Source organism: Lissotriton helveticus, chromosome 3_1 (assembly GCF_964261635.1).
Source record: "Lissotriton helveticus chromosome 3_1, aLisHel1.1, whole genome shotgun sequence".
Lineage (NCBI taxonomy): Eukaryota > Metazoa > Chordata > Amphibia > Caudata > Salamandridae > Lissotriton > Lissotriton helveticus.
Window position 1 is genome coordinate 247,261,110 of NC_136061.1, and position 72,089 is coordinate 247,333,198.

General features: G+C 44.8%; 2 long non-coding RNA genes across 2 annotated transcripts; one reads left to right on the top strand and one right to left on the bottom strand.

Annotated features, from left to right (window-relative positions):
* Window positions 1-6,214: 6,214 nt before the first annotated feature.
* Window positions 6,215-40,618, top strand: LOC144824496 (uncharacterized). Its single transcript, XR_013608983.1, has 2 exons — window positions 6,215-6,291; window positions 39,640-40,618. It is a non-coding gene; the product is annotated as an uncharacterized LOC144824496 (long non-coding RNA).
* On the bottom strand, window positions 21,709-43,738 carry LOC144824497 (uncharacterized). The gene is made up of 2 exons (XR_013608984.1): window positions 43,691-43,738; window positions 21,709-23,131 (listed from the first exon to the last, which is right to left on the bottom strand). It is a non-coding gene; the product is annotated as an uncharacterized LOC144824497 (long non-coding RNA).
* Window positions 43,739-72,089: the final 28,351 nt, after the last annotated feature.

Sequence of the window (72,089 nt, forward strand, 5' to 3'; positions counted from 1 at the left end):
ACATAGATGTTCTATTTTAATGTGGGGTGAAGTTTATGCATCCATTTTGGAGGCGAGGACGCATTTTCGCACCATAATAAAGTGAGAAAAAAGCAAGCGTCACAAACAGCTCCCGCTCGTACTCTGGTAGTTTGCATTGTTCCAGTACGCTTGTTCTAAATTTTTGCAGAGAATGACGTGTATTTACACAACATGGTGTAATAGTGTAATTTCGGGAATTTCAAGTAACAAGCGTAATGCAAACATACTGAAATGACACAAGATTTCACAGGTGCAAGGGAAGTTTGACCCAGGTCTAATTTTTACATAATCTTTTGATGATTTGGCTCCTATTATGTCTTTTCAGGGATCTACCGGCCTACTGCCCTGCCTCAGACTTGACTTGGATATCCTCTTAAATTTGCTGACTTGACCAACTGTCACTCTGCCAGGATTTATACCTTTCACATGGAAGGGGCATAAAGGTCAGTAAGTTGACGGTGTTGGCTGTAAAGTGCCCAATTAGCATGGTCAAACAACTTAACGTCTACTCTCTAAGGAGGGATTGGAGATGACAATTCTTTAGATGCTGGAAGCCCTTTTCAGCCTACTTCAGAAATCAGGCTAGCAGTTGTGCTCCAGGCAGTGCTCTGATGGTTGAGTTCTGGTGTATGAAGACCTGACAAGCATGGGTATCGACTCATCTTTCTTAATCTAGCAGAGGGAGGGGGGCACCCAAGGTTTTAGAGACATCATGCCTGGTCCGCAAAACAATTGGGATTTTTAAGTCACGCACAGGCAAAGCTACTTTTTCAAATTAGGAAAGTTGGTTTTGAACTCACAAATGGATTTATTTATACAGATTTTCGGGTAAGTAAATCTATCAACAAGTCTGGATAGTGGTCAGTGAGTGGACATTACAGGGCTGAAATGCACTGTGAGTTTTTGAACACCCACAAATGTACAAGCTTGATGGACTCTGATCTCCAACCCCTCTTCATCCTGAAAGCTTTGGAGAGTTTCTTCAGTAAAGGGCAGTAGTAAGTATATTTTGACAAGGATTTTATATCCAAATTGTTGGAGGAGTAGAAAAACTGTTAATCGACAGGGTGCAAGCATGTTCCCCATAAAAAGACAACGAAAAGCTAGCAAGTCTATTTACTAGGGTGACCAGGTGAGAGAGTTGAAATTCTATCCTGTGTGGGATACGTGTTAGGAGTGTTAAATAACCACTTGTAGTATACACTCTCATATTCTTTAGCAGTATAGATAAAATTAGACAGTAAAGGATATGCAAATTAATTAGCATATCTTTGTGATATTAACATGATTCAATGAGAGCTTAACTAATGATTTATAGATTTATAGTAATTACAAATGATGAACTTACTCACATAGGGTTTAATAGTGATGTGGCAAGCTGACATTAAAGGCATTTTGAATGTTTATTATGCTAATGATGTAGTTGAAATAATCGAATTAATGTAGTTTAGGAAAAGCGTCTATTGAACATGCAAATGAACCTATGGAAATGTTAATCGTGAATCATAACTAACTTGGTGCATTTATTATTTTAGCATATGTGGTAGGACTTCTTTCAGAACACATTTATTGAATGCTCATGCTTCTGAATTGATGCTTGCATTTCCATGTGAGTTTGGTAGAAATGTTACATATTTCTGTGCTTTATGGACGCACAGTTCTTCATGGACAAAATCAAGACCATAATTAACAACTTGGCAACTCCTCCATCGCAAAACACTCTAAACTCCCCAGGAGCTGTTCCCACCAACCTTTATCCCAGTTTAGTATGCCCTCCCAGGGAAAGTCTCCTGGCCTTCCCCCAGATCCCCGAGGCAGAATTTGAGAGACTGGCACAGGGCATCACCTCCGGGTCCCCCCTTGACCCATTGCCCCCGAAAACCTGGAAAGCATGTGGGAACGAGCTATTCCACACCCTGCGGAGGATCTGTAATCAATCTCTCTGCAGTGGACTCGTGCCCAACCCTTGGAAACAAGCTCTCATCACCCCGCTACTGAAGAAACCATCTCTGAATCCAGAATGCCTTTCCAACTTTCGCCCCATATCACTTCTGCCCTTTCCGGCGAAAGTAGTGGAACGATGGGTCAGCACTTGTCTGTCAACTTACCTTGAGCAGAATCACGTTCTGGACGACTTCCAATTCGGATTTCGTCCAGCCCATGGCACCCAAACAGCAGTACTTACTGCCATGGAAGAACTTTGCGTGCGTGCAGACAGGGGCAAGCTGTGGCCTTGATCCTATTGGACCTGTCTGCCGCATTCGATACTGTCAACCACGTGATCCTGCTAGAGAGGTTGAGAGAGGCGGGGGTTGACGGCACAGCCCTGCTCTGGTTCTACTCCTATCTCAGAGATAGGAAACAGGCTGTATCTCTCCCCCCTTTCCAATCTGCCTTCTCCCCAGTCCCCCACGGTGTACCCCAGGGTTCTTCTATCAGTCCGATCCTTTTTAATGTTTACTTAAAACCACTGGTCACTTTAATCAAAACCCATAACATGACTACAGTAAACTATGCGGACGACACCCAGCTCATTTTCTCTTGGGAGGGGGAAGATTCCATTACTTTAGAAGCCTTCCACGACTGCCTGAGAGACACTGCAGGATGGTTACACCGCAACTCTCTCCAATTCAACTCCTCTAAAACCGAGGTTTTGTTTTGTCCTGCAAGCCGAATTCCTCGCCTTCTGCCTGTGGAGTTCTGGCCCCCGGAAAACCCAGATAATCCGCCACCTGTTGCCAGTGTTCGCAACCTGGGCGTCATGCTAAATAACAAACTTAGCATGGAAACACAGGTAACAAGAACAGTCGCCACCTGCTCGGCTCTTATGCGCTCATTACGTCAAATCTTGCCATTACTACCACCTCCGGCCCGAGCAGAGATAGTCAGGTGTACTATTCTTAGTCGCCTTGACTATTGCAATGCCCTCCTGCTCGACTCCCCTACGGTACTGCTGGACAGACTCCAACGAGTCCAGTCGGCAGCAGCCAAACTGGCCCTTGGATGGTCCAGGAGATCCTCGGCCACTGCTGCCTTAGCCGAGCTACACTGGCTTCCTTTGAAGCAACGAATTGCCTTCAAAGCCCTTTGCCTGGTCTTTAAGGCATTACACGGATCAGGACCAAGACCCCTACAACTAATGTTTACTTGGTATATCCCAACCAGAACTTTGCGATCCGCGACCGCCCGCCTTGTAACAGTACCCAGATTTAAGAAAGCCAGGATCGGAGGAAGATCGTTCAGAGTAGCTGCTGCTAAGCTTTGGAACAGTCTGCCTGCCGACATTCGCCAAACTTCACAGCTCCTGCCTTTCCGGAAACGAATAAAAACATGGCTCTTCCCCTAGCTCTCCCCCTCCAATATCACTCCCCTAATCTACTCCCATCGCTTCTAACCCAGGAGTAAGCCTCTCAGCGCCAGGATACCTGCAAGGTGACAGTCGCGCTTTACAAATGTTTTAAATAAAATAATAAATAACTTTACACTGCAGGTGGCCAACGCTTTGTTAGTGAAGAATAGGGTCATTGTTTCATTGGACAGTCAAGGTATGAAGAAGCTACATTTGGCATAGTCTGGCGAAGATAAGGTGAAAGGAGGTGTATTCACATGGGAGAAGAAGAAGAGACCAAGGACAATTTGTTTCAAAGAAGTATACATGGAGAAGGCCATGATAGGAATCAACATCATGGAAAAAACAACGTGGTTGAGCTTATTGTCGAAAAGTTTGAGAGAGGAATTGTTGGACATCTGTTGAAAGAGATTTGGTATATGATGCGTAGTAGAGAGAGATAGGCAGCCCATTCAATCTTGCCTTTTAGATAGAATGCACTTGAGTGCTACATTTTTCCTGTTAGTGGCTTAACACTGCTTGACACATATGATGGTAAAGTGACTTTTTAGGAAGCCTATAAGCACTGACACCTTTTCTTAATCTTTTGATCTAAATTCTAGAATAAGGATGACACATTAGAAGAGTAGGATTAGATAGAAAGTAATGCTTTTCTCCAACGAACTACTAATGCAGGGAAATCTCAATTTTTGCTTCCTTATTGTGTATGTAGTAATTATATAACTTAATGTCTTGTTTTTGTTCTAGTGAATTTCTTTCGGATATTTGGATTCCTTCTGTTTTCTCTGTATTTTTATACACTAATGCTGAGATTGGTGTATGTCCACCTATTTTTAAACTTGTAATTAAGTTGACTGACCTTCATTTGGTGGAGTTATTGTGTAGCCACGCTTGTTACACTGTACCCTAGATTTGATTTGTGGAACTTTTGTTCCCCTTTACACTTTCATCCTGCAAAAAAGGACCATTGAGTGTTAGACATCAGGAAATTGCTGAGCAAAATTGGCACAGTCCCTTTCACAAGCATCTAGGATTTGCTGGAAGAGCCCTAGATTTTTAACACCAGCCCTGGAAATTTCAAAAAATGTAGCACATGTTCTCAGAGAGGATTGGCTGAACATACAGCACGAAAAGTTTACTTGTGATCCATCGCAGAATTAGAAGCTCCTAGGAAATAGCAAAAAGTAGTTAATACAGTTGATACTGTGTATAAAACTTGCATTTAATTTCTCTTAGTGCCTCGTCCGTGTTTTCTATGTTGGTGAGCGCTGTTGGTTAGCTAATTCTGTGTCTCTTGGTCGTTGCAAAATTGTTGTACTCATTCTATATTTCTGGAATATGCGGTTTTTCAGTTTTCCAAACCTGGTCACCCTAGCATTTGCAGTTATGCTGCGAATAGAATTCCCCAAAATTCCCGGGTGTACACCAGGAAACCCGTAACTATGGTAGGTCTCCTTATATAAACTTAGAAAAAAAATTGCACATTTGCACCTGAATAAGGTCAGAAACATGTGCCTTAAAAATTCCGATGGTACATGCTACAATAACTTACTCCAGGCGTCCAGTAGGTTCTTAATTATTTATTGTACAGCGTGTACATCATTACAAATGCGGACCACCAGACCTGTCCAAAATGCCTGATCTCTGTGCATTCTAATCATACCCGCCAAAATATCCTCAGATGGCTCATGAGCGATTAGGCGGGTAAATAAATCAGGCAGGGTTAAGAACGAACAAGGCCGACCTACTTAAACCAGAAGAAGTATCAGAGTGGTGTGCCAACAGGCTAAAAAAAAAAAGAAAAAGAGACTTTCTCCAGTAACCGCTCAGAGGAGTGACAGAGCGGTATGTGACAGCGCTGTTATTAATTTCCACACAATATCTGTTTCGGCGAGGACCTGCTTTTGAAGTCTCTACCAACGGCGCTACCGCAACTCCCGTTCAACAGTAGGTTCTTAATTATTTATTGTACAGCCTGTACATCATTACACATGCGGACTACCAGACCTGTCCAAAATGCCTTATATCTGTGCATTCTAATCATACCCGCCAAAATATCCTCAGATGGCTCATGAGCGATTAGGCGGGTAAATAAATCAGGCAGAGTTAAGAACGAACAAGGCCGACCTACTTAAACCAGAAGTATCAGAGTGGTGTGCCAACAGGCTAAAAAAAAAAAGAAAAAGAGACTTTCTCCAGTAACCGCTCAGACGAGTGACAGAGCGGTATGTGACAGCGCTGTTATTAATTTCCACACAATATCTGTTTCGGCGAGGACTTGCTTTTGAAGTCTCTACCAACGGCGCTACCGCAACTCCCGTTCAACAACGACTGTTCTTCAAAAGAAAAAAAATGCTTCAAAATAGTTCACGTTCAAAATAATAAATGAAATCTCACCGGCTGGCCTGGAAACGTTCTTGCCAGTTGACACTAGGCTGGCGAGCCATGCATCATGGGAGCGCGCCGCTCTGATCAGGCGCCGCGCTCATACATCACCAGGGCAACGGAGCTTTGATGATGTATGGCGTAAGAAGATGTCCCCGGCCAACAGGAAGAGGTCTCAGAAACCCTGTCCCAGATAATGTATTATTGAAAAACATTATGTGATTTATTTTCCCTAAGTGGCATCAAAAATGAAAGCTGAAAAAAATAAATTGGAAAAATGAAGGTTCCGCGAGTACTCTAGTGAGTTTAGAAATGTTGGCAAAAAGAATGTAGTTTTGTAGGTAGAAAAGTTTTGTTGAAACTCCATCACTTGAAGAGTGTCTTGTTCGCGCGTTGTTGGCGCGTTTCTCCTAAGCAGCTGACGCAGAGGTGACGTTCTGGAGCGTGAAGGAGAGGACTGTTTCGGGCAGGTCCCTAAAGCTATTTGCTTGCACTGATGGGCGTGACAGGCAGGATGTTACTGCCTCGCATGATTGGTTAGTCTAAGGCATGTATTTCTTATTTTCATAAAGCGCTGCGTTTATTAGTTACTTGGTTATTTGGCAGTGATTGAGGAATACAGCAAAGTGGGAACGGAAAATGGACGGCATTGAAAAAAAAAATGCTTTGTTAAAAAGCAACCACAGACATGGTGGCCCGCTGACCCCACCAGGAACAGATTCCTAATGGGTAGCAAATTGCGACTTACCTCTTTAATATTCACGAGGCAGGCCAATTTGGGACCTGCTAGTGTAAAATAGTAGGTTTCACCCCCAAATAGGCAGGCTGTGGGTTATTATGTATTTATTCCCGGAGCGCCGGGATCTGCGTGCGCTCGCTTTGCCGGACGGCGCCACACAACATGGCCGCCTTCCGGTTCCGGTATGTGGGCTTCCGGGTCCTGCGCCCTCGGTCAACAACTAGAACGATGCCACATATCTCCCCCCTTTATACAATCAACAACAGAATAAAGGAAACGATCTCTTACTTAATGTCCATATCATAGTCCTTAAACCTCTTGGGAGTCCTCACGATTCTTCCAGTTCTCGTCTTCACTACTCCTTCTACCTTCTCGTCTCTTTGCGTGTCCTTTATGGCGATCCTTCCTCGGGCTTCTGTTCCTGCACCTTCTCCAACGTTTTTCTTCTCACCTTCTCCTTTCCTGTTCGCACTGCCACCTTCCACGCTCTCTCTGTCGCTCCCGCCGTACATGGTCTCCTTTTCCTCCACTTGCGGTGTCCTTCCGTCTACTTGCTCTTGTCCCCTTTCACTACATTCCACCTCCCTTCTCTCTGCGTCTCCTTCTATGTCTTCGCCTGCTCCCGTCGTCCACTTCAGTATCTTGCTGCATTTGGCCATTCTGTCCTGTGACCAAACTTTGCCGTCACTAAGTAGTGCTGACAGGGCAAAAGGTTCAATGACCTGTAGAGGCGGTGTGAATTTGCTCTCTCCTTTCCTCTTCAGGGTCGCTATCTTCACTCTCACCCAGTCACCTTTCTCAAGTGCCACTCCTTGGGCATTTCGTCTCTTGTTGAACTGTTCAGTATATGTCTCTTGCACCTTCTCCAGATTCCTCCTTACTATTGCTGGTGACCATTTGCTTTGCAGCACCATTTGCCTCCACGCGATATTGTCCTTGGTGAAGGGCTCTCTTCCCCTTAACACCTTAAAGGGGCTGTAGCCTGTGCTTCCAGGCGTTATGCGGTAGGCCCATAGCATCTTGGGCAACTCCTTCTCCCAATCGAGTCCATCATTTATTGCAGCCTGGATTGTCCCCATGATTACTCGATTGAACCTTTCCACCTGGCCGTTTCCCGCCGGGTGGTAGATGGGGGTGTGCTTTACTTCAATCCCGTTTCTGGACACATAGGCCTCCCATTTGGCCGAGACGAATTGGGGCCCATTGTCGCACGTTATGATCTTAGGGATTCCTTCCTTTATGAACACTGCATTCAAGAACGCGATCACTGCATCCGGGTCTACTGTGTCCTTCACCTCCACCTCCGGCCACTTGGAGTACCTATCTATCAACACAATAGCGTACTTCTGGTTCCCTTCAATGTCCAGGATTGGCCCTATTATGTCGATGGACACCATTTCCCAGGGTCCTCCTGGCATGGGAAATTTCTCCAATTGTGGTCTCAGCATTACTTGGGATTTGTCCGCTTTGGAGCAGGAGTCACATTGTCTCACATACCTTTCTACTTGTGCGTCGATCGCAGGCCACCAGTATGCCTGTCGGGCCAGGGCCTTGGTTTTCGTGATCCCCTGGTGTCCCTCATGCAACAACGCCATCAAGTGTTCAATTAAGCCTCGGGGGGGGGGGCTACCTTGTCTCCTCTGAATAGGAAAAGGGGGTCCTCCCCCAGAGACAGCTCTTCTCTCACCTCCCAGTATCTTCTCAATTCCTCTTTCAGATGCCTCTTCTCAAGCCACCCATGAGTAACGTATCCTTTGATAGCCTCCAAGTCCTCGTCCAGCCTGTAGACCTCTGCCCACTCTTGCGCACTAATCACTTGCTCCATGTCATGCACTGTCGCCACCACGTAGCCTTCCCATCCAGGTTTCTCCTGTTCCTCTGCTCCTTCCATGGCTGCTGCCCTGCTCAGGAAGCCTGCCACCTTGTTCTGATGCCCCGGTATATACTCCACCTCATACACAAAATCTAATAGTCTTAATGTCATTTTGGCTATTCTCGGGGTGGCGTGCGCATGTCCACTAGACGTTAAAACCTTTATCAGGGGTTTATGGTCTGTGTGGACCACGAACTTGGCCCCCCACAGGTATTGTCTAAAGCGTTCCATCGCCCATACCACGGCCAGCATCTCTTTTTCAATGACGCCAAACTTCTCTTCGTTTGGCGCCAAGGATCTGGACGCGAAGCTGACTGTTGATAGATCTCCTTTGTCGGACCTTTGCATTAATACTGCCCCCAGGCCTCGGTCACTGGCATCAGTGGTGAGTATGGAATCTGCCTTTGGGTCAAAACCTTCGAGTGGTATGGCTTCTCCCATTTCCCTTTTCAATGTCTCGAATTCCTCCTGTTCTTCTTCGGTCCATTTGAACCCGTTTCTCTCCTTCAGCAATTGGCGTAGGGAGTGCGTTTTTCTGACGAAGTTGGGGATGAACTTGCTATAGAAATCAGCCATCCCCAGGAATGCTCGGACGTCTTCCTTTTTTGCTGGGGTAGGTGCGCCCTTTATCGCCTCCATGTTGGCTCTCTAAGGCTCAATCCCTTTCTCACTTATTTCGTGACCCAAATAGGTGACGGAGGGGACCCCGAGCTTGCACTTTGACCATTCCGCCGGGAGTCCGTTCTCTTGTAATGTGCGTAGCACGACATGGAGTTTTTCATTGTGTTCTTGCTTGGTTTTTCCCACTACGAGGATATCATCTTGGAAGAATTGAACTCCCTCCACTTTTTGAAAGAGTCTGTGCATCAAGTTTTGGAATACCGCTGCTGCGGATGCCAGTCCAAACGGCATTCTCACGAATTTATAACATCCGAATGGTGTTATAAAGGATGTAAGATGGCTGCTGGACGGATGGAGTTTCACTTGATGATAAACTGATGACAGGTCCACCGTCGGGAACCACTTCAACCCTTTTGTCATAGCCAACATCTCGTTGATGCGTGGGAGCGGGAATTTGTCTAATAATTTTTTTTTGCTAAGTTCTCTGAGGTCTACGCATAGCCTCACCTTCCCGTTGGGCTTCTGGGCTACCACTAGGGGCGACAACCACTCAGCGCTCTCTATGGCGTGTATCACCCCACTTTTCTCCAATCTGTCCAGTTCGTCTTGCACTGCCTCTCTGCAACGGAATGGTATGTTCCGGACTTTGTGGATGACGGGTTTCGCTCCTTCCTTCAACCGTATCATGTGCTTAAACTTGACCAGCTCACCGATCTGCCCACTGAACACCTTCGGGTATTCTCTCCGCCAAGCTTCCTCTCCTTGTTCTTTCTCCATGTCCATGAGCAACGCCTTTTCTATGCCTCCTGCATTTAATAGGATGCCCAGGGCACCTTGATCCTTCCAGCTGAGTACCGATGGTCCTTTTTCTGCTACGTATAGTTTGCAGTTGGCTTGTCTCCCCTTGAATTCGAATAGTAACGGGCAATACCCTAGCATGGGTATTCTCTGACCAGTGTAGGTGACAGGTCTCACGTCCATGGGGTGCAGTTCTGCCTTCACTTTAGTCATGAACTTCTCTTCCCATACTTGTTTCTGGACGATCGTGATGGGGGCTACCGAGTCTGCTATCATTTCAATCGGTACCCCACACATGTGCATGTCGAGTCTTGGCTTATCCGACTCTTTGCCTCCCATTTCTAGGACTTGGACATCGATGTAGAGGAGTTCATCCGGATCTTCTTCCTCCTCTTGCGTTTCTTCCTGTTCCTGGTTTCCTTGGTCTATGTATTTGACGGTGGGTCTTTTGGATTTTCTACGACACACTTTCTCATAATGCCCAAATATGCCGCAGAACGCACACTTCGCCCGGAACGCTGGGCACACCTTGTCGTTGCCCAGATGATTCGTGCTTCCACATCTGTAGCAGCTGGGCCTTCCTCCTCTGCTTGTCTTCGGGTTTTCTCCTCCTGTTTGTTGGCCTCTCCTGGTGTCCGGATCTCTCGTTGGTTCGCGATGTCTGGGTTTGTCTCCCTTGTTGTGTACCATGACTCTGCATACTGTTTGTGTGCCTCCGCCGTCCTTCCTGGCTGCCTGCGCACACCGTTTGGACATCTCTGCCTTCTTCACCATGGCCCATACCTCTTTCAAGGCAGCGTCTCCGTTTACCCACAGTTTTTCCTGCACGTGAGTGCTCGTGGTATGCATTATGATTTGATCACGTACTAATTCGTCGTGTAGGGTACCAAATTTACACGTGAGGGCTAACTGCTGCAGAGCCGCCACATATTTATCCACCGTCTCACCACTCTTTTGTTTTCTGTGGAAGAAGTTGTGTCTGTCGATGGCCACACATACCACAGGTCTGTAGTGTGAATCTAGGTCTTCTATGGCATGCCGGAACTCATCTGTGTCGGTCGTGTCCCTGGTGCCTTTGACTATGGTGTCGTATACTCTCAATCCCTCTGGGCCTAAATTGTGCAATAGTATATTCTTTCTCCTTGGGCTCGTGTAGGTGGCCTCGCTTTCGTCCTCCAAGGCTTCCAAGTAATTAAGGAAGTATCTCTTCCAGTCTTCCCACGGCATCGTGGGTTCCCCCCTCTTCGGAAAGGAACGGTACCATGTGGGTGAGGGAAGTGGATGGTGTCGCCATCCTGCCGTCGCCCCTTGGGATTGCATGGGCGGGAACCACGTGGTTGGGCGGGCTGCCTGGAGCCTGTCTGGTCTCGCTGTCTTCTTCGTTGTTCTCCTTGTCGCTAGCCCCACCTGTGGCTCCTTCTAAGGTATTGTCTAAGCGTGGTCTACCGCTGTCAGCTCTGCTGGGTGCCTCACCTCTCTCCTGCCGATTCGCCAGCGTGCCTGGCTGCAGGGATATTGCTCTCTGGGTGTCGCTACCTTCTTTGGCTGCGTTCGTGGTGGGAAGTCACTTAGCATCAGCCCATGTGTTAATGGCCCCTTCCCCGTGCTTGTTCCCCTCGGCCGCCTCTTACGTGGGCGGAGTCTTCGTTCTCCAACGCTGACAGGAGAGTGTGTGTGTGGGGTGTCGTACTGGCAACACGTTGGCAGGCGCACTGTCCGACGTCCTCTGCCGCGCTCCGGGACGACGCCTGAGTATTGTGCTGGGGTGCACGGTGGATTCGGGACTTCCCCAGTGCTGGTGTGGAGATATTCAGTTTTTTTTTTCTTCTTGCGGGACCAGCATGGTTGTTACTGGCCTCAATCCTGCCTCGTCGCCATTGTAAAATAGTAGGTTTCACCCCCAAATGAAGCACAGAGGCAGGCTGTGGGTTATTATGTATATATTCCCGGAGCGCCGGGATCTGCGTGCGCTCGCTTTGCCGGTCGGCGCCACACAACATGGCCGCCTTCCGGTTCCGGTATGTGGGCTTCCGGTTCCTGCGCCCTCGGCCAACAACTAGAACGATGCCACAGCTAGGAATTGCTATTTGGGGAAAAAAATAATACATATGGGGCTGTATTAGACATTATCACTGTTTTCGCCCCATTATGGTGTATGTGCTGCCCCCAGGGCAGCCACAAATTCGCACTGCCCTGGGGCCAGCGCAGTTCATATGAAAGCACAGTGCAGCAGCTCCATGTTTTCACAGTGCAGGTAGCACCTGCCTGCAGTTTCAAAGGGGTGTCTTTGGCTGCGCCCCCGTCTGTAATATGGCATGGGCACAGAGTCAAAGGAATTCCCTCATTTGCCCGGGGCACGCCCCTATGCAAATGAGTGAAACACTCTGTTGATAGCCCTGGCACTTTAATTGCGCCACCACTATCGGTATTATAGTAGGGGACACTCAAGTATGTGCATCCCCTTCTATAATACCAAAGTGGCCGGGGGGTGCGCAAAGCACCATCTGTAATACAGCCCTAGAAATACCAATTCCCCAATTGCCACGGTCAGATTGCAAAGGCGGGCAGTTGGGCATTGGGCGATAGGCCAATGCCTCGAGGTCACTTGGGGGCTGGTTTTTGGGCCTCTATAAGCCAGACCCAGAGACTTAATTTCTTCACCAGTCTCTGCCAGGCCACTGTAATGTGACGCCATTACATTGGTCACTCACCTGCCATACTATAAACTGAGGCCGGGGTCCAAGTGTTGCTATGGCCTTTGGGGCATTCTCACTTTGGCGCCCTGAGGCTATAGTCAGCTGGGGAGGGGGTGAGTAAAGAAGTGGCATCTCTATGGGCCAGGTGTTGTCACCTAGGCCCCAGTGTCTTGTAGGCCTTGTTGGGGAGGGGAGAGTGGGGTTGCATAAAATTTTATGTGGCGTTCTAGTTAGAGCTACCGATGTATCAGCTCAACATCCTATGATTCTGAGCAAATCACTTAATCGCCATACCTAAAATAGGAATGAATTGTGTAACGTAAGTGATGCTCATGTACATTGCTCCAAAACCTTAGGGCCGAGCTCACACTATATAAAACTACAAAAAATTAACATAAAATAACCGGCCAGATTCCAATGAGACTAACAGATGGTGATAAATGAAAGGGACGATCTGTGAATGTGGGATGCTTTTTTGGGAGTGCCCGGGCCTAATTGTGATCCCAATCCGATGCTGCTAATTGCCATTCGGAAATAATTGCAATTAGGAAATCGGTATTCCTAATGTTCGAATAACTGACCCATAATCGACCTGTTTGCGAATGCAAAACAGTATTTTGGTTTGTATCATTCCCAAATTAAAATTCGGTAGCATGTTACAGAATAGCAATTTGGAATTGAGAATACACACCTGTTTGGTATTTGGAAGAGGCGTGTTTAGGTCGTCCCTTCCAAATAACAAATCTGAATGTAATGTATTAATGTTTTATGACCGAATTCCAGTTGCAAATATTAATATTTTACCAACACCTGGAAGGAGGTGACATCCCATTCGCAAAGAGGAAGGGGTTCCATGGAACTTCCTTCCCCTTTGAGAGTGTTAAAATAAATATTTTTTAAGAGCCGTCAGAGGTCCAACAGACCATTCATTTGCTGCTCTTAAAAAATAACACTTCTCTCATTTTTTTCTTTGAAACGCACCCCGTTCTCCTTAAAGGAAAACAGGCTGTATTTAAAAAAAAAAAAAAAGATTGCTTTATTGCAAAGCAGTCATAGACATGGTGGTCTGCTGAACCCAGCAGGCCACTATCCCTGTGATTGCCATCATTCCTAACGGATCTCAAACTGTACCTTACCTCATTAATGTTCATGAGTTAGGTCAATTTGCGACCCACATGGAACCGCTATTTGATATTGGTACGTTTTCTTACATTAGTAAATACCAAATCCCACTTTTTGTATATATGTCCCTAAATGATCTTCCTCTTAGATGGCCACTGAGTGATCCGTTAGGCAGATGTTAAATGATGGGCTCTAAGTGGGTGTATCAGGGGTTGCCAGTTTCTGCAGATATGTTGCGCTTTATCAAAGTATGCTTTCTACATGGTACATAGGATCACAAATGTAATCCTTGCATCCAGGGAATCATGCTATTTTGTGTTGATATTAAGGAGATGTGTTTAGTGCTTTAGTACTTTTGATATTATAACCTCACAGCACTATTGGAATTCAGGTACTTTCATGGTCTGGTCTTGAGATTTCTGTCACAGATCAAAGTCTGATCTCTGATTATTTAAGTTGTGGCATCAGCATTGTGTGTGTATAGTTGATCTGTGACTTGAGTATATATGTGTTCTGATAGTTAGTGCTGTTTGGTGTGTGTATCTAAAGGTTTTTACAATTTTGGCTACATGTCATTTGGGAGGATTGGTATGTGTATTGCCTGGCTATAAGTGTGCAGTGGTGGCAATTGGAAGTATGAAGCCTTGTTAGGAGCCACAGTTGCCCTTTAAACAAGACTGGATGTGTGGTGTTGGATAGGTGGTTGATTATTGCACAGACACCACTGCCATGGAATTTATTTGTATCGTAGATTAAGCTCTCTTGTTATCTAGTAATGTTAAAAAAAAAACCTGAAGCTGTACCTATTTGGTTAGCCAGTTTTTAAATCAATAGTTACGACTCTAACATGATAAATGTTGCTGTCACTCAATGTATTATGTGTTCTCATGAAGTGTTATATTGTTTTATGAAGAGTGTGGTGCTGTTGTGAGCTCCAACTATATGATACCTCTGAACTGTGTTCTGACTAACGATGATGTTTTGCAGGTAGTGGGTGTATGTTTATTATGGTTTGTACTGTTGCAAACTCCATGATATGCAACTGTATGGAACATCTTGGTGGCGTCAAGGAAGACTGCTGCCACTTGACAGTCCAGCTGCACCTGTTGTATTAGTACAAATAGAGTTCTGAGATTGTGTGAGGTGGATCTTCCCTTGACAAACCCCCTACTAATGAGTATGGATCAATAGGGGAATTAAAGGTTGCTATCAATTTTGCTAGAATCTTATTTGTGTAAATTAAGGAGAAGGGCCTGTTAGAGTAAATCCCCTTTAACCCCTTCCATGCTCATGACCAGCTGAGCTCGTCATGAGTTGCGCCGCTCGCATCCTCATGACGAGCTCAGCTCGTCATGTAACACGGTTTTTTTTTTAAAACGCCGCACAGCGCGAAAAAAAGCCGCCGCACGCATGCGGTTAAGGTGCTTGCTGGGTTTGGGTAGTGTCATCATGAGATCTTCCTTCATTGAAAAGGGTAATTCTCCTTGTGTGAAGGCCTCTTCGTAGACTGCCTGTAGTCTGGGGCTAGGAGGGGGGTGTATTCTTTATAAAATTGGGACGATAGCCTATCGGGCTCCAGGGCTTTGCCACTCTGGAGGGACTGAATTGTTGCAGTAATTTTCCCCACTGTTATGGGTCGGTCTACGTATTGCCTAAATGTATTTGGTTTCAATGGCACTACACCCTCCAGGCAGGGTGAGCCGTGAGGTCACTGATGCGGCCCCATGTTGACGAATAACAGCTGCTAGAGTTCGACCAGGCCTTTCTCTCTCTATGTATATCTGGGCTGTCGCCTGTCTGCCTAGATAATTAAGATCAGCTTGGACAGTCTGTTGCGGGGCTGCATTTTTTTTTTTAAATTATATTTTATTGCAGAGTTATAAACAGTAGGAAAAAGTAAACAGCCAGTGCACTTGTGGCCCCCCCCAGCCAATAACAGTTCACAGTTGTACACAGCCTTTTAGCCCGCATCCCGGAGGCCGGGCGGCATATCAGATCGCTCTAGAGGAGCACAGCACAGTGTACGTCCCATTGGAACCCTGGCATAAGGTCATCCTACGCATCTGCTTTTACCCCCCCACCCACAACAACACCATTCCCGTCAGCCATCCCCGCAATATCAACACAATAGCCCCCATCGGGACCTGTTCTAGGCTATTCGGCCTTCGTGACAGGTCTGTTGCGGGGCTGCATGTGGGTCGTCAGTGCCCTCCAATTTTCACAGTTTAATCTCTTATATATTTAGTCACTGCCTGATAACCTTCAGTTCCCCCGCTTTTTTCACTATGCAGGCCCCCCGTATAACCGCCTTGTAGGCTTCCGATAGGGTAGCAGCACTGCCCATTGAGTTTTCATTGAGTTCAAACAATTGCACCGCTTCTTCCCTGAAAACTGAATCCTGCAACACTCCTCCCAAAAGTCGCCAAGAGAATGCTCCGCGCTGCAATCTAGGAGGCTTTATCTCCAACTGAACTAGAGCGTGATCTGATAGTGTTTTAGCTTTAAGCTCAATAGCGATGGTCCAAGCAGCAAAATTGTTCGGCACCAACCAATAGTTTAACGAAGACCGTGTGTTGTGGAATTGAGGAGTAACATATGCCCTCGTGGGCGTCCATGTGTCTAGCACACCAGACGTCCACCAATTGCCCTTCATCCATTATATTCTGAAGCTGTTGGGCTCCTCTGTGGTGTGGTCTCCTATTGGCCCCAGACCTGTCTACCTGTGCATCTAGTATTGCATTGAAGTCGCCACCCTATATGATTGCAACAAGACCCATCATTTGTATCGGGAGTCATAGGTCATGGAGGAACGAGGGATAATCTGTGGTGGGACCATGAGTGCAAATCAGCTTGATTGGCTGGGTGTAATGGTGTACGTGCACTATAATGTATGTCCACGCTGGGTCTATCTGTGTTCTGCGCAGGCGAATTGGCGAGTTGCACCAGATTAAGATTGCTATTCCACCGGGCATACGTTGAACACGAGGATACAAACTTATGTTGCATCCATATAGCTCAACATTTGTTGTCTGTCCTTGTTGGCAGGAGTGTCTCCTGTAAGAAGCACACATCTGTTGTGTGCCTGATGACATTAGCCAATACGTGCTTAAATTTCCTAGAGTCATTGAGACACCAGGTATTCCATGACAGAAATGTAACCATCTTCATTGTGTTTTAGTTATGGGTTTGTGGTCTATATGTGCAGGTGTTAGAGCTTAGTGTGTTAGGTGGGTACTTCCAAGTCCAGCTGTTGTGTGGGCATGTCCAGTCGGTGCCATCAACGTGCTGTGCAATGCCAGCAAAGCCCCTTTGTTTCCCATCCTGATGTCCTCTCCCTACCCATTCTGGCTTCCCCAACAGGCTAGAGACCCAATGTAACCCACCCCCCACCTATTACTTTTAAAGCACCATTCTAAAGCATTACCAGCACTCGCAGAGATCACCCCAGCTTGACAGACTAGGGGACATTCACTCCAAACAACAAAAACATGCAATTCCACATTATCAACAGTACGATCAACATTAAGGGGACTTACCAATATGTAGTGGAGATGCCGGGGCCCAGCTAACGCCCAACTCTCCAGAGGAGTTGGTGGTCAGGCAGAAGCTGGCCAATGACCAAGAGTGTGGCTTATATTAGGCCACTGGCTAACAGGTAAGCCTCTATCACCATCTGTGTTGCATTGTTACTTCCTGGGTATTGTTACAGGCATCTTTATTCTGTTTCCAGAGGAGCAAACTGTTACTGTTAGTCCTTTTTGTTCATCATATCGGCATTTTCTTGATGGGGGCTGACCCAGGCTTCGAGGAGCGATCCAGCTGCTGGCAGAGGAACTGAGTGGCTTGGCTGTGATTAGATAACAGGTACGGCTTGCCATCCAACAGTATGCACAATTTTGCTGGATAGAGTAGATTATATTTTATTCTGGCTTTTTTGCAATGAGCCAGGCAGGGGGGAAATCTCTGCAGGCTTTTTGCCCTGCCATTGTGAAATCAGGGAATATAGACACTTTATTGACCTCATACTGCACCTCCTGCTGTTCTGTCACCAGCCTGATGACCAGATCGCTATCTTTAAAGTTGAATAGGTGTGCAATAATTGGGCGGGCCAGCAGTGCCCCACCAAGAACAGTGGAATGAATGTTGATTCTCCAAAGAGATATTTTAGCATTTTTTCCACATAGTCTTCCATTCTCTCATAGTATATTGATTCCGCAACACCTAGAATCCGCAGATTGTTCAGACATGAGTGTCCTTCCACGTCTTAATTTTTCACCTAAATGACCACCAGGACCTTTTCCATCTGTAACAATTTCTCCCTTTGAATATTTGCAGCATCTTCCGACACCGGTTGCTCCAGCTGTCCAAGAGGATCTCCATGAGTGTCTACTCTCTCTTTCATATGATCTGGGTGTTCTGTACAGATGTGATTAGAGAGTCGATTTTTTCAAGGCTATGTTTCATTTTAGTAATTGTTTGAGATCTGGTTATGGGTCTGCATTGGGTAGTTGTTGTTCATCGCAACACTGGGTTTTGAAATGCAGCTTGGCTTATCGTCCGTCCTGCTTTTCTATGTTTTCACATCAAAGCGTTCCCAGGAGAGAGCGCTAGTGTATAGTGTAGTGGGTCCCCAGCCTCCAGGATCGAAGCCGATTCACAGGTGTAAATGTGGCTCAACCACTACAGTGGCGTGAGGGAGCCCTGTCATGTGGCTCTCCAGCAGTCTGTGTGGACGTGCACTCAGGGGAGTGATGACCTCCGCGCGATTTGGCAAGGATGTCGATCCTGCCACACCCCAAAGTGTATCGCTGTTACTCCTGGGGACCAGATTGGAAGGAATCAGGCAAGCTGTGTAGCTTAAGTGTCATTCTGGGACTGGGGTCCCTGTTACACAATAAATTGTAGTGGTATGTAATCTAGCTGCGCTCAATGGGTCAGCCAGCACCAGGCTAGTTATTTCACTCAGCTCGACCTCCAAGGGCTCTAGGGCTGCTGGTGTGCTGAAGGTGCCTGGCCAAAGCCACACGCTTACCTAAATCCTCGAACTGTTTTCTCAGAGGCTATGAGACAAGCAGACTACAGATCCGGAGGCAGGACCCCCCCTCCCTCTGAGACAGCAGCCCCTCTTGCCAGGGCAGATGCCTGGCCTTCTGCATCCTGCTCTGCAACAATGGCCCCCATATGTTGGAAGACTTTGGCATCAGGGCCAAGCGCGGGTCGGATGCATCACTTCTCTCCTCACCAGCGTCTTGCCCCGGCGTTTTGCCCAGAGGAGCACACTGTCCGATACCCCAGTCAAGGCCTATCTTCGTCCGCCCCCCTCTCGCACTCACCACCAGCTTCTGCGCCCCGAGGGCAGCCTGACTTCTCGCAAATGCCACTCAAGTCAGAGCCTGCCAAAAGCATTAAACAGTGCATTTCTGATGCAGTGGACAAGAAGTTAAGTCACTAACAGGCTGGGTTCCGCAAGCCAGAGGGTTTGTTGATCAGATCTTTACCCTACGCAACATCATAGAACAGTGCATGGAGTGGTGGAGACAACTATAAATCAATTTAATTGATTTTGAGAAAGTCTTTTGACATTATTCACCATGATAGCCTATGGTGTATACTGAGAGTCTATGGCATATCTCAAAAGAGAATTCTCCTCATCAATAGCTTCTGTGATAGTTTTACCCGCAAGGTGGGGGATAGTGAGTCTAGCTTCAAAGTCAAGACTTGAGTGAAACAGGTATGGGAATGTCAGTGTTGATCTTCAACCGAGTCATCAACTGGGTAATGCGACTCAATTCCAAGGCATCTTAGCACGTACAAAAGCTATGGCCAATCCAGGGAGTCAAACACCTTGGTGGCGTCATGGTAGACTGCTGCCGCTTGGCAGTCCGACTGCACATGTATTAGTGCAAATAGAATTCTGAGATTGTATGAGGTTAAGACTGAAGACCATGTCTGAAGCATCAGATGGACCTTATTCTCTATACTCCAAACTGGAGTGCCTTGACTATCTGGACAACTTAGCTTTACTCTCTCACACACACCAGCATATGCAGGAAAAGAAAATGCAGGGAATTGCTTAATATCTAAACACAGCAAGTAGGCCTGAAGATTAAGACAAAGAAAACAGATGTCATGCCATTCAATATCCCAAACCCTTCACCAATCAAGGTGGATAGAGAGGACCTACCCATGACTGAAGAGTTCACCTACCCAGGCAGTACTATCAGACATGATGGAGGGGCAGGCAGTGACATCAAGTGCAGAATGAACAAGGCAAGGAATGCCTTCAGGATGCTGAACAATGCGTAGAGGTCATCTCAGTACAGCACCAACACCATGTTGAGGCTTTACCAGAACTGCGTTCTGTCCACACTTTTGTATGGATCACAATGCTGATGGGTAACAAAATTGGCATTACTAAACTGTCAGCCTTCCACACCAGCAACCTGAGAAGAACCTTGCACATATTTTGGCTGTACAGAACTGCTCACCAGATGCAAGCAAGAGAGCATGGACAACATAATTGTGAGAAGAAGGTGGAAAAGGATATGACACTCCATCAGAAGAGAACAAGACTCCATCACAAGACTAGATCTCAACTCGATTCCAGAAGAAAAACATAAAAGAGGCAGGCCAAAGAACACCGGGAGAACTCTGGAAATAGAAATGAAGACCCTGAAACACAGCTAAGGTACCATAGAGAAACTTACCAAAGACACTTGTTAGGACCTGGGTTTCTGTTTGGCAGAGGTAAGCGCCTTGTTCAAGCTGGGACCATAATACTAGTCAGGTTAATTAACATGTGCTCACCCTCAGGTAGCTAGGCACAGAGCAGTCAGGCTTAATTTAAGAAGCAATGTGTAAAGTATTTGTGCAACTGAGGAAAATTGAATTTTGCCCTGCTATGTGTCCCTACGTGTTCCCCAACATGTAATATATATATATATATATTATTTCTATGCATTTTCCCTCCATGGTCGATAATAAAGACGCATTTACAGTTGCGTCCAACGTTAGTATGTCAGTTATCCAGTCCTCCGTGAAAGCAACGTGAATTAGGCTTTCAGGCCTATGTTGCCAACGTCTTTACATGGTGCACGTTAAATCATCGAGATACACCCGTTCTTAAGGCTCCACAGGGCCCGGACATGAGATTCAGGCCTCAAGCCTCCTGAACCACTCCGAGAGAAGCAGCCCCGCCCGCATCCCTGACCCTTCACTTACTTCCTGCCAAGCAACGCGGTGCCCGGCTAGGCCTGGCCGGCCTGCCAAGAATATGTTATGCCTACAGTTATCTGTTCAGCTCCCCGGCTTCACATTCCTAGCTAACGAACAGCATAAACATATCCGTCTACAGTCCAGTCTTTCTGTCTCCATGCAAGTGATTTTACTGAATTCGTATCCATAGAAGATCCATAGTCCATGCAATACATGAAGAAATATATGCATACACTAGCTTTTAGTGACAAGCAGCCTTTGCCCTGATGACTTTTAGAATCAAGCAACATGTACTCTAAACACAAGATATCAGATACGCTATAGGTACAGGTCGTTCCGACATCCCAGACTTCAGTCTCCTCTACTAGTGCTAGGAGTCAGCGCCCCCAGCTCTCCCCAGTTACACGTCATGATTCGTTTTGCACGCACCAATAGGTTAAAGGTTCCAGCTGCCCGTGAAACCCCCTCCATGTGTCCACCCACCTATGATGACTTCTGTGACGTCTACATCACACACCTCCGTGCACGCCCTGTGCACGCCTTCTTTCACGCCCATATGTTCTTATCTTCCTCTTTTTCACTTGTTACGCCTACTGTATTCAATGCAACTGTACTGTTTTACTATATATATTGTATGATGTTAATGAAATGTTGAGATTGTCCCTTCCTGAACCTTAGTAGGTGATGGAACACGATGTCCATTGGCTCGAGCCATTTAATTAAAGCTCGTATGACTCAGATACCACGGACTCTGCCTCTCATTTATTGAGCTATCCTTTTCATTTAATGCATAGAAAAATAGTACCGGTAATTTATTTATTTACCACACAACACATAATACAAGAAAACAAAGAAAACACCACACAAAAAGATACCCCAACTGAATATATAACTAGAGCTTAATTTATTGTACAAAACAAGACCAAGACCACAAAAATCTAATCAGTAGAATCGGAGTTATGAGTTGTTAAAGAATATCTTGAAATACAGTGCTTAAAAGCATAAAGCTCCAACCAGGGATGGAATGATGGGTAGAACTCTAATTTGTAAATGGAAACCTTGCAGACAATCATTCCTCTAGTGCAGCAGAAGGGCTACCTTACATCCATATTTCTGTGGGGTGGTTACCATCATGTGAAAATAGCATCTGCGAAGGTTTTAGTCATTTACGATGTTGTATCAGCAGTACCAGGAGAAGGCAAAAACGTTGTTACAAAGGTAATGGCTCCTCTGGATGGGCTTACTCATCTGCAAGTGTGCTCCTGCACCCTTATCTCGATGACCAATTGATGCATGCTACATTTGGCCATCTCGCTAGAGTGTCCTACTGCTAGAAAACCCAAAGAGATGATGTCAGGAGTCACTTCTCTGAATTCAGTCTGGATGTTGCCTGTGTTGCAGTTGTTGGTGACCTTCAAGAAGTTCCACCTGCAATCATACTGGAGACCTTGGTGTTTACTAGAGCATCCCATTTGATGGCAAAAGTTGGCAAAAGGGGCACTCTTCTATGATGTGGAGTCAATACGTAGAGAATCAATCTAAATGGTTGAATGCAGCTACTGGAGTCATTGATCAAGAGACTGGTGTTGTTTTAAGGGAATGTGGTCGCCTCTGTGTTTTTGGTTCCATGTGCATGGTTCCATCTGAAATCTTTAAGGTGATTCCTTCAAAATCTCAAGATTCTGAGAGCTTGGTTCAGGAATCACCCAAAACTTGCGATTCACTAACTCTAGCCCTGGAACTTGGAAGCAGAGTTTAGTTGACTCCTCCAGTTTCCAAGCTGCTGACAATAAATACCAGTTGTTTGGGTGGGTCACTGTATTGAAGCCTGTTTAGAATCAGTGGACTCTGTGGCAAAGTAGATATAAGCAAACCTAAAGGAGTTGGAGTTGGTTCAGCAGTGTTGAGTGGAATTTATGCGATCAGAGGTGAGAGAGTGCTATTCAAGACTGGCAATACAGACAGTCCGAATTAGTCGAGGGTGAAATAAGCACTTTTGGATTTGCTAGGTCTATTTGTGAACAGGTCAAACATATATGTATATTTTTGGGGAGATTTATAGATCACAAACTCGACCTAAAGGTATCAGAGCGTTTTACATGAGCACCAGTTGTGTTACAGATGGACACATTCATTTTGTTAGGCACAGGGAGAGTTAGTGATTTGCTCAGAATCTCAGAATGTTGAACGCTCCTGCCGAAACTCGAAACCAGTTCCCCAGCTTCAAGGTCGATCGCTCTGTTGGTCCTGGTGTTTATTTTCTAGGTCTCCAGAAAGGTGAGGGCAAGTTGTTACCTAGGATGACCCCACAGCTGTAAATAAAAATAAAGGTTATTGCCAGGAATATCACAACACAAAGTGCTAAGCTGAATATAAGAATAAAGTGGACAAATGGAAGAGTGGGTCAAGCCAAAGATCTAACACCTTAGAAAGTGACAAAAGAAGAGTTTCATACAAAGTAACTTCATCACACCTCATAGTAAGAAAGAAGTGAATTGCCAAGCTGCAGTTCGGTTTCAAATTTTATAGAAAGTGAAAAGGGTAAGTTTTGATCCAGAAGGTAAAAGTCGCCAACATGATAATCTGATAATAAAGTCTTAGGGCTTGATTTAGAAATTGGCAGGCAGGGTACTCCATGGCAAATGCAACAGACTATCTCTGTCTGCCAAAGCCTTGGTCCAGCCACCTCATTTAGAGATGGGCAGATCTTATGTTTTCCGCTGATGGAGCCCCTGTTTGAGGTAGAATATAACACTGCCTGTCCTATTTAGGGTGGACAGTGCAATAACTTTTTTTCTTATTCTCTCCCTCTCAGAAAAACCTTATGGTCAGGGACAGAAAAAAACAATAATGACCCGCACGCCCTGAGAAAAAGATATCATGGCAAAAGGGTAATCCAGAAGTAGAATTCAAGGTAGAATCCAAGTCACATAACAGTGGTCTATACAGTAATATCACAACAAAGCACCACCAGCTTAAACTGTTATGGAGCACTGAGATTAAATGGAGCTCTTGTTCAGGACTGATAGTCTCACTGTAATGTCGGTGTGAGACCAAAGAACCAGTGCCAGTGTGCCCAGGAAGGACAGAGAGGACATGGCGATGATGTACTGTTAACAACATCCACGTTTGGCTAAATACAACAACAAATATATGAGACAAGAGCTTACAAATGATTTTTCTTAGAGTCTCTAGCAAATCTGAAGTAGTGTGGGAGCTCTTTGTGTGGAAGATGGACCTAATACTGTCAGCAACATCGCTTCACCACTGTGACCTAGGATTTGGAAGATGTAGCCATTTGGATGAATTACAGTGGGATGAAACATCATGGCACCAAAATAAGTTCTTCTGTTAGGTCCATGGGAGTTACTTAAATCTTCTGATAATACTCTTCTACCCCATACCTTTTTTGTATGTATCACATTTTATGCAGGAAAAGCTTGCAATCCAGAAGCAAGGCTTAGTTTTAATGCCAAATTTGGCCTGCAGTTTGAGCCTCTGCTAGATTAAACATGAACAGAATAACCACAAAGTAATTTTTAGAACCTTGATTAATGCAGACGCTTTACCAGTGCTCCATTGCTCAGTGTTTTGCACTTTCAGCGCACTGGCTTGTCTGGCTACACGGTGCCCAAAATCCTGCTGATCATGGGGATGTGAAAATTCGAACTGATCTACCAGTGCTTCTTTCAGCATCGAAGACAGTGGCGTCTAAATGGCTATGCCTTGTTTCCTGGGCTAGCTGCTCTCTACCTCTAAGTCTATGTCAAGGAAGAAACCCATGTCTAGACTCCTAATCATGTGATGAAATAGCATTCAACCTCCTTCTAAAGTCCAACTTCAGAACAATGAGCCGGGGGACCAGATATTCTCAATTCAAGATCCTGAATTATAGAATTCATCTTCCATGCACATTAGGGCACTCTCTTATCTTCTCCCTTTTTGAAGGAAAATCAAAACATTATTTTCACTGGACAAATGCCAGCCTTTTACCAATCCTTTCTTTTTCCAGCAGCACTTTGCAGCATATGTTTAGCTTCTGTCCCTTTGTCCACATCCCCTGAGTGGAAAGATTAGTGGCAACAAAAATGAGGACAAATCTCAACATTAAATCTTTGAGAGTACTTTCAGGCATGGTACCAAGCTAAATGCCATCTTGTGGGGCTGCCAGAATCCTATATTTCTTGTTGCAATGAGTTCAAAAGGGCTTGGCAGTACCAACTTGAAGTTTAAAAAGGACAACAATATGAGAAATTTGGAACCATGGGGTGGGGTTCTGGGGGCTATGGATCTTTGAGTTATGTGACTCTGCTGTTGAATTCTGCTCATATATTAGACCTATCTTTCTGGGATTTGCCATTCGGGTTAGTGTGTGCAGTCATTCACATTTGAAGCCCCTGTAATATGTGTCTTTGAATCATTTGCCTTTCATTTTCTGTTTTCTAAAGGTGTGTTGACTTCAATGCATGGCTTATATGGCCCAAGAGCTTTGATTTCTAGGCTTCCTTCTTTCATGGTCATGTTTGGGTATGTCTTGTGTATCAGGTTTTTCGCCTAAGAAATGTTGTTCCTCTCATTTGAAAGATGAGCTGTTCTTTCTGCTTACACAATGGATTTTGGAAGTATGTCAGTGATTGAAGCTGTCTACAGCTGCTCTTAGTGTGTGGATCTGAAAAGCATTGGTGAAGAATTCCAAAACATATAGGTTGGGTTTATACCAGAGAAGGGATAGAGATGCTCAACTAGAGGGTTGCCTGTTTTAAGGGCCTTCGCATTAGAAACAACTGTGGTGGAAGTGTGCAGAGTGGGAACCAGGATCTCCTGATTCTAAATTATTACGCATTTTCTGTTGCTGGCGGGGTACCCAGATGTGACTTGTGCGTTTGTTAGTGTTGAGCTTTATTATGTTTGTCATTTAAATGGACTATTACACAAGATGTATCATTGTTGTCTTATATCCTCTGCTTGTTCTCTTTTTTTCTGTCCCAACTTGAACTGCTTGGTTTGGTATATTTTCCGAAAGTAGGGCCCGTAGCAGCGTTGAATGATTGTATTGTACTGGGTATATCCAGATAATGTATAGATAATGTGTTGCTTCAATTAGTCTTGCCTTAGTGCCGTACAGACATGCCCATTTGTTAAAGGCAACTGCTTGCGTGCATCCATGCTAAGCAGAATCAATGGTAGGCCTGGGCGGTGAAATTCGCTACGTATGCGGAGTTTGCCGAGTTTTCTGCACTCCGCACTCCACGGAGCTTGCGGAGTGCAGAAAACTCCTCGTTGCGATGTGCAGCAGAGTTTTTTTCCCGATCGCGAACAGTAAGTTCGCAAACGGTAAGTTTGCGAGCATGAGCTGTCGCTCGGGTACAATTTCTACCCGAGCAGCAGGAATACCAGCATAAACTGCACTTCGCACAGCACTCCGCAACTCGCGGAGTTTTTTTGTAACTTCGCGGATCTCCACGTAGCAAAACTCCGTGAACTACACCCAGGCCTAAGTAATGGGTCTTATTTGGGCTTTGCAGGAAGCATTGAGTGTTATTGTACATGAGGACCAAAGGAGTGAGCAGTCTTGTTGCTGCAAACATGGAACTGCATTAACTTGTACCAATAACAGTGACAAGTGCCATGTTGACAGTGTAGCAGTTCGGAAATCCATACCCCCATAAAAATGGCCTATGGCCTTACAGACCTTTGGTACATACCATTCCTCCACTTCATAGTGGTGTTTTAGTAGACCTGAGGCTTTTCTTGTTGTTTGCTCTTGGATTCTGCCTTGATTCTCTGTGGTTATGAGGTTTCTTTCATAAGGGGGGACAGCCATGCTTTCATTGCTCTTTGAAATGCCATATTATTTTAAAGCTTTTTATTCGGATTGATAGGGTGATCCAGAGTTTGGTGGTTTGTACTGAAAGGCTTGCAGCTAAAAGCTGAGACTTTTGGTACTAAGCATTAGTGGCCTCGGATGTCAGGTATTTTCTTGGGTAATATGTTTGAAGCTTCTGTTGCAGGAAGATCTTGCCTACATCATGGATTGACTGGTATGCAAATGAGAGCTACCCAGCCACAGGTATCCAGTTGAAGGATTGAAGGCTGATGTGACATGATCCAGGGTCAGAAGAGGCAGGAAACGTCTGACTGCTGTGGTGTCCTGGACTGGGTGTGTCTGAAAAGTTTCAGCGCTCCGTCTATCATCTCCTTGTGTTTCCTTTGTTCGCCATAAGTTGGCAGGGTATGCCCAGACGTGGGTCCCTTGCTCACTTTGCCACTGGATTCAAGCTAGCCTGGCTGAGGAGGGGTGTTATCCCGAAACTGGTCCCAGAATGCTTGTTTCCTGTCCAGGAAAACCTGGCTTGCCAGTTCGGGCTGGACTGTTTCCATAAGGAACAGGGTCAAGACTGATTTGCATATGGCTGGATCTGCACTAGGGTGGTGAAGTGAGATAAAGAGCGATGATGGATTCAACCAAGATCTGTGACTGGGGGTGAGTGTCTGAAAAGTTTCCATCATCTCTTTGTGTTTGCTCTGGACTCTATGTAGCCTTGGTATATGGAAAGCAGAAATGTTTTCTTTTTAGTCACATGTTACAATGGATATGTCTATGTCTCCTTTCTTTGCTGTAATTATCATCAATATCCGCGCACTGTAGGATCTGCTACCTCTGTAAATTTGGTAATATGATACCATTGAAACAAATGCATAGGTAGGTAGGAATGTCACACACACGTGCAATATAGATCCAAGTGGCGAGCAGGATTTAGTAGAAATTAGGAGGCATTGCAGACGCTCTGTAAGGCGGCAAACGCTCTGTAAGGCGGCAAACCATGCTGGAGGACCAGACTGACTTCCTGGCTGTAATTGCATTACAGCAACTAATGGCCGGCATTAAACTGCTACTTGTACGTGGTGAGAGCCACCGAAGAGCTCATGATGAATGCGTCCTATCGGTGTTTTAATTGTGTGTTGAGTAATGAATTCAATAACATCTCAAATAAAATCAGGGGAACAATTAATACATTTTTGCTTATGGACTTCTTCCAAGTACTTAGCCATTCGAAGCAGAATAACACAAACTTGCAGCTCCTGGCCCAAGAGATTACAGTCCAAGCAATGCGCCAATACACGGAGAGTTAACTAAGGTAGTGCAAAGAACACAGACCTATGCAGACTGTGCTCCTGGTTCAGTGCTGGGACTCATTCATGCAAACCTTTGCACTCAGTTAGTGGCAGCTCACAAGGGGAAGACTGTGTCCTCAAACTTGCCTCCCAAGCATGTAGAAAAACGCCTCATCTCCAGGTATTGGTATAACATGAACATAAATGTATTTATATGAAAATCATTAGCATAGATTAGTGTCAAGGTCTCATCACACCATTCCGCCACACAGTGTAACTCAAAATGATGAGTCCCTGTGCAACATAGGTTGAACGGCCTCTATAAGTTGACGTAGCCCTGGTACCTCACAAGTATGCAAAGGTCTCACTGATAAAGGACCCGTAAAGGACTCATCCCCCTGGATCACAGGGCCTTAACACAGTTACATTATGCATCTCTATAGGAGATAGTGTGCCAGTGTCCACTTGTGGCATTCGACTGCACCTCAGAAGTCAGACAGCCAATGAGATTCTAAGAAGCTGAGGTCTGTCAGTGTTCATTTACTGTGTGCACCAGTGTGTTTGAGCATATGATTCCACATAGTGTTTGCATACAATCTTTTTATCCAGCTATTTCATGCCTTTCTGTAACACTGCTTTAGCTACCGCTGTACAGAAAGCACCTAGTGCTTATATTGCAACCACGTCCCAAAATTTCAAGAGGAACAAAGCTGGCAATAGTTGCATCTCGAGTTAATCTGAATTTCCTTTTGGCCACTTCAATCGGTGTCCACAAAAAAACTATTTGAAGTGAAAAGAAGATTTTTTTTCTGCCACATTGGTCCAAACAAAGAACGAACAGCATTACTCGATGATAGGGTATAGGATGCTCCATCCCAGCTGTACTGCTGCTGAAAGTTCCGCCTGCAGTGGACTACATGGACTTTCAGTCTTCCTTTGTTAGAGGCTCCAATTTATGAGACTCAACAGCACTGGAAATTTTCTTTATTGGGACATAAATTTGCCGTGTATGGTAAACAGGCATGCACCCTTGCCCTGCATGACCCTGCTCTATGTCAATCTTGTATCTTGACTTTTGCTGGCCCAGCCAACACACTAATCAAGGATGTATGCTGAGACTTAGGTTAATACATGGTAAATCCACGGTCCAGAACCTGTTCGGTCATCTGGTGGCGTACACCAGGTGAACTCTTGTTGCATATATGGGACTGTTGTACTTATCCTGAGCTGTTAAGATAAAGCTGTGGTGGCAGTTTCCCTATTTTATGTGATAGATAGATCTGAACAGACTTCTTTCTCTGTTTCAAAAGGAGTATGGTCTGCCAGCCTCAATCATCTAAAGCTCTGCTTGAATGTACTCACCCAGATCTTTATGCTGACATCTATGGCCTGATTCACAAAGGGCCTCCGCACTTGTAGCAGAGGCACCACAGTCGTGGGGGAAGTTTCCGTATTCAGGCGTAATCTCTGCAATGAGAATTCTCATTGTGGAGATTCTGCCCAATTGTGGAGTCTCCCCCATGACTGCGGGGCTTCCACCACGAGTGCGGAGGCCCTTTGTGAATCAGACCCATCGTGTGGGTGCAAGCACATGTATGCATAGTGTGGGTGGCGGCAAGACGTCATGTTGTAGTGAGAGTCTGGGGCCAATGAGATCCATTGTGTATAGAACCTTCAACGAATATAACATCTACACAGCTTACACCCATTATGCAGCAGAGTATGTAGGAACACTTTTGGATTAAGATGGAAGTACTGATGAATGCCCATTTAGAACCCATTTTAGTAAACATCGAAACCCGGTTATCTTGTATAGACACAAAAAAAAAAAATATTAATACTCCACAGGTTGAACCGAGGTCTGGGTTAAATAAACAATTAGGTAAGAATAGAAGTGGGGGGATTGTCTCATTAGATTGTTCAGGGCAAGGTACGAAGGAGCTAGGGATCCTCATGAATAAGAGCAAACCACCGAGGACAGGAAATACCCAAAACGAAGGTAGTCGGGGGAAAAATTACAGCCATTGAACGTACCCCACGTCAGTTGCATGCGGATAGATCAGATTCCGTCTTAAATTTACCACCTCAGGCAACACCTTATATCGTTGTTTTGGCAAACGTATGCCCACTACCATCAGGGGAGGGTGAAGACTGGCCATCCCTCAAAAATAAATCATTGCACCTTATTAATGCCAAGACTGGAATAGATAGCAATAATTTGTTCCCTGAACTTATTATGGCACCAAGGGTCAGATGGGTTGGACCAAGTAAGAAATCATCAGAGGGGGACTGCATAGTTCTAACCTTTAGGAGTCTAGGGCTAGTGAGAGCCATATTTGACCGGATGTCCGGTGAAATTATGGAGAAATCAAAAGTTATGATTTTACCGTTGGGATTCTTTTATCACCCCCCTACATGGCAATCCAATCTAGCAGAATGTCAAAATAAAGCCAAACAGCAACCAGAGTGCCCACCATGGTATCATGTAAATCGCTTTGGCCCACTGAGCTCTTTATCTGAGGTTGATTGACTTCAAGTAGGGACCCCAATGAGACAAAATGTTAAAGACATGAGTGTACCCTTACTAATTAACGAGGACATAAAGAAATGCATATTATCTATTGATCCTGTGGGGGAAGATAAAGTTCTATAGTTGTCCCATAACACGCAGGCATTGACTGTGGACCTTGATGATAAACAGGAAATAGAAGATGCTAACCAAATGGGGGAAGGGATTAGTATAGGAGGAGAAAGCAAACATCCAGAAATAACAAGTAAACAATTGGATAGGTGTGCCCTCCGCCTAATCTCGTGGAATGTAGCGGGCATCTCACGCAGACTGCGGGATGAGGCTGGGATGGAATATATAAAAACTTTTGACATCATCTGTCTCCAAGAAACTTGGAGCAGAAATGACCAAAATCTGGATGGATACCAATCATTTACTGTTCATGCTGAACCTTCTCTGGCAGGGAGGGCTAAAGGTGGCCTAATGACTTATATATCGGTAAAATATAATTCATTGAAAACACACAAACTAGTGTTTTCCCCATGTATCAACTAATCCTGATCACAAATGTGTTCCCAGTTCCCTTGCTTCTAATTAACTGGTATTATAACATCTTTGACACTCATATTACATCTGTTATTGACAGCCTACAGGTCGAAATAGCTAAAGTATCTGAACATTTTTCACCCCTGTGTATTATGTGGATTGGGGATTTTAATTGCTCCCTATGCCATCAAAGTGGGACCAAGGTTTGTGGTTTACTTGATACAAATGAGCAACCCCTGGGACATTTTAAGCATACCACACAGGGAGATGCTTTGAATAACATTATTGTGATAAATGACCTTTGCATGTTAGATATGTTATATTATGTTATGTTATGTTAAATATGCTTATAAAGCGCTCGGCTGCCCCAGCAAAGGGGCGTCCCGGCGCTCATGAAGACAGAAAGTGTAGCTGCAGATGGAACTAGCAGTAGACATAACAATACCAGCTTAACAGAAGAGGTGGGTTTTCATTGCCTTTCTGAAGGATAGAAGATCGTTCAGGCCGCGGATCGGGGGAGGTAAGGCATTTCAGAGCCTGGCCGCAAGATATCGGAAGGAGCGACCGCCCATCCGGGCTAGCTTAATGCGCGGGACAATTGCCAAGTTCTGGCCTTCTGAGCGGAGGGTGCGTCTGGGTAAGTAAGGTGTTAGAAGGGGAATTAGCATGGGCGGTGATGCAGTTTTCAAGATTTTAAACGCCATGCATAGGGTCTTGAAGTGGATCCTCTTCTCCACCGGGAGCCAGTGCAGTGTAATTAAGGTGCTTGCCACTGACTGGTGCCGGGGAATACCAGTCAGCGCTCTGGCTGCCGCATTTTGGACGCGTTGCAGCCTTGTTTTCTCCGCCAGATTGGCTCCTAGGAGCAGGGAGCTAGTGTAGTCCAGCAGAGAAAGAATGGCTGACTGAACCACTATCTGCCGGGTTACGGGGTCAAAGAACTTTAGGATTGGCCTGAGATTCCGCAGGATCCCAAAGCAGGTGGCCGCGACCTTTTTTGTCTGTTGGGTATAATTCAAGGCAGAGTCAATCCAAACTCCGAGGTTTTTTACGTGGTTTTTGGGGTCTGGTAGCTTGCCAAGAGCCTCAGGCCACCATTTGGCGTCCCAAGTACTTGCTTCTTTGCCTACCAACAGTACCTCCGTTTTACCAGCGTTAAGCTGTAGGTAGTTAGAGGTCATCCAAGTGGTGATGTCAATGAGGCATTGTTTGAAGTTCTTCGCGCTCTGCCCGTTTCCATCCCTCAAGGCCACCACCAGCTGGGTGTTGTCGGCGTAAGATACGAGCGACAGCCCCCCTCTCCTGGCGACCTCAGCTAATGGTCGGACATAAATGTTAAATAGTGTAGGGCTGGGCGCCGACCCCTGGGGGACACCCTGTCTGATGGGACACTCTTTGGAAATAAATGGAGGAGTAGATACTCTGAATGTCCTTCCTGATAGAAAAGACTTAAACCAGTTCAGGGAATGACCTGTAACTCCAATCTCCTGCAGTCTGAACAACAGCACCTCGTGTGAAACCGTATCGAAGGCAGCACTGAGATCTAAAAGAATCAGTGCTGCCGTATCGCCGGAGTCCAGGATGGTCCTGAGATTTTCCGTCACACTTAAGAGGGCCGTTTCCGTACTGTGACCCGCCCGGAAGCCATGCTGTGAATTGTCCAGGATGGAGTTGGCTGTCAAGAATTTAGTCAGGATAGAGTTGACATGTGACTCTGCCACCTTGGCTGGCCAAGGAAGTAACGAAATTGGCCTGAAATTCTCAGGTAGAGTAGGATCTAATGTGGGCTTTTTTATGATGGGAGTGACCCAAGCTTGTTTCCATCTGGCGGGAATGATGGCAGTGGAAAAAGATGAGTTAATAATATCCCTAAGGGGCCCAAGCAGTGTCCTATCAGCGGTTCTAAAGTAGTCTGGCTTTAGGGGATCCGCTGGTGAACCTGATTTAACTTTGTTACACAGATGGAGGAACTGCTCCTGACTGAGTGCCGGTATGTCAGCTAGTATGGAAGTGGCCATAGTGTCTGAGGGAACATAGGAGGGCAGTGTGGGGAGAGCCTTGTAAATGTTCTCTATTTTTTCCATGAAAAAAAGATGCAAGGTTCTCGCATAAAGAGGGCGATAAAATAAGATTTTGGACCGTTTGTTTTGTGTTCGTTCTTTTAGTATTTTGAAGATGGTTTTAGTGGTGTTCTGACTACACCTGATTTCGTTCGCATAATAGGTGGCGCGTACTCTGCAAATATTGCGGTGGTAGTTTTTTTGTGCTTGCATATAGAGGGTTTTGAGTTCGGCATCATACTCTTTCCTCCATTTCCGTTCAGCAAGTTTACATTCTTTTTTCAGGGAAACAAGCTCCTCATTGTACCATGGGCTAGATTGTTGTAGGCGTGCCTTGGTCCATTTGGCCGGAATCAGTTTATCCAGAGCCTGGTTAACCCAGTTCCAAAAGCTCTCGTAATCCTGATCGGGGTTCCCACTTACTGCAGGAGGATCAACTGTAAGGAGTGCATGGAGGTCTTCCAAACGGAGCTTCCTCCAAGATCTTTTTAGCACCTGTTGCCCATCTACAGTGTTGTGGGTCCCCTCAATCACTACTGTCATGGTCCCTAAAAAATGATCCGTCCAAGTCATGGGAAATGGGCTCTCTGCGGTCGCATTAACCAGGGTCGTAAAAATGGGGCTAAGAGGTGCCTGCCTCTATGTGTAGGGCTGCTAATCAGTTGCCGTAGCTGAAAAGCATTCATGTCCGCTATCAGTGTGTTTATCTTGCTATCGGCAACCGGATCAAAGTGGATGTTTAGATCCCCCATTATATTGAAATTAGCAGTGCCCATGATCAAAGAGCATATATTTTCAAGAAGAGATTTTATAAAGTTGGCCACAGGTCCCGGGGGCCTGTAGATCAGAATGCCTACAAGAGTAAACTGTGCGTTTATCTTGATGTTGTAGCGGGCGCATTCACAGCCTTCAATGTCCCACTTAGTAAAGAGGCATGCAAAGTGTGACCTGGCAATCATTGCTATCCCTCCTCCTCTCGCATGCCTATTTAAAGTGTATGTGGAATAACCTACAGGAGTGGCTAAATTAATGACAGAGATCATATCGTCTTGTAGCCATGTTTCTGTGAGGAAAAGAATATCTAAGGCATGGTTGGAGATAATCTCGTTGACTTCCAGGTGGTGTTTCTGTAGAGACCTCACATTAAGCTGCGCGACCTTAATTTGCTGAGAGGCGACGCCTGGGGGTAGGGGATCGTTCTTGGTGTTGAGCAGGGAGAACCCACAAGGGCAGTGAAAGGTGCCTGATTTACGCGAGACAGAGAATGACTTACAAGTTAATTTGGCGCAATCAAATTTAAGCAGATCGTCCCTTGAGTAGCGTATATAGTTTTTTCCAAGTTGATCAGGGTCTCTGGCGGGAGGCGCGAAATTGCGCGGACGGGCGCGGACTGGCTTGTCTTTGGCGCGTCTTCGGCGCGCCCGCTGCGCACGTCCGCTGCGCATCCTAGCAAGTGACGGGCTAAATAGGCTCCTGCCCGGATGTCGGGAAGAGCTAGAGCGCGTCCCCAGCAGTCACCACCAGGCCTAAGATGGCGGCTGGATCGAGTGGGCGTCCCGAGAGTACCCTTGTTTCCCTCCGCTACAAACGGGACTTACCGCGGCGGATAGGGAGTAGGGGTGAGGGTAAGTGCAAGAAAACAAAGTGCAATGGCAGATACAAATTAAGACAGGCAAAAGTTTTAAAAACATCGTTATCACGTTTCTTTTTAAAAAAAATTCCTTGCAATTCTAAAAGTATAGGCAAACTTTCCTCAGCGCTTAGCTGGATCGTACTAGCGCTATTCGCTCACCAAGCTTGTCAATAGAACTGAGCCTCTGCTCGTATCTGCCTACATAGGCTCTTGCCCGGATGTCGGGAAGAGCTAGAGCGCGTCCCCAGCAGTCACCACCAGGCCTAAGAAGGCGGCTGGATCGAGTGGGCGGCCCGAGAGTACCCTTGTTTCCCTCCGCTACAAACGGGACTTCCCGCGGCGGATAGGGAGTAGGGGTGAGAGTAAGTGCAAGAAAACAAAGTGCAGTGGCAGATACAAATTAAAACAGGCAAAAGTTTTTAAAACGTCGTTATCACGTTTCTTTTTAAAAAAAATTCCTTGCAATTCTAAAAGTATAGGCAAAGTTTCCTCAGCGCTTAGCTGTATCGTACTAGCGCTATTCGCTCACCAAGCTTGTCAATAGAACTGAGCCTCTGCTCGTATCTGCCTAAATAGGCTCTTGCCCGGATGTCGGAAAGAGCTAGAGCGCGTCCCCAGCAGTCACCACCAGGCCTAAGATGGCGGCTGGATCGAGTGGGCGGCCCGAGAGTACCCTTGTTTCCCTCTGCTACAAACGGGACTTCCCGCGGCAGATAGGGAGTAGGAGTGAGGGTAAGTGCAAGAAAACAAAGTGCAGTGGCAGATACAAATTAAGACACGCAAAAGTTTTAAAAATGTTGTTATCACGTTTCTTTTTTAAAAAATTTCCTTGCAATTCTAAAAGTATAGGCAAAGTTTCCTCAGTGCTTAGCTGGATCGTACTAGCGCTATTCGCTCACCAAGCTTGTCAATAGAACTGAGCCTCTGCTCGTATCGACCTAAATAGGCTCTTGTCCGGATGTCGGGAAGAGCTAGAGAGCATCCCCAGCAGTCACCACCAGGCCTAAGATGGAGACTAGCACCGCATTGGTGCCGATACCAACCTTCCAAGGGACTGGGGGTAAAATGAGTGTAATCGATTTTGTATTGGTCTCTAGTAGGTATATTCACCTTATTGATGATTTTAGAATAGTTGCAAATCCTGCTAGCGATCATAATCCCCTTGTTTCAATTCTGAGTTCTGATGCTGATGCAGATAAGAAGCAGTCTTCTGAACAACCAATGAAATACAGTCAAAATCAAGGCCTTAGAGTAAAACCGGACAGGGTTGATTTCAAAAAGCTGGAGGAAACAATCTTCAGGGTTAATTCTTTGCAAATAGATACCTGTCTAACAAGTACCTGCGAGCCTGAACTGTTAGTCCAGAATTTCGAGGCGATATGCGGGATTGTGGCCACATACCTTCTTAAACCAGCTGGGAAGGGTGATACTAGGGAGCATAAATGGTTTGATGTTGAATGCTCCGCGGCACAAACATTATTGAAGAAGGCACTTCACCAGGTCCCTCGGGATAAGGAAATGGTAAAAAAGGCAAGAAGAATTTAAAAGGATGCGATTGATAAACGAAAATTGGAACTAAAAAAACAAGCTTGGGACGACCTCGAGAAAGCCTCTGATTTGAGGGACAGTAGATTGTTTTGGGAGGTAATAAACTGCCCGTTCCTTAGTAATGAAAAAAGAAGCATGATTGCCCATATAACCGGGGATACTTGGGAAACCCATTACGCTAGAATTTTTAACTCAAAGGATGCATCTTTGGCAAATAAAGGTGAGGATGAAAGGGATTTTAATCTTGAAACGGCACGACAACTTAGCCTCTCACTTTCTTTGGATGAAGTTGAAGAGGCACTAAGAAAAGGTATCCCCCTAAAGGCACCAGGTCCCGATGCTGTACCACTGGATGTTTTTAAAAATAACTTTGATGTATGGCACCATTGCTCCTTAATGTTTTTAAGGCAATTGTGGTCAGGCGCATCCCTTCATCGTGGAAAGAGGCAGTAGTCGTACCAAATTTAAAAAAAGGTGACAAAGTGACCCTTGCTGTTACAGGCCAATTTCTTTAATAGATGCTTCCTGTAAGTTAATGGGGAGAGTAATATTGGTCCGTTTGGAGACGTGGGCGGATTCTTCTGGCCTTATTGAAGATTCACAGTACAGGTTTAGAAAGGGCAGGGGGACTACGGAGCAATGTCTCAACTTGGCCCTGATCATGGGCAAGTACATCAAGGCCAGGGGTGTTCCCATACACTTGGCCTTCATGGACTTGTCCAGTGCCTTTGATACTGTGTATAGGGAGAAAATGTGGTTGCTAATGAAGGCCATGGGGTTTGAGGAACCCTTGGTCACCATGTTGCGCAGACTACATGCTGATACTTCGGTGGCCATCAGATATGGCCCGGGGGTGAAAAGACAAGGCATATTCCATCAACTGAAGGTGTCCGTCAGTGCTGTATTTTGGCCCCCTTCTTGTTTTTAGTTTATACAAATGGTTTAGAATTTTTTTTATTGGGAAAATGTTCAGACTTCCCTAAAATAAATGGCAAACAAGTACCTTTATTGTCATATGCTGACGATACTGTGTTAATGACTTTAACTGCAAACAGTATGCAAGTATGTTTGAATGCTTTTAATGAGTTTATGCAGGATCTAGACCTTAAGGTCAATTTTACAAAATCCTTCGCAATGGTCTGTGGTCCAAGAGGGACCAAAACTCGTAGGTTTGTTGTAGATAATTTGACTATTGAAAAGGTCCCGAATTTTAATTACTTGGGAAATCTCTTCAACAAAAGCCTGAGTTGGGACCCACTAATAATGTCACGAGTACAAAAGACCACGAGATCAATAGAGGCCCTTTTTCGTTTTACAAACAAATTAGGACAAAAACTAATTGCCGAATTAAAAACATTGTACAAATCAAAATGTTTGCCCGTTGCGACTTACGGAGCAGGGGTATGGGGAGACCATAAATATGCTCAACTCCAAGTTATGGAGAACAATTTTTAAAACGTCTTTTATCTGTTCCAACTAGTTCTCCAAATATTTTTTGTCACACTGAGTTGGGTATAGAATTCGTGAGTGATACTATCCATGTGTCCGCATTACTCCTATGGGGAAAAATATGGTCCTCTAAGGATTTGCAGCTTTCAAAAGAAATCCTAAAATATTGTGTAAAGTTGGATCACGCTATGCAGATCCCATGGTTGTCTTATGTAAGGGAAACTCTTTATGAAATTGACCTTGGAAACTTTTATGATAACCCAGATTCTATTAATTCAGACACAAAGATGGTAATTAAGAATGCATATCGTAACATCTTGGGATCGTCTAAAAATGTAGAACAACAACTAGATCAGGGAGCAAAATTACAGCACCAATTTTACTTATCGTTTACATTACATACGCAATGGCGTTTTTATCTAACGGGATTTCGATTAAATGTACTGCACTTTTTAGTTGCTTTCCCGAAGCAAGGGGGTTGGTGTGAGAGGCTACCCCCATGCCCATGTGATAATGAAGCTCAATAATGCACTCTGCACTTTGTACTTTTCTGCACCCTTTATAAAACCCCAAGAAACCGATTTTTTAAACCCATTTTAAAGGAAATCCGACCTTGTAACTTTAAAGAAGGTTATGAGCATCTAAGATCATTACACACTGCTGCCAATTGCAGTGCTATGATTAGCTTAATTAGATTGGCACTTTCAATTAGGAACCGTTATTGAAATTATAATTTCTGTTTTGATACCTTGTGTTTTAAATTGAAGGAAATTGAAACTCATGAAACTGATAGTATATCAATTTATAGGAAATTTTTTAAACGATTCTATCAGCTGACAGAATATGGAAACATGCAATTAAAGTGTGTTAAATTAAGTTGGATAGTGTGAGAGGCTACCCAATTTATACATGAGATATTATAATATAAAAAAGCATAATGCACTTTATACCCGTTAGTTCGTGTTTTTAGCTGTTTTTTTCGAAAGGTAATTATTTTGGTCTCTTTAGCCGCCAGGATATGCAAATATGTAACTAAAGTGTGTCAAATTAAGTTGGATAGTGTAAGGGGCTAACCAACCTATGTGCAAGACGTTATAATTTAAAAATGCACAGTGCACTTTTAGATGTTTTTAATGAAGTATGGCTTTTCTTCTAGAACAAAATGCCTATTAATAATGTGCTTATGATTTCTTGTATGATATGTGTCTGAACCTTTGGATTTGAAAAACCATTTGTAAATTTGTTTTGTAAATTTGTTTTTTAAAAATTGCATACTTTTATGATTCTGTTGAATCGAATAAAGTTATTTATGGGTATAGACCCTGACTACACATAGCACAAGATGGAGGACAGTCACATTATCGAACAATGGAAGTGTTTTGCCTGTAATAAGTAGAGAAGTGTGGCTCAATGGTTAGAGCGGAAGACCCTGATGCAGTAGTCTGGCCGGGACCAGGGTTCAATTCCCGCCTCGGCGGGTCTCGGGCTCAATTTCCTCGGACCTGATAATTCTCGCCTCGGTGCCTATTCTAATCATGAGTCCCACTCTGCACCTCTGGGCAATAGCTTGCTTATTCTCTACAACAGCCCCAACAACGCTGAGGATGCCTGACTTCACCTTGGGGGTGCCCAGGAGTGGGCTCCTCACAGGGAAAGGCCAGGAAGGGTTCCTCGGCGGTATTCGTACAAGCGCCGAGATGCCTACGGGTAGTCGTGCGCTATACAAGTGCGTAATCATTTCATCCTGAATCTGAAGTGAGTACACCCTGCCACCGAAAAGTGGAAGGATTATGACAGGGCTACCCTTAGAAATTCCATAAGGGCTTTTTAGCAGGAGATTTCTGATTTTTAGCCGTCCTTTCATCTGTCTACCTTCATCTGCATTTTATTTGAGGGTGAAGGAGTATCAAGATAGCTAACATCTGTTCCTTTCCTTTTTGCCCTCACAATCCTTTCCAGGACATATATGACTGGGGCAGATGACAGCTGATCGTGTGTCTTCTCCGCAGTTGAGAACAAGGCATACTTCACCGTCCAAAAAATGGAGGTGCCCGTGTTTTTGATGCTCCTGCTTGAAGCCAAAATCATCACTGTCTGCTGTGAGAGCTATCATCTTACACAAAGGCTTTGTCTGCATTGCTGCCAGAAAACTTGAACGAGAATCTCCCCAAACGCATTCCAGCAGTGGATTCACATCCCCTATCTGCAAAAAGAGTATAAAGGAGGAATTCAAAATATCTTACTTTGTTCCAGTTCCAAGTTATTTTTATTGAGTTAGGACGCAGTAAACTATGATACAAAAAATAGGAGCTGTGCATTATCACATTAAAAGTTGTTCTTGACCAAGGAAGTAAGTGTTCCACAGACTATTTGAAAAGTTTCTGTGAGAACAGAGCTGGTTTCTGCATGACAGCAAGTCTACCTGAGGTGAGGGGACATCGTCTGAATTCTACACAACGTGCTGAGAAACTGTGGGTCTCCCTACAGCCTAGAAGTCTGTCTGCCCAGAGAGGGAACAAGAGTGGCATGAGGAGTGACTGTCCAGGGAGAGAAGCCCAGCTGTGTTGAGGCACCCTCCCCAAGTGACCCTCACCTGTACTAACAAACATACATGCTCATTACTGACTGGGACATCGACCTTATTACTGACAGGTGGCATTGATGCTCCATACTACATGGGGCTATTAATGCTCAATATTGGCTGGGGACATTGAAGGGACTTACTGATTGAGGCAATTTTTGTTCCATTTCTATTTATTTATTCCATTCATCAAGTGTATTGCCTTTACAAGAAACGTGACCTGAGCCATGGGGTTACATACACTTGTAGAAATAGGAAATATATCATAGTACCAATCAAAGCTTGTAGAGAAATACCACGAGACCCTTCAGCTTTCTTTATTTGTCCTCGAGTAAACTGCAGCACTTTAGAATCTTCCATTGAATGAGCTTTAGTTTTGTCAATTTAGTCAGTTTTTCTTTAATCAGGTCTTTATGTTTGATTTGATTAGTATAGGAATCTTACATTTAATGGTACAGAGCAACACGGATTGCACAGGCAAGGGGAATTTGCAGGGGAGAGCACATGGAAGAGAGAGAAACACAGTTTGGGGGTGATTTCAGGGTGAGAAGCACATGAGGGAGAAAGCAACACTAAGCACGGGAGGTTTGCAGGGGAAGCGCACAAGGGAGATAGCAAAACAGAGCACAGAGTGTTTTCTAGGAGAGAGGCACATGAGGGAGTGAGCAGTACAGATCGTGAGGGTGGGAGATAGCGAATGAGGAAGAAAGTAAAACGGCATGTGGGAGTGGAAGGTTGCAGGGAAAACACATGAGAGAGAGAGCAACACAAAGTGTGGTGTGTTTTTTGGGGTTGGAGAAGCACACGAGGGAGACAGCAACACAGCAGGGGAAGCACAGAAGGGAAGAGCAACACCGAGTGCCTGGGGCGAGCGGTTTTCTGGGAAGAGGCACCTCACTGAGAGAGTAACAGAGCGCAGGTGGATTTCTGGAAGGAAAGCACACAAGGGAGCGATCAACAAAGAGTGTTTTTTTTGTGGGGGAACAAAACACGAGGTAGAGAGCAACACAATGCTGTGGCAGTGTCAGCCGCCACAGGTAAGGGCAGTGGGCTGGGGGCGAGGCAGGGTGGGGGTCGGGGAACTGGACATACGACAGGATAAGTTAACTTAAAATAAAAAATAAATAAAACAACTTATTTTGCCGACTCGGCGAAGTTGCGAGAACAAGCTAAGTGGTTTTATTTCTTTTTTATTTTAAGTTAATTTATTCTGTCGTATGTCGAGTTGCCCGACCCCCACCACGCCCTGCCTCAGCCCTTTCTCACCGCTTTTACCTGTGACGGCTGCCACTGTGCTGTGGTGTTCTGTGGGGGTTAAAGCACTCAAGGTATACAGCAACATAGAGCACCAGGTCAAGGAGAAGCACACAAGGGAGAGAGCAACACAGTGCATAGGGAAGAGGTAGGCTGGTAGAAAAGCACAAGAGGGAGAAAACTGGATTACACATGCACTCTCATGGAGTGTTTACCCAAAAGAAAAAAAGGAGGTCCTTAAAAGTGAGTAGTGGAAGAAAACAGGTCAGCCAAGCAAAAGGATGGTAAAGAGGGTGTGCATTAAAGGGAGAGGAAAGCGCAAGATGGAGAAAAAGGGATAAGGAAAAGCAGTTGAAAAGAAGCAAACAAGAGTGGCAATAAAGCCAACCAGTAGTAAGCAACTTGCTCTTTATCAACCAACGTAATTTCAGAACACGTCTTTTGCAACCAGACTGCTCTCTGTCTGGTTGTTGAGACCTAAAAAGGCCATTGGTAGAAACGGCATGGGTATTTGGATGAGAAAGAGATTAACTTGAGTAGGTACTGAAGATTTAGGTTTTAAAGAAGCGTATGCCACAGTCTTCATGAATGGGACATTAGCAGAACAAAACATAATGATATCAGGGGTATCACAACCTACACCACCTGTATCACTAGTAAGTGCAACGACCCGATGGGCCCCTAAAATGTGTCTCCCAATGACCCAATATAATCCACAGCATTTCTTTGTAGATGTTTTGTCCGAATCCCATACAATCAAAGACCACCTTTCAGAATTCCAAGTGACCCTCATGCAGAACCTAACCTTTCCAACAAAGTGTTTCTATCTGTTCCGGAGAGACTTGGATTAGATTTCACATGATTGTAATGAGATTTCCCAAAGTCACATGACCGGATGACCATTGTGAAACTCGGGACCCTATGTAAACTTTGCATTTGACGGGCGCTTGCTCTCCGGCTTACAGAAAAGAGGAGGTTTTTATTTTGCTTGCTTGGTTTCCAGTTATTGATCCTTTTCTGCGCCACGAACTCCAGGCTTCGAATCTTCCCATTGCTGCTGCACCGAAGCTCTCCAAGTCCACAACCAGCAAACAAGAGCAAACGCAGACCAAAAGTTAGTGGCATAATTCAAGTAAGACTTAAAATGACAGCCAACCAGAATACAAATTCACATTGGTACAATATCTAAGTACGTGTTGTTGCGCTCCAACCTGTGCTGGAGCAAAGAAAAGGAATTAAGGAGACCTAAGAATAGACACTTAAAGACAATGGGGTCGATTATGATGGCGGACGGACCTGTGTCCGTCCGCCAACCCCGAGGTGGAGGGACCGTCCGCAGGGGCAGGGGCGTTCCCTCCGCTGGAATTAGGATGTGACCGCCACCCTGGCGGTCACATCCCATATATTTAACATTGCGGCAGGTGCTGCTTTAAGCAGCACCCGCCACAAAGTTAAAAATGTATGCTGTGCATTTGCATGCACAAAGCCGCAGGCACCGTGCGGTGCCTGATGCATTGTGCATGCAACTGCAGGGGGGTACCATAGGTACCCCCCATGTGCACCCCCCACACCCCCCTTCACCCAGCCATCCTAATGTAGGGGGGGGTCATTTCAGGGAGAATGGCGGGCGGATTGCCCCCGCCAGCCCCGCGGAGGCAATCCGTTCGCCATCATAATCGACCCCATAGTTTGTTTGTGTTATTTTTCTTCAAACTGTAGAGACTAAACTGGTATTTGGTTCACACCATTTAATTGCTCATTGAATGGATATTAAGGAAGTTGGAATAGATCAGGAGATCTTTCTATCAGTCAATTGAAAAAATATGCACGTGGACTTGCTTGGAATTAAGAAAAAAGGTAACAATTGAAGAGTTTGCATAGCAGATGTATTGTGACTCTGATTCAAAGAATGTTTAAAAGTTCCTTAGAATGAAGCTAATTGTAAAGTGAAATTATGATTAAACTTAAGTTTTCTATTATCCAGGAAATCCCCTGCAGGTAGCTAAAGAGATATTTGGTACCAGCCAGGGTGAATGAAAAAATACGAGAGAGAGAATCGACTCCGAAAAGTAAACAAGAGACAATCGAATACTGAAGGCTGTCAGAACCTGGTCACCTCCCTTTATCTCACCCCTCTTTCCCCAATTAGGTGCACTCAGACGTTGGCGAGCATACCTCGAAGTTGAATTGTCGGAATCCTTCTCACTCCTGCAGCCTCTGGAAAACATAAGAATCAGGTTAACGGTCTTGAAAAGGCAGCCATAAATCAGAATGCAGTTGCACCAGAACCAGTTACCATAGGGCACAATCGGAACAATTGCCATTGGCGGTGAAGTGGCGGATGAACTTTGCGTCCGCTGCTGTACCCACCGCCATCTTAAATGGGGGGTGGATAAATCACTGTGTGATGGCGGATGGACCGCCACCGCCGGCCCTGCGGGGGTGGTCCTTCCACCATCCTAATCGGCCACTTAAATATTTTTGGGTTTTCCTTTTTTGTGGTTATAGAGAGGGAAGTGGATTGTATTTGAATGAATGTAGGGTTTCATATTGTTGGAATGCTTATTTGGTATTTTTTACTCTCATTATTTAAAATTATATATTAGGTAGTAGTGAAACTTTACTTGGGACAAAAGGCCATAAAAGTACAGATTAAAAACAAAATACACAAACTTAGCAGCAGACATTGATCAAAGAATGTCAGGATGATTGAAGGTCACAAGTGTAAACATGCATTAAGAGCAAATAACATAAAGCATAGTGGCATAGCAACATGTATCTATACAGTACTCAATTAGTTAAAACCATACAGCAACAAAATACCCACTAGGCACAAAAATACAGATGCTGTCCAGATTTATCAGAAGCATCGCACAGGGGAAAAGGAACAAATAAAAGCACTGTTGTGGATCAACACACCTTCTGTTGCCGCCACAGAAGGCATGTTCCTGCACCCATGCTAATATGGATGGTGGTGTCTAGCAGATGCCGCCACAATTTTAAACTCTTTTCCGCCCAGTCGACTTGTCGATCGGGAGGAAAAGCGGCAGACAGGATTCCCGTCCTCCGCAGTAGCGCCCGCCATACTAATATGGCAAGGGGAAATGGGTGGCGGGCCGGGAAGGTTGTAGGGTGGATCGCCACCACCATGCGGGCGGTGGCAATCCGCCCTACATCCTAATGGACCCCTTAGAGAGAGGCCAATAAACCCACTGAAACCTTTGTAAAGACAAACTGGGAAATAATACCTTCCGGACGCTAGAAATAAAAGGCCACACAGCCATGGCCAATTGCCAGGTTATCCCCCTTCAGAGTCAGTAGAAAGATAAAGCTCACTAACCTCCTTTAGACAATATGGTTAGGGCCTCTAGGAACTGGAGAGCCAATGATGTCATAGATAAGGGGTAAAGTGGGATATAAGAAAACCTGTGTGCTGTCATCTATCCTTTAGAAATCGAATTGAGTTCATAAAAGTAAAATACATAGTTAGATAGAGTTTCTAGCGCTATGTATATGGAATAAGGAGTGCAGAAATCAAATGAAATTCAAGAATTCAACAGTGAGAAGTCTGGAATGTACGGACCAAGCCGCAAATCGATCTCTACTGATGATGAATGGTATGATCCTAAAGGAATCGGTGGTAAAGATCCTTTGCTTCAAGGACTGGCAGCAAGCAGCTTTAACTGTCCTGACTTTGACATCAAGTGAAGCCTTTCTATCATCGATATGAATTGGAGACATTGATACCCAAAAGAGTGTGTCATTCAATTCTTGGATTGTAAGCAACAAGGAGTATTTAATTATTGCAGGCTTGAAGGATGTATTGAATAATTTGATTGTTTACAACTAAGGAACTCTTACCAGGCCGTCTTTACAAGATAATATTGATAGTATGTCCTGGTATCAAAGGAGAAACACATTGCCAGAATGAATTGAACACGCATAAACATCCCCGCTTTGAGAACGGTATGGGCAATACATTAAGTTGAAACTGCAGTCGGGCATCTTCTTGATGAGAAAAGTAATCAATTTCACATTCCTATGTTATCCCCCTACCACTCCCCTTTTAATTTTTGTGTTAGTGGGCCTTAAGAAGGTGGTCCCAAAGTGATAACAACCACCAAAACATGCATTGACCTGGATGTTTGATACCCAACCCACAACACTGTCACGGAGACTGTTAAAAATCTGCCTCTACTGTAATTCTTGTAGTGTATGTGATCTTGGTAGGGTAGGGTATGTTTTGATGAGAGAATGGGAATGTATGTCGGTGTGACAGGCTGGTATGCTAGTGTACTCAATGACTAGGAGATGTACAATTGTAATGAAATGATACAGACATTTCAGTCTATGTAAAATAATATACATGTTGACATTGTGCATTAGATTACATTGCTGGGTATATAAATATTTTTTTCAATGTACAGACACAAAATAAGTTCTTTAAAAAAAAAGTTTTCCATTTTTTCTATGTTGATCTAAAAGATAAAAAAGTGATTCTGAATAACTAAATACAAAAAAAAAGATATAGAAATTGTGAGTTTGTCATGTTGTAATTGTGGATAGTCCCATAGAGATGTAGTCAGCATACATAAAAGCAATATAGGTCGAGTGGGATTTCTCTGTGTAGGTTCACTTTTGTTTCCCCCTTTCTCCCAGACCTGGAAGCAACTTATAGGGGGTACCTTGGATTGACATTGTATTAAAGATCCTACGAGCCACCAGGAATCTATCAATGTCCAAAATAAGGCACAACGGGGGGATCCATTTGCACCTAGAGTGCAAGTTGGATGGGCAAAAAAAAACATTAAGTTATCAATATCCTTGTATTTGTGCCCACACAACTTACATTCCAGCATCAGGAGAGAGTCTTGGGGCCATTTGCTGGAAAGGGCACTTAACGACAAAAATGCAGAAAGGACTTGTCGACCGGGCGGAAAAGGTTTTATTATGGTGGCGGTGTCTGTTAGACACCGCCATCCATACTACGATACATGCGTGAATGTGCCTTTCCGTGGAGGCAACGAGGCATGCAGGAAGTTGTGGGCTGGGTGGTGCACATGGTAGGTACCCCCCTGCGACTTCATGCACAACATGGCAGGCACAGCACAGTGTCTGCCACGTTGTTCATGAAAATGCATGACATGCCTTTTTGGCATTCAGCACCGCCCGCCGCAATGTCAATAATGCAGGATGCGCCCACCAGTGTGGCAGGCAAATCCTAATCACCCCCATGGGACTGCCGCACTTATGGCGGGCGGTCTCTTTCTACCTTAGGATGGCGGGCGGACAAAGTCCGCCGCCATCCTAATGATGCCCCTAGTTTTGTAAACCAGTCTATGAGATGGGTGAACCCCTTGATCTTATTACCTAAATCGAGACTCTTCATTTCAAGGACATCCCTTCTCTACGTGTCCAGTTCAGGGTTGGACCAAAGTCTGATCCGGTAGAGAAGGGGTCGTTGGGAGGCAAGATGGTCTATACCTTTATGAGCAATATCTAGGGTCGTAGGTAAAGTGGGGGCAGATTGGGGGAGTTTGAGCAGGAACTTGAGGAACTTAAGCTCCTTAGATTTTAGCAAGTTGGAATTTGTATGTCCCCATAACGCAGCACCTTAGAGTGCAGCCATTTGTGTTTTGGCTCTGTAAACCTTCAGTGCTGTGGAAATAGCCTGCAGTTGTGAAGTTTTGTGAATTTTTAAAATACCAGCCAAGGTCTGAGGAATAATTAAGCTACAATTGAGAATCTTGGGTGACCACTAAAGGGAGTTAGAGACATCAGCCTACTCAACATCGAGCTAATCAACAACTCAGTTGCTAAAGAGGGAAAATAGGGTAGGTGCCAATACGCACCCTTGGCTCACTCCCCTGCATATGGGGATGGGATATGTCAGTTTTCCCCCCGGTGCCTTATCCCACCCTTGCAAAATTAGATTGATGAAGCCTGACAACTATGTTTACAATATCATGGGGAACACCCAGATCACCAAGGACCTTCCAGAGAACACGCCTGGGGACCAGGTCGAATGCGTCCCTCAGGTCAACAAAAGCCACGTAAAAGTGGTCTTTTAATAGAATGGTATATTTCCAAACAAGATATTAGGTACTATTTACTATTGATCTGCTGTTAGGTATTTCAGTGTTTTCTGTGAAACGATTATGAGTTAGAATGGTACATGTAATCCATCCAAAGTCCAAACATATTCCCAACTGGTGCTTAGACTAGAATGGGAATAGTAAATCTAACCCCTCTGAAAACCAAAACTTTCCCTACTATTGCTTAGATTGAAGTGTGAATAGCAAATTTAACCCCTCTGAAGGCCAACACTTTCCCTACTGTTGCTTTGACTGGAGAAGGAATAATCTAACTCCTCTATAGTCCAATACTTTCCCTATTGTTATTTAGACTGGCGTGGGAATAGAAAATCTGACCCCTCCAACGTCCAACGCTTTCCCTACTGTTGCTAAATTGGAGTGAGAAGAGTAAATCTAACCCCCTCCAACACTTTCCTTAATGTTGGTTAGATTGGGTTTATATTAATCTCTTTTGTATTGTTCAATTTTGTTAGTTTTTATTATTTTGTTTTTGGGATGTTTATAATATTTTATAGTATATTTAGAAAAATTTATTTTTATATGAAATCTTTTTTTATACTTCTACTACTTTAATTATTACTTGTATTATTTGTATATTTTTATGTATATTTTGTAACTATTGATATCATTTTAGTAAATAGTTTTAATTGGTAAAATACTGTTATTTTTAAAGTAAAATATTTATATACAGTCCATCCACTTCTTATAGAACACAGAGAAAAACATCTTGATCAATGCATCTTCAAACGGTTTATTCTTTCCCTGTCTGCACGCATTTACGTTCACACTGTCTAAGCCCCATTCACTGTCAAGATCAGATCGCTTCACATGAAAAAGCAGAGAGCTTCTAGCGGTATGCTGGAATGCTTGCTTTTTATTACTTAGTTTATAAAGCAGATGCTTTAGCCTTAAAATGTTTGTGGCATTTCCTGTTCATGCCTCAGTATCGGATTGATTTTTATCAACTTGATATATTTGGTCATTATAATCAAATTCTAAATATTGTAATAAACAATGCACATTAAAAATAAAGTTAATATACAAGAGCTTTGCTTTATTTTATCACTAAACAGACAGCCACAAGTGCAGTTACCTTGCCGAAAACAGGGTAGTGATTTGAATGGTGCAGCAGGTGCATTGTCACCGGGGCCAAAAACTCTAGGACCCCCACGAAATCTAGATTATTCCTCAAATGTAAAACTAAACAGGCAGTCACAAGTACAGTTACTTAGCAGACAACAGGTTTATAGATTTCAATGGTGAAGCAGGTGCAGTGACACCAGGACCAAAAGCTCGTGGCACCCCACTAAACACCTAAAATTGCTATATTTTACTACTAAATAGGCAGTCACATGTACAGTTACCTTGCAGATAACAGGGTCATGATTTGAATGGTGCAGCATGACCAGCGGCACTGGGCCCAAACCTTGTTAGAACTCCTCTAAACAACTAATATGGCTATATTTTACAACTGAACGGGTAGTCAAAAGTGCAGTTATCTAGCAAGCGATAGGGTCATGATTTCAATAGTGCTGCAGGTGCAGTGGCACAATTGGACCAAAAGCTCCAGGCACCCCACTAAACACAGATTATTGCTATATTTTACAACTAAATAGGCAGTCACAAGTGCAGTTATCTTTCACACACTAGGGCCGTTGTTTGAATGGTATAGCAGGTGCAGTGGCACTGAGCCAGCAAGTTGCTATAACTCCTCTAAACAACTAATATTGCTATATTGTACTACCAAACAGACAGTCACAATAGCAGTTACCTTGCAGATGAAAGGGACTTGATTTAAATGGTGCAGCAGGTGCAGTGGCACCGGGGCCAAAAGTTGTCATAACTTCACTAAACACCAAATATTTCTATACTTTACTACTAAACAGGATGTCACAAGTGCAATTATCTTTCAGGCACTAGGGTCATGATTTGATTGGTGCAGCAGGTGCAGTGGCAACAAGCCAAAAAGTTGTCAGAACTCCTCTAAACACCTAATATTGCTATATGTTACAAAAGGAAGTCATTAGTGAAGTTGTCTAGCAAGCAATAGGGTCATGATGTCAATAGTGCAGCAGGGGCAGTTATCTAGCAGGCACTAGTTATGTGTTATGTTATCGTATTTCTAAAGCGCTTAGTTACTCCAGAATGGAGTGTCCCTGTGCTATGAAGTCAGACTTCCTAGCACGGAAAATCAATTCAGAATTTTCCTGTCCTAGATTCGGAGGGAGTTCCATAGTTTGGGGACCAGCAAGCTGAAAGAGCAGCCTCCTAACCTGGCTCTTTTCACTCTTAGCACTGACGCCAACCTGGCCTATGAGGGTCTGAGGCACTGGTTAGGGTGATTGAGCTTGATCAAGGTGTGAAGATATTGTGAGTCTTTGCTATTTAGAATTGTGGCAAAAACAAACAGCTTTGAATTTTACTCTATTTTTAACTGGGAGCCAGTGCACTTTTTTAGCGCTGATCCTAATAAAGAGCACCTGGGAATATTCAGGAGCTGCAGAGCTGCTGCATTTTGCACTCTTTGGCTCTAGGGACATGATTTCAGTGGTGCTGCAGGGGCAGTGGCACCTGCGGTGGCCGGCACAGGTAAGCGCGCTGGGCGGGGCAGAGTGGGAGGGGGGAAGTCGACAGACGATGGAATAGGTATCATTAAATAGTACCTATTCTGTCATCTGTCAAGTTCGCCCCCGCTGCGCCCCACTCCTAACTCCTCTAAACACCAAATATTGCTATATTTTACAAGCAGTCACAAGGGCAGTTACCTTGCAGGCACTAAGGTCATGATTTCAGTTGTGCAGAGGGTACAGTTAAACCAGGATCCAAAGCTCTAGGAACCCCTCTAAAACCAAATATTGCAATATTCTACTACTAAACAGGAAGTCACAAGTGATGTCACCTTACAGGCAATAGAGTCACGATTTGAAGGTTGCTGTAGGTGCTGTGGCATCTGGGCCAAAGTTTGTCATAACTCCTCTAAACACCAAATATTGCTATATTTTACCAGTAAACAGACAGTCACAAATGCACATATCTTGCAGGCTCTAGTGGCATGATTTGAATAGTGCAGCAGGTACAGTGGTACCAGGCCCAAAAATTGTCACAACTCCTCTAAACACATAATATGCTATTACATCAATTAATTCTATTATTTCCCTCTTGCATTTTTCAAAGTTTTGCTGTTACTTATCCACACTATACCACTAGTAACAGCACAAAATATTGCCTTTTTGTACATAAACAAGTCATAACACTTTAACAGACTTTCTATAACTGAAATTGTACAACTACTCAGCAAGCTACAACATACAACAAAAAACTGCTTATTATTAATCACATGAGCGAAACCTAATGCATTTACCAATGCTTGTTTTTTCTATTGGTGTAACCCCCCAAGTCTAACATCCTCATTGTTTTGTATTCATCTAAAAAAAAGTGCCTGCCACTACACTTAGAAATAGCCTAGAAGGATTTTCCAAATCTGAATCACTATTACTGGATGAAATACAAGCCAAACTACTAGTACTTGATAATTCTGTCATAGGACGGATCAAAATTCATAATACCACTAGATCTTTTCACTGTAGGATAGGCTTTCTTAGCATAAGTACACACGCAACTTTGTTTTTCATCATGTAAAAATTATGATCTGTTTTTGTTGCTGGGCTCAATTTGCTGTTTCTTTAGCACTTCCTCTAAAATCAAAATTATTGTCTTCTGGACAGTTCAGCATGTCAGTTTCTCTTTTGATGTCTTCTATCTTTTTAATAAATATTTCTCTCTGTTTCTTAGCTAAATCAATTAACATACCAGTCAATTCTCAGGATGTTTTATTTGTAATAATCTTCCCGCTTGTTAGCACTGTATTTGCCTAAATCCTCCACAAAATGAAACGTATTAATCCTGAGTTCTCTTGGGATGCGATTGACATCTAAATATGTACGTAAAGTAATCAAGTCCCTGAATCTTGAGAAATATTTCTTTTGTAAACATTCTTATTTTATAAGCAATTTCTTTAAAATTGTAGGTTTGTTGACATTCAGTTTAATTGCATTATCACTTTCACTTTTTGTACCGAATACATTGTTCAATAATGATTTATTTTTTATCAAAGTGTTTACATATTATGACAAGTTAACCTCTGCACAATAATATCTACCTATAAGGTTACATATTATTTCATTTATTTAAAAAAGGAAGATATTATGTCCCCACAGCTGCTGTGCACTTGGTTCATGCAATAATTACTAAACATAATGGTATAAACCAAGAAAAAGCCTGACACTTAACCTCCCAGATCCCTAGTTACCCTCTAGACATATTGTAGTATTGATCAATACAATTGAATGCAAGCAGGAAGAGATGGGATACCAACAAAAATACTTTTTCATAAATATCCAAACATTTATTTTAAATCATAATCCATTCTTTCATTTTTAGAACTCATAGGAAAAAAATTGGATTGTGTATTTTTTACAATGTTTATTCTTCTCAGATTGCCATCAAATCATCTTCACAGCCAGCTGACATGTCTTTGTCGGACACCCAGCTTTTTCAAGGCTGACAAAGAAATATATTTAGTTGTGAGCTATCAATGGACTTTGGGTCGGATTCAAATTTTGGCGGATCTGGTCCGATGTCACTTTTCCGAAGATTTAACCATTTTACACTATTTAGATGTTGGCGGGTCCATGGACGAATGATCGCCCGAACACTGCCGTCTCCACCAGAATTTCCCTCCTTTGTCATGAGCAAAACTGGCTGTCAGAGAGAGTCCAACCAGGATTATCCCAGGCTAATTACAATGTGATTCCTCCAAACTTGAGTTGGTGGAATCGAAGGGAATGAGGTGCAAACTTACCAGTTTTACTGTTTACCACTTCCAATTCTGTTTTAAACCCCATTGTCCAGGTCCTACCTTTGCTACTACAACTTGACCACAAAGCTAATCAACTCCGTTGTCTCCAGGATCTAAGATAAGCCTCTTATTCACTTTTCTTATTATGAATCATGTGTTAACATTTGCTTTATCCTAGTGTATTTTTGCATTGATTACAACTTATCAAGGTTAGCGATCCTTTACAGCTTATCAAGGTAAAAGTAACACACCTTTATTGACACAGAAAAAAATATTTTTTTGTTGTGGTGTTTGCGGTTGTTGAGCTTGTTGTGCCTGTGGGTGTACATTCAATAATGTGTGTATGTTGGTTGAGTGCTGTGCTACTTGTACAAAAAGGGGCATAACACTTTACCTACATATATTTTTAATGCAAACAACACATAAGTGTAGTGACACATTAATGAGTACTAACTTACCAGTCTCCACTCCACCAGGGACTCACTCCATCAGGAATCTGCCACCAGGAACGCCAGCACAACAGGGAAATCCAAATAGACTTAGCGCAAACCCGCCACCCTGACAGCGACAGAGTACTGTCAGCCAGGAAAGGAGTCCACCACATCGCCTGAGGTGTGCCGCTTACTTGACTGAAAACAGTCTGTTGATGCGGACTGCAGTTCAGCCAGTCCACATCTAAATATCGGCTCAAAGGAGTACTTGTAGCTGCTGTCATGGAGGGACGAAGGGAGTCCCACCAAGGCCCTTAATCTTGATGTTATAGTAGGCTAATTGAACCATAACTGGCTTTTTTCAGTGCATTTTTGCTTTTTAAATGTTACTTTTTTGTGTCACTTTGTCACCTAACTATAACATCACTTTATCCTTTGTTTTTTTCAGTGAATATGTGTGTCTGCCAACTCAGTCAGCTAATCATGGACATGCCAGGTTTGATGAGGATCTATCCTTTGAACAAAAAGATCAGGGTCGATGAAGTGTAATATTTCCCATTTTAGCTCCCATAGGACATTATGGCCCCGATGTAGGTAAAACGCATTTACCGATTTTAAAATACCGAATCATACGGAATCGGTATTTTCAAATCGGTAAATGAAATGTAGGTAAAAAAAATCGGCTAATTACCGAATCGGTAACAATCGGTATCGTGGTTCGATACTTACCGAATTGATATTTGCCGAATCGGTAAGTACCGAATCGGCGATTACCGACTCGGCAAATACCGAATCGGTAATTGCAATACACCCCCATGGGCCAAAAGGCCCATAGGAATGCATTGCAAATACCGATTCGGTATTTATCGATTCGGTAGTAGCCGATTCGGCAAATACCGAATCGGTAAATACCGAATCGGTAAACACGGAATCGGTGAGAAAGAAAAAGTGAAACTGATGACAACAGCCAATGAGGTGGAAGCACCCTACCCCACCCTAGCAGGGAGTGGCTACCCAGGCAGGTGCAACTCATTGGAACTTTCTGGAGAGGCAGCCTGAGCTGAGCATTCAGAGTGAGCAGCAGTGGTAGCACTATCCTGAACTGTGTGGAAATGGCAAGCAGCTCTGAGAGCCAGAAGGCTGAGCGCAAGCGCAAGGCCAAGTTCAGCAACAAGGAGCTGCAAGTGTTGGTGGAGGAGGTGGTGAGGGTACACAGGCAGCTGTTTGGGAGGCTGTCCCTCACACTCCCAGAGAGCACCAAGAGGAACCTGTGGATTGCAATCGGTGGGAGGGTGAACGCAGTTGGTGTCACCCCCAGGAGCCTGGACGACCTCAAGAAGAGGTTTTACGACATTCGCAGCCTCACCAAGAGGAAACTGGCCGAGCTGCACAAGCAGGCAGGACTAACAGGTGGAGGCAGGAACCCCGCGCCACCCCTCACTGACCTTGAGGAACTTGTGTCCACGACAATTGAGAAAGAGAGTGTGGTGGGAGTTGGCGACCTGGACAGCTCATCCAGATCCACAGCAAAAGGTAAGAAGCATGCGCAGCATGACACACCCTACCAGACACCTCCCCTTTAGCCCCAATGCACAGCCAAACCCCAGCCCAGTACTGCTAGCAACATACATGAGCAATGCATCATGGTAACTGTAGTCAGCTAATGTAGTAACAAATGCCAGTGCACATTCAAATGAAATGCACCTAGAAAATGAATCAGAGTATTGAAAATGGGATGTGCAATGCTTTTATTGTAGTGACTGTAAGACATTTGCACTCAGTTCACAAATGCCTTTTTATACCTAGGGGCACCATCAGGCAGTGGAGCAGCAGCTACACAAGCTCCAGCTCCAGCGGCATCAGACAGTGCGGTGGCAGGGCAAAGCAGCATTCTACCATCACAGGAGGAGGAGGAGGAGAACAGCAGTGCCGGGGGCAATGAGGATGACACAGGACATACCCTCTCATTTCCGCACTCCCCCTACTGTCACTAACGCCCCCAGTGCAGTTCTCACCCGAAAAATTCCCCAACACAGACCCACCCAGCACCTGCCACATCTCCTGCCAGGAGGATCACCGTTGCACCATTGAACATCATGGAGGGAGCAGCGGCTCAGGCTCCAGCACCCACCCCTGCAACACCCGTGGCACACCAGCCCACACAGCAGGCCAGCAGCAATCTGCGCAGGCCACGCACATCCAGCCCTGCTTTACCAGCACGGGAGGGCAGTGTATTCCAAGGGCTGGAGGGGAGTATGGTCCGGATCCAAAGGATGCAGGCCAAGTCGATCCTGGCTTGCCATCGCCAATTGCGGGAGCACAACCTGCACATGGGGGAGATGAGAAAGGGGTTTAAGAGTCTCGTTGAGAGCAACAAGGAAATAGCTACTGGACTGGGGCGCATGACTACTGCTATTACCCAGCTATGCAATAAGATGGAGGAGCACGAGCACTGTAGGCGCAGGGATGCCCGCATGCAAAACCGGTCACTCAACCGCCTTGCTGCAGCAACCGCCCAGCTATGCCGCCGAGGGGCTAACATGGAGGACTGCCTCACCAAGAACACTGCTGAGATGACCAGGGGCATGTCCCGCATCACCCTGCCATGGAGACACTAATCATATCAAACACGGTGGTGAATCCTGCCCTGGACGTGGGCGAGGCTGGGGACAGCAGCAGCCGCAGCAGCCCAGCCAGCGCTGTATCTGAGCCGCGCCGGAGCAGCAGGCGCTCCGCCGAGGCAGCCGGACACACAGAAGGGGGTGAGCCACATCCAAGTGGGTCAGCTAAGCGCAGCAAGAAGTAAGACTGCCAGGGTGGGTGAGGCAAACCGGACAATTTACAATCCCCACCTATTCTGTTATAGTTAAATTTGTAGCACATCAGTGCAGTAACGTTGTGCCAACATTAGTAAATTTTAATATGTTCCACATACATTGACGTGTCTATGCATCTGTACTCACTCAGAAATAGTTGTCTGTTATCTCCTCACGTCTGTACCTCCCGTCACTTGGTGTAGACACTCCAGCAGGTTGTGTTAGTGGCACAGCTATGTCATCGTCAGGGTCCTCGTAGTCAGACAACTCTACCTCTGTGCCCTTCTTGACCGCAAGGTTGTGCAACATTGCAGATACAGCAATTATCTTGCAGCAGGTGATGGGGGTATTATTGTCTAGCACCTCCGGTCTTGTGCAGGCATCTGAACCTGCTTTTCCAGATGCCGAAGGTCCGTTCAACTACATTCCTTGTGCTTTTGTGCGCACGGTTATACCTCCTTTCGCTGGGTGTTGAGGGGTTGAGGTAAGGGGTGAGAATGAATGAGCGGAGGGCATATGCACTGTCGCCTAGAAGAGAATGGGGTAACATTACTCACATGCATACATGTACTTCACACTGCTATTTAGGTTATGGGGGTCTGACACTGTGTCTTACCTAGGAGGTATCCTTCACCGAATTCCCCTGCCGTCAGCCGTGCATAAATGCCACTATTTTGAAAGATATAGGAGTCATGGGTACTCCCTGGAAATTTTGCTACCACGTCAGTCATGACACACTTGGCATTACAAATCACCTGCACATTTATGGTGTGCGTTGACTTCCGATTACGGTATATGTATTCCGTGTCAGCAGGGGGACAAATCGGAATGTGTGTGCCATCTATGCAGCCAATGATGTGGGGGAATCCTGCCATCTGGTAGAAGTCTGCTTTTGTCTGTACCAGTTCTGCATGGGTTGCAGGGAAGGAAATGTATTGGTCCATCCTTTCAATCATGGCGTCTAGGAACTTGTGGAAGAACCGGGACAGGCAGCTCTGGCTCACCCCTCCTACCGCAGCTACTGCACTTTGAAAGCTGCCAGACGCAAGCAGGTGTAGGCTGCATAGCACCTGCACGTGCACTGGGATTGCATGTGCCCTTGGGGTGAGGTGCTGCAACAGGGGTTGGAGGTCCCTAATGAGCTGTAAGATGGTCTCTGGGTCCAGCGTGTACCTCTGTAGGATCTCTGCATCTGTCTGCATGGACAGGGTGAGACGCTCTCTATACACCTGCTCCTCTCTCTGCCATTCCCTCTCTCCATCCTGCTGTAGCCGTAGCCGTCTTGCTATGACATAAAAAGCTGCCATGGTGCAAGCAGAAATGCATTTTGGGTCCTTTTTTATAGGTTGCACCTGGTTACCACCTGATTCAAATATATGGTAAATACCGAATTTGACTCAAAATTGGTATTTCAGAGCTTTCCTACATCTCACTCTTCAGTAGAATCGGTATTCTACCGAATCGGTAATTTTACCGATTCGATAACATTACCGATTCGGAATTTTTGCCGATTCTGTTTTTTCCGATTCGGTATAGTACAGATTCGGTGATTTTTCCGATTCCCTAATTTTTTAACGATTCGGTTTGGTTACCGATTCGGTTTAATTTCCGATTCGATATACTACCGACACGGTAACTTTTCTGATTCGGAATTTTTACCGAATCGGGCGTTTTTGGGACTCCTACATCCCGAAACCTCGATACCGGTCGGTAACGGCCGAAAATACCGATTTTCGGCCGTTACCGACCGACCTACATCGGGCCCTTTGTCAAAATATAGTAAAAGCCGTTGAACAGATTTACCCCAAACTTATCATGCAAGCAGAATGTTTCTCATAAAGCGTGCTTTGCCTTTTTAGTTGGTGTAAAACAGTTCAGTAGTTTTGAAATATTCAGATTTAAAAGCGGGGCAGGTATGATTGAAATTGTTGACTCTTTTGTATAGCTTACCAGTTGAAAAATCATTTGTTAATTTGCTTACAACTTTGGTACCCTTTGACAAATGTGTCTCAAATTCTATCGGTAGTTTGTAATGTCTGAATATCCATGAAAGAATTTCCACAAAATGTGAGAGAAGCTATGAATGATGATTGGTATGTCCGTTTTTTGGCAATCTATAAAGAGAGGGGGGCATAGCAAAAGAAGGGTGAATACATTTTTCATTTGCTTATAACTGTGGTGCTGCAGTGCTGATTAATTTATGTCAAGTGTGGCAAGTAGGTAGCAAGTAATACCCAGTGTAAGTATATTTGGTTTCATGACCACTCAGTGGAGGGGGACAAAGTTAAAGGGAGGGCTCACCATCTTTTTAATGTATTATTAACCTTGGCACTGTTTGATGAAACTCCACGAAATGTGATACAGACTTAGCACATTTAACCTTCTTTTAGTATCTTTAAGTTCTTGCAGATCCACCAAAGGGTGCAAGTTAAATAAGGGACCACTGGGTGTATCACATCATCACGCGCCCCCCAGGCCCGGAGGCTCAGACACCGGATCAAGCATGGAAATGACCGCACTAGTCTCTAGTAAACGGCTTAACCATCTCACTGTCCACCCGCTTTTATTTTACTGCAGCATGACTCGACCTCTAGACAGAAGACAGCATGGACACTGGATCTGGCAATTAATTGATGCGCTGGTCAATAATAGCACACAGGTGCCGCAGATCAGCTCATGCCAATATTGGGGAACGCCTACATAAACGCACAGAATTTCTCTCACTCCGGCATCGTCAGGGAGGAGGATTGGTCATCCGTAGGTATACTGCGAGGGATGCACCTTCAGGCCGTAAGAGTTTGAGTGGGAGTATGCATGAGAAAAAAGGCGCTTCTGTCATTGAATGCACATTTTCTCATTCATCCATTAAAAAAAAAAACGTCTTTATCATGTCTAGCATAAACACTCAATCTTTTCTTTCCTTAGAGTGTGACTCCTGGGGTCCTTGTACTATTCTCCCATGGGCATTTAGGACCCTACATTGGTGTACGATTGTGAGCTGGTCTCACAACTTATGAAAAATTAATGTTTTTGATATGATGTTTCACGTTTGCAGTGTCACGTGATCCCACACTCACATGCAATTTTGCACATGGATGGTGTGTTTGATGTTACCAATTCCCTACCTTTTCAAAAAGCACATCCATCTGAATGAAAATATATTTTATCTTACAGGTATCTGAGAACACCAGTTTTATGTTAGATGTCGACATAGGTCACCCTAACATAGTGGCAATATCTGAAACCAATTTGGTAAGATAGGAGCCCGAGTCTTGTCCTGATGAATGCCATGGACTCACTTGAGCCAACGGCAAAAACATGTTGATGATAAGAGTTGTGAGGGAGTAATCGTTCCCCATATTCCCACATTCCAGTTTTTAGTACCGAGTAATACCATATGATTAAATGTATTTGGGGTAATACATTGGTGTTTAAATTACTTTCTAAACAAGCTCCCACTTATATATTTAGAAGTGCCTCACTGTTTTCAGGTGTAGGCCCGCTCTCTATCAAACCCGGTGTTTAGGGAGCGAGGACTGCCTATGATAAAGCATTACACCTGGTGGTGTGTGAGGACAGTCCTTACATTTTTTTGAGATACCCAGCACTCAATCTATTTAGTGCTTGTAGGGACACGGTTACAGTATGTAAGTGACCATTAATTCATGGTAGCTTCTACAGTGTGTGTATTTGGTAGATTTGGAGGCTAGCTCACCCTGAAGACCCTGTAGCCTCTAGTTCTCTCCCTTGGTTAGTTCTAAGGGTTCTGTGTTTGTGTACTCACTAAATCTGACCTGGTAGAAAGCCGCCACACCAATGGAGCGGAGAGAGGAGTTGAAACACGACCTCACCTCAGGCCTAACAGATCTCCGCACCAACCTAACCGCAAAAATAATATAATTAGGCACTGAAATCAACATTGTGGGCCATCGGATCCTTGACGCAGAGGGACAACTGGGGGTCATTCAGGCCATTCAGACAGACTCAACAGTTAGAAGCCAAAACCTAGAGGACCAACTGTAACACGTAGTCGATAAACTGTTAGACCTTGAAAACCGCTTCAGAAGAGAAAACACCCGGCATAGGGGCTCAGTGAGGAGATCCTGGATGCCCATTTGGAAGCATTTGTGACTGGCATGCTCTCATCCATCCTTTGTGACAACCATCCTATTCTTAGTTCCGCATTGACAGAATCCATCATGTGGGCCCCAAGAAGCAATCCCAGCAACCGAGACCTAGAGACGCGTTGGTTCAATTTCATTACTTTACAGAAAAATAACAAATCCTACTCTACGCCAGGAAAGCGGAACAGATCACCTCTCAAGACCACTCATGTGTCATCTACCAAGATGGCTCCAGTACCCACGCTACAACGAATGGATGAGTTCTGCCTTATCACGAGGAAGTTACGGAAGCATGTTATTCAATATCCCCCTTGTAGTCTCAATAATGATTTGGTTTACAGTTTTCCTTAATTTTTATGTTTAGTTAGAGGAAAGTGGGGCGAGGGAATGCAGTGCTAACCCAACTGTGGCACATCACAACTGCTCCTTCCATGGCACCCCAGCTCTTTTCATGGACTCCACAATGGTGCAAATTATTTAATTGAATCTGAGGTGACTAAACTCCCCCAACAAGCGAGGAGCTGTTAGGCATACACTTCGTAACTGTAACCCTGATGTCATCTGCCTTCGGGAGACTCACCTTCTGGGTGGTCTAAACACACAGCATACCCAACGCCCTGCTACTCATCGGCCTCCACCAAGCAAACGGAAGTGGTAATTCTGGTGCGGTGCAGACTGCCCCTACTGGTCTTCCACTCCACAACTGATAAGAATGCTAGATAGCTAGTGCTTGTTGGGATACCAGAGGGGCAACCTATCACAGTAGCAATGGTATATGCCCATAATGCAGCACAGGATGCCTTCCTTTTTACCTTTTTGGTGGACTTGGGGGCTGGCTAGAGTGAAGATTGTTCCCAGATGAGACTTTAATGCAGTTTGAGACATACAAAGGGAAGGATAGGGATGAGATGAGACATATGCAGAGCCTTTATTGAAACGACTTACAAATGCCATTGGAGACCTTGGTCTCAGAGACACCAGGGGAGAAACCTTAACACTATGTCCGGGTCATCCCTTCCCACATTCTTAGATGAAGTTAATTCTTTTGCACACGTTTCGGGTTACAAGTTAAATAAAGATAAATGCGAAATCTTACCCCTTACTAAATTCACTTATAAAAAGGATTTTTATGACTTGGGTTTTACAAGGAGCCCCAATTTTATTAAATATTTAGGTCTTCATTTTACTTCTTCCCTCTCGGGTACAGTTACTCGTTGTATGGAGGATTGTATACAAAAACTGACTGCCCTCACTACAAAATGGCATGCTTTGTATCTATCCTGGTGGGGTAGATTAGATACAATTAAGATGATGCTCTCTCCTATAGTCCTATTTACAATTTCTAATATCCCATTCTCTATTCCCTTGGCATATTTTAGGAAAATTAACTCCATTCTGTCTATCTTTTTATGGGGTCATAGAAAATTTCGTATGTCCTTAGCTAAATTGATGCGTCCTAAGACAGAGGGGGGGGTACATTTTCCAAACTTTTCCCTTTACCATACATCCTTTTTATTAAATCAAGCGTCAAGATGGCTTTCGGATTCCACTTCATCATCTCCTCTCTGGTTAGCTTTAGAACATTCTTTTATATCTCCTTACTCATTCAAGGAATATCTTATGTTTTCTCGCAAACCACAATCTTGTTCCACCCCCATTCTTAAATATACTTCTAAAATTCTCCCAATCCTTCCTATTTCATCCTTTTTCGAACAGCCTATTTGGCATAACACTTCTATTTTAATTAACAACAAACCGATTTTTTGGAAATCTTGGAGATCACGCGGCCTCATTTGGGTTCACCAATTCTTCCACCACAATCAGATTATTTCATTTTCCTTAGCTGATTCTTCTTTTCATTTACCTTCTACTTTCCACCCCAAATATTCGTCACTATCGTTAGCACTTCAATCTGCTTATGATGTATATGTTACCTCTACTCCCTCTCCATGTCAGGAACCCTCGAATACATCTTCACTACGATCTCTACTTCTTAAAGATACCAAGGCCTCAAAAATGTATGCACTTCTTCAAACTCCATTCTCACTTCGCACCAAAACCAAAACAGAAGAATCTTCAGAAGAAGATTTAGATGTTTCCTGGCCCATTGAATTGTGGGACAAACTATGGTTGAAGATTCGCAAATCCTCCAGAGGTGCTAACACAACTCAGACACTATTTTTTATTTATAATATATATATATATATACCTCCACTCATTCTCAGTAAACGGTTTCCAGACACCACAGACACATGTTGGTCCTGCTCTTCATCAGGTGCAGATCTCCTTCACATGCTTTTCAAATACCCCCTAGTTCATAGTTTTTGGGTGAAGGTATGGTCTCAAATTAGCACGATTTTTTCCTCCACTCACTCCTTTTCTATCTCTCACATCTTCCTGGGGAGCGCTTCTCCTATTTGGGATCATTGCACTTTTAGTGTAAGAATAATTGACTTATTGTTGGCAGTGGCCTTCCAACAAATCACTAAATTTTGGAAAGACTCTACCAAAATATCATATCAGGCTTGGTGGTATGCTGTATGCTATAATCATAGATTAGACACGACATTTGTTTATCCAAAGATTTTGGCCTCGAAGAGAAGAGAATTGTGGGGTCCAGTTACATCATTTTTTGATGCGAGTGCTAGATGTTCTTTGTCTTAATCTCCGTTGCAACAAGAAGTTCCTAAACCTCCATGACTTCCTTAAGATTATTATATATGCTTTTCTGATTATTCATTTTTTACTTATAAGACTATGTCCGGGTATACCTTCTATTCCCACATCCCCTCCCCTTGAAAGCACCTCATGACCTGCTCTCCTGTGATACTGCTGCAGCTGGCGTGGAAGAAATTTTTTCGGCATGCAGCTGACATGAGAGTAGGAGCTGGACCTGAACAGAGACAGCTTGGGGCCTGTCCACAGCACTTTTTATGCTGAGCAACGCCGGTGAGTGGAGGCCTGCATGGGTTGGCAACGACATTGACTAACATTTTGACCTCCCCATATCGGGATAATTAGTTGCTTCATCCGCTCTCCCCCGGCTGTCCAGTGATATTATCCCGCACAGACCGAGAACCATCCTCTCCATTAATTGCCGAAGGCCAAAGCAATTTAACTCCAAGAAGCTTCTTTGCACCAGCAATTGACCTCCCCCGCCTTAACATCCAGAGGAAACATCACCTGCATGCAATGGGGAAAGGGACAGCCACGGCCGGTAGTGGGAGTACCGGCCGGGCGGTGACGTGGGGAGGGGGAGGGGCCGGGTGGGGGGTAGTAATGTATGTATTACGGACTTTAAAAGGTAAGTAAACATAAAAATAAATAAAACGAATTTCATTATTATTATTATTATTATTATTATTAATAAAATGTATATAGCGCGTAGTCACCCGAGGGTATCCCAGCGCTAAGATCCAAGCACCTGTGAGTCAGAGGGGGCAGCGAGGGGGGGTGGGGGGTATGGGGGAGTCAGAGTTAGGGAAAAAGATGGGTTTTTAACCGCTTCCTGAAACGTAGATAATTTGGTTCAGTTCTCAGGTTGCGGGGAAGAGCGTTCCAGAGGCGTGCGGTGTGAACCGAGAAGCGCCTTCCGCCCGAACGTGCCTTCTTGGCTCTGGGGATGATAATGAGGCACTCATGATCAGATCGGAGGGATCTTGGGGCTTTGTACGGTCTGATAAATTTTCTTAAAATAGGGGGGCCTTTGTTTTGAAGTAGTCTATGGGCCAGACAGAGGGCTTTGAACTTCACTCGCTCTCTCACAGAGAGCCAATGGAGAAGCTTCAAGGCTGGTTTGGCTGAAGTTCTGGCCGGAGTGTTGGTGAGGATTCGGGCAGCTGCGTTTTGGATTCTTTGTAGCTTGTTCAGAGTTGCTTCAGGGGCGCCTAGGTAGATGGAGTTGCTGTAGTCTAGCCTAGATAGTATTAGGCCTTGGACTAACAGTTTTTGAGAGGTGGGAGGAAGTAGGGGCAGAATCTTTCTCATTGATTTGAGAAGGCCAAAGCAGGTCCCGGCTACTTTTTTTGCTTGTGTGGTAAAAGTAAGATCGGTTTCGAGCCATACACCTAAGCTTTTTACCTCGGGTTTCGGGTCTGGGGGGGGGCCCAGGCAGGTTGGCCAGATGTTCTGTGGGAGGGAGAGCCCTTTCTGGCCAGGGAGGAGAATGTCAGTTTTTGAGCCGTTTAGTTTTAAAGCTGAGCTATTCATCCAACCTTGTATCTGCGTCAGACAGTTGTATAGGTCCGCAGGTTGTTGGCTTGGGTGAGAAAGGGTCACCACTAATTGGGTGTCATCAGCATAGCTGACGATACTCACTCCGAATGGGTTGACGACCTCCTCCAATGGGGACATATAGATATTGAATAATGTAGGGCTCAGAGAGGAGCCCTGAGGAACGCCACATTGGAGGGGTGTTTCGGAGGAGCAGGCATTATTCTCCCAGATCTGGAAGGAGCGTTGGCCCAGGAAAGATGAAAGCCAAGACAGTGCGGCACCTTCCACACCGACCTTCCGCAGCCGATGGATAAGGGTCTGGTGGTTGACGGTGTCGAAGGCCGCACTTAGGTCGAGGAGGATCACTGCCACTGATCCCCCTGCGTCCAAAAGTGCTCTGGCCTCTTCCACCGCTGCAAGGAGGGCGATGTCCGTGCCCTGCCCTGGGCGGAAACCTGTCTGTGAGCTTTTTAGTCGATCGTTGGTTTCCAAAAATTGTGATAGTTTCCTATTCTCAAGTTTTTCGGCGATCTTGCTAGTCCCAGGGAGGAGCGAGATTGGCCTGTAGTTGGCCAAATCCACAGGATCCAAAGATGGTTTCTTCAATAGGGCCTTGACGACTGCCGCCTTCCAACTGGGTGTAACGACTCCCTGCTGCAATGAGGCGTTGATGAGATGGGTAAGGGGGGGAACGATAATTGGTGCTACTTTCTTGAGGAAACGTAGCGGGGCAGGGTCCCTGGGCGATCCGCTTTTGATGGTAATTAGCGTGCTTTCAACCTCTTCAGAGGTCACTTGCCCCCAGGAGGATAAACAGGGGGAGGTGGGAATGTTGAGGATCTCTTTTTCCTCGCTCGAATTTGTGATTGGGATTGAGTCGAGGATTTTCTGGATCTTCTCTTTGAAAAAGCTAGCTAGCTGATGGCATTTTTTCTCATCTGCTTTGGGGTCTGGAGGATTTCTTGGTCCGGGGTCTGGTACCTTAAGGAGTTCTTTTAAGATAGCATATGATTCTTTGCTGGAGCAAGCTGAATTTTCTATTCTTTCTTGAAAGAAAAAACTTTTTGTCTTGCGTAGGGCAGTCTTATAAGTTTGTAAAGAAGTGAGGTAGACGTCCTTCTTTATCTTAGACTTAGTCGTATCCCTCCTCCATGAGCGTTCTGTTCTCTTGCAATCTTGTCGCAGAGACTTCAGCTCTGGGGAAACCAAGGAGCGGGGGTCACTCTTTTGGTATGTCTAAGGGTGGTGGTTTTAGGTAGGAGTTTGTTTAAGGAGGATGTGATCCAGGAGTTAAACTGTTCATCGGCAGTGATAGGATCGGTGGAGAGGGCAGGGATAGAGTCTGAAAGAGTAGTGGCCCATTCATCTGGGACAAGCTTGTGCCAGAGCCTGTCGGTGATCTTAATTTGGGCGGTTTGAGGGGGTACTGTGGGTACTTCCCAGGAGATAGGGATTAAAAAGTGATCTGTCCATGGAAGGTGAAGGGGGGGACAGGTGGTGATACCCGCGATGTTGGTAAGGACGGGATCCAAAAGGTGTCCCTTGTCGTGGGTGGGCTCCTTGTTGACCAGCCGGATGTTGAATGACTTAAGGTCCAGGAGGAGGTCCGATACTGTCATATCTGTGGGGTCTGTCAAGTGAGAAAATTTGGGGCGGAGGAGGCTAATTGTGACACCATGTCAGTGAAAGCATTAAGGAATTTCCCTGGTGTGCCAGGAGGACGGTAGATCAGCAATCCCGAAAGGGAATGTACCGGGGAGGTTTGAATGGCAAAATGACAGCTTTCGCAATCTACAATGTTGGCATTACTAGTTCTACAGCCGAGGTGTTCTTTGTAGATTATTGCCAGACCCCCTCCTCTCCCTCTGGGTCTATGTAGAGTTTGAATGAGATAGCCCGGGGGGAGAGCGGTGACAATGTCAGGATCTGAGCTCGCCGAGAGCCAGGTTTCAGAGAGGAACAGAACGTCCAGACCCTGATCCTGTATCAGCAGGTTGATTTCATGCGCGTGCCTAGGGAGGGACCGGCAGTTCAGAAGGCCTAACTGAAGTCCAGGCTTACCCTGGGGCTGACTTACTGGGTTGCAGCGTGTACAGTTGAGAAAGGGTTTACCTTCACCAAGGATGTAGCGGCATCCCGTTTTTTTTTCCGGGTGAAGAGCCTGAAGCATGTCCCTCGTGTACACCAAACGGCTATGAAGTGAAACTGGCAGCGTCCCTGGGCCTGGGTCCGGCCGGGCCCGGACGGGCCCAGACGGGCTTGCCTTAGGCGCGCGTACGGTGTAGGCATATGTTTTTATAAAGGAGAAGGAAGGGAGGGGCGTGGCCTCCGAGGGGGCGTGGCCTATCGGCACGCCGGCAATGGCGCTGTGGTTTCTGGGCGTTCACTGCGTTCACTGATAGCGCGAGGGCGGCTGTGCTAAGGGTTTTGGACCGGGTCCTGTGCAAATAACAATGTGAGTAGTGCTTTTAAAATCAGCAAACTATACACAGAATAGTACAAACAGTTTTAAAATCAAAAGTTGCAATGTTATCTCGCTCCCGGCTTTCCGCCTCAGGAGTGCAAAGGTTCAGGTAGGCAGCGCTTCAGAGCAGTGGTTAAGTACCTGTTCTGAGGGGGGGGGGGCGTGGCCTCCGAGGGGGCGTGGCCTATCGGCACGCCGGCAATGGCGCTGTGGTTTCTGGGCGTTCACTGATAGCGCGAGGGCGGCTGTGCTAAGGGTTTTGGACCGGGTCCTGTGCAAATAACAATGTGAGTAGTGCTTTTAAAATCAGCAAACTATACACAGAATAGTACAAACAGTTTTAAAATCAAAAGTTGCAATGTTATCTCGCTCCCGGCTTTCCGCCTCAGGAGTGCAAAGGTTCTGCACACACTGCATCGCTTTTGGTGATGCAGTGTGTGCAACGAAATTCGTTTTATTTATTTTTATGTTTACTTACCTTTTAAAGTCCGTAATCCATACATTACTACACCCCACCCTGCCTCTCCCCCTCCCCACGTCACCGCCCGGCCGGTAGTGGAAAGGGAGTGTGCTGTCCTGCACCATAGTGCTCAAAAGGGGCACTGAGGGTACCCTTAATTGCGACACAGAACCCTCCCCACACTACTAACGGCCCACCACTTCAACTAACAGTGGGGCTCAGCCAAACTGTTACACACTGCCATCACATGGTGCAGTAAGAATCCTTGAAGATACACATAATAAATGGTGGGGATATTTTCAATAAGCATTTATTGAACCAGCGTCATTCTATTGTAAAATAGGTGTGCTGAAACAACCATAAGACAGAAACGGATATAAAGGATTATAAACTCTAACAGGGTAAAAGGATGGTAGATTTTTACCATAGTGCTAAAACAAGGAATACTGGCAGGTATAAAAATACATGACAGTAATAATGCGTACTCCTATGATGCAACCCTAACTAGATGTCCCTAAGTGTAGGATAAAGTCAACCTCATTACCTGAAGTGAGAGACTGTGGGACCCAGTCTTGGTCTCGAGATAGACACCCCGCAAGGGATGTCAGACCACTGTGTGATGGAGTGTATGCGTGCAGGAACATCAGCGTCTCGTGTCAGTGTGCTGGCATGGAAGTCCTTTTTCTCCTCTCTCTGCCTCAGCAAAGATGCAGTGTTTATATACCCAAAGTGGTACCTTCAGGTGATCTACCTTGCTATTTGATGTCGGATTTAGGATGATGGAAGGAATGAACCTTATACATAGTTATTATGCAGGAGATGGTAGTCCTGTTGAGTTTCCAAGAATCCTCATGCATAATGGATGAGGCTAGTGTTTTTAGGAAAAACCCCATGTCATTTAGACATTAATGTAACTAGGTAAAAGGTCAGTACTTAGAACCGTTATGTAGTGTAATGTCAGGGGAATATAGGTAAAAGGTCTGGTTGCTACCTGAGCCTATATAAGGCACCTGTATGAAACATAACAGCACACCATGAACTCCTTCTCAATACTTAAAGAGAGGCACCTCACAGACATAACTAAGGGCCCAGATGTTACCCCCCTCACAGATGATGACCTTTCAGTTTTGGCTATTGAACTGTTCACAATTTTTTCTTTTCCAATTTCTGTCCTTGTGCATCATTGGTGCGCAGCCCAAGGTTATTGGATATGTTTGACAGGCCTAGCTCCTTATGGCATGTTGCCGTTATATATACTGGATATTATGCTCACTCTCCACTGTAGAACGAGAGGAACTCGGAGATGTGTGGCTAGAAAACTTTGTGTCAGTGAGCAATTAGGACCTCCTATGGTTGGGTTGTTAATGCTTTCTCCCATAGGAACGGGATGTGGACCCTTTTGTTTTGGGGCTGAAGCTATAAGGTGAAGCTCCCTCTAAGCTACCACACACCGCCAAGTGGCTTCCATATGGACATGGTTTACCCCAGGTGTTATTTCTTTTGCATAAGTTGCGAGTTTGGAGTATTTGGCGGGAGAATCAAATGTCACCTGCCTTAGGAGCTTTTGACTAGTATTGTTATGTGTGTTAATTTCAGTTTGTTTAGGCGGGCAATGTTGTAAGGATAGAAGGAAGGGAATTCAAGAACTGGATACTCTTCATATCTTGTCACTCTACGCCTACGATGCACAGATATTCTTACGTGACTACGAGACCTCCATGCGGGACCTGATGGCTCTCCTGGACACCTTTCGAGATGTCTCGGGTCTCCATGTGAATTGGTCGAAGTTATGCTTATTCCCCCTCCCCAGATCCTTGTACCCCTCAGGACCATGTCATTTTATGTTATGTTAATTTCATTTATAATGCATAAAAATCACCCCTTGAGGGGTACCTTATTGCAACACAGCAAAATAAGACGACAAGTAGACTGATTAGGCTTGAAATAACGCAGTTTTGAGATGTTTCCTAAAATTTAAATGATTAGTGCTTTGGCGTAAATGCAATGGGAGCTTACTCCACAGAAGGGGAGCCAGATAAGAGAAGGATCTGCCTCCCGAGTGAGATTTTATTATATGTGGAACTGCCAGCAGGGCTTTATCACTAGATCTCTAGATCTCAAAACTCTACATGGACAATAGTGGACAAGATTTGCAGAAAGGTAGCTAGGTGAACTGCCCTGCAAAGACTTGTGAGTCAGGCAGAAAACTTTGAAGATGATTTTCTTGCGAATCGGTAGCCAGTGAAGCATGTGCAGGAGAGGGGCAGATGCCATCCTGGCTGGAAGATTATGAATGGGGTGTGCTGCCGTATTTTGAATGACTTGCAGTTTGCTTAAAGCAGTCTCCTTTATAGAAGCCAATAGAGCATTCCAAGGGTCCAAACGACTGATGACAAGAGCCTGGACAAGTGTTTTCCTCCCGGAATGTGGAAGAAGGTTGGCAAGGGGATGCCACATATATGTTGAAAAGCATGGGGCTCAGACATGAGCCCTGAGGTAGCCCTATATACAAATTAATGGTACATGTTTTGTAAACTCCAAAAGTAATAGTTTGAGTAAGGTCAGTTAGAAAGTCATTGGCCCATGATAATGCCATCCTATGCATGAATTCCTACCTCCTGCAATTTTAGCAACATTCTAGAATTAGAAACAGTATTGAATGCTGCAGAGAGGTCCAACAGCACAAGTAGTGAGCGAGTGTTGTTGTCAAGAGAATATCTAATGCTGTCGGTCACCGCAAACAAAGTGGTCTTGGTGCTGTAAGAGGATCTAAAACCCAATTGGGATGAGTCCAGCAGCAGATTTGTTTCAAGGTATTTCATAAGTTTGATATTGATTTGACTTTCCAACAGTTTGCCCAATAATTGAAGAAGAGAAATGGGTCCAAAGTTGGTAAGATCCATAGGAGGCAAATTAGGCTTTTTTGAATGGGAGTTACTAGTGCTGTTTTCCAAGCTGAGGGAACATTGCCCGAGGAGATTGATAGATTAAATAATGAGCAAATGTCTGGGGCAAGCCGAAAGGACAGAGAGGAGGTCATATAAAATTAACAAATATCCTAGGGAGACCCTGATTTAGCCATTGCTAATGCTTTCTGGATAGACTCCGGTAGCACTGGCTTAAATGAATTTAAAATTGTACTGTTGGTAATAAACGGAGAACAAAGCTTGAGCTCTTGACTGTCTTGCTCAATTATATTAGGAAAATTATGAGAAATTGTATTTATTTGATGTTCGAAATGATTCGCAAGGGAATGACAAAGAGATTGTGATAACACAATCTCAGAAGAACAAGCTTGTGGGTTAAGGAAGGAATTAAGAACTTTAAAAAGCTTCTTGGAAGAGTTGCCTTGGTACTTGTATAGCGCACGAATCACCATGAGGCATCTCGGCGCTTGTACGAATACCGCTGAGGAACCCTTCCTGGCCTTTCCCTGTGAAGTGCCCACTCCTGGGTACCCCCAAGGTGAAGCCAGGCATCCTAGCATTGTTGGGGCCGTTGTGGAGATTAAGCAAGCTATTGCCCAGAGTTGCAGAGTGGGACCCATGATTAGAATAGGCACCGAGGCGAGAATTATCAGGTCCGGGGAAAATGAGCCCAAGAGCCACCGAGGTGGGAATTGAACCCTGGTCCCGGGCCAGACCTCTGCATCAGGGTCTGCCGCTCTAACCATTGAGCCACACTTCTTCGCAATGGTGTCATGAATCCTTTAAGTATTTAGGCATACAAATGTATCACTCTGTGGACGGCCTTAAAGATGGAAATCTATGCTGCGTTCTTTGCTCTATCCATGTATTGCTCCCAACCTGTGGCTTTCTACCACTCTCCTCACTGGGACTCGTGGCGATACCTAAGATGTTGATACTTCCAAGGCTGCTGTACCTCTTTGCCTCATGCCCAAAAGTGATCCCCAGGAGCTTCTTTTATGAGCTGAATGGCTTGCTCATGGAGTTGTTGTGGGGAGAAGACCTATGTCGCGTAGCCCTAGGTATCACACAACAACTGCTCTATGAGGGTGGTCTAAGCACATCCAACTTCAAGCATTATTATGCTGCTGCAGAACTGCAGTGGCCTCTAAACTGGCTCAGTGTGTTCCCCAATGCGAAGCGGGAGATAGTACGTGCAAGACTGGACACAAATACAGTCCTCTTACAACTATTAACCCAGAAAACATGGACGAGGGGCGCTTCAACAACTGAAAGAAGTCTCCCACAATCTGAGATTCTGCTTCACCCAATTCAATTACCTACATCTGGCATACTTATCTCCACAACGCATTAAGCATATGTTCCCTGCATCCATGCCAAGATGTAAACTGGTAGAAGCATGCTTCTACCACATGGTGTTTGACTGTCCCCTGCTGACGCGCACTAGGCACACAATCACTGCTGAGATAGCTGAACTGATGGATCACCCACTGGCTCCTACTCCTGAATTTTGTCTTCTGGGAATTCGACCTAGAGCCAAAAGGGACAAATATCTTCACAGGTGTATTGATATAGCATATGATTTGTTTAAAAGGCAGATAACGATGCAGTGGAAAGCACCAGTTCGCGCTGGACTGTTCCTAGGAGGAGCAGGGTCAAGAATGATTTGCATATGGCTTGGTCCAAATTGGGGTGGCATAGAGAGCAAAAGAATGATGGATTAAAAACCCAGATTTCTTGATTGGGGGTGAGTGATTGAAAAGTTTCGGCACTCCGTCCACCATCTTGTTGGGTTTGCATACTTCGATCTATCCTTTGACTGAACCCTATTGGGTTCCAGCGGAGAACTTTGGGTTTGGGGTCTCCTCCCCCTGACCATGAATGTTTGCCGGGTCTGAATGTGCATGCTGAGCTACGGGTAATAAATTGACCTCTGTGAAATGTAATTATAATTTTACATTGTATCGTGAAAAATGCTTGTGAAAGTCACCAGCATATAGTGATCTTCTCTTCTCTCTTTCCCTCCTAACTTACTCTGCAGTTGCTGTTGTAAAACAATAAAAATAGATTTTCTGAAAAAAAGGCACACCGTAACTTGTACAACCCACCACGCTGAAAACACCAATTTGGCAAAGGTACATAAACAAAATAACAATAAAGAGAACAACATGGCTGATGGCAAGA